Raw genomic sequence first — 72,089 nt, 5'->3', positions numbered from 1 at the left:
CTCATGCCTAATTAATTATCGTTTGGGCTTGACCCAAAGACACACACACTTGTATCCTCATAGTACTCGTCACCATGATTGCGTGGACGCAAGCCAAACGGAATCTAGAGCTACGACGAAGATTCTACGGAACTATGAAGTTGAAAGGCATTTTAGTAATCTCACTATTTCAGATATTTTCCTCTCTATTATTTTAATATTAGTTTTGTTGAGTGTGTGTGCCATGGGACCTACCCACGCGACCCACTTGTCTGCCCCAACCTTCCCTATACAAACTCTTCATCACTATCCGTCTCTTTCACATAACATCCCTATCTACCTCCCTCAGACTCTTCTATCTTTACTTCCCTTATCTCTCTCTCTTTATCAACCTAAATGCATAAAACACAGAAGGCGCTTTGCCTCCGTTTCTGTCTAAACCCTTTAAACCTTGCTACCAACCTCACGATGAAGTCTCTACCACCCTCCCCCAATCAGTTCAGGACACCTAGATGATATATCCGAGGCCTTGAACTAAAGTTTTCTGACAAAATTTCATCGTTACAAGCAAAATTTCTGACAAAATTTCATCGTTACAACCTTGTGAAAAACAAGTTCATTTGAGCAACATCAACAACATGCAATTAACAATTAAAAGGCGGAATCATGTTTATATGCACTCAAAAACAAAACTTAACCCATGAACTTCAAAGCCTAGTAGATAGGTGAACCAAGACTCAACTCAAAACAAAGTGAGTTGAGAAATCAATACCTTTGTAGATTCCTCTTTGCATAAGCAAAGGCTAATCACCCAAAGAGAGGGCCTTCATTCCTTGCATCTTAGATCCATGGATTTGGATGGATGAAAAGGTTTCTCCAAGTTCCCAAAATTGAAAACCTCTAAGTCTCCACACCAAGGCATATTGTAGAAGAAATGAGTGACCTTGGAGGAGTTTGATTGCTAGATGATCCCTCCAAGGTGGCTGAAATTTTAGAGAGAAAGGAGAGCTTGTGTTCTCATCCTTTCCCCAAAAATTACCCTTAATGAATTTTGGCTATAAAGTCATACTTATTCCTTAATTCATTTGAGTGGCAAACTTGTAAATAAGTCCAAAACCACTCCTTCTTTAACATGGGATTTATTGGGCTATTTGGGCCTTTGTGAATCATTATTCATTAAGTTGTCACACAACTTAAGTCAATGGACTTGACGTTTGAAGCCCATTGGGCCTTAAGGTCCAAAACTATCCCGTGGTCTTTTAACGAACTTATTCGTTTGATTAATAATCATATTAATTAATCCTTGCCATAAATAATTAAACCATTTAATTATTCTTACTCATCTCCGTTGAATCTTCAATCTCTACCTTACACGGTGTACGATCCATTAGGTTCCTTTTAGCGAGGCAGTGGGCGATTCAAACTCTTTCAAATCGATTGTGAATTGAAACTTACTTTCAATTCTCCCGTTAGTGATAATACACTTTTAGGGCTTCCACAAACCATGGTTGACGCCTAGCAGCATGTCATGGTTACCCAAGCTAATCAGAAGAGGTGGAGAACCTATTCAGTTTTAGGATTACAAATGCAATACGGTCTTTCTCTAATACAATACTCTTGACCACATTGTTTGGTTTGATAGTTTATTCATGTCTACTATCCAATGTGAGTCTTGTGCTTATATGATTACCTTGAATGTGATTTGGAACACATTCCTAAATCTCATTCATACTCTGGCCAAAGATTCTAAATCATATCATAGAGTATTCTCCCTCAAACAGTTTGAAGGTTAGAGATCCCTTGTTGCGCATTCACTTGTCTCCATGGCTAAGTGGCTTAACCCCAACGATGCCGTGGACACCCTCCTGATGGAGTGACTTTGACATAATCAAAGATTAAGGACCTAACCACAAGACAACTGTGATGCCTCAGGTCAAAAGACTAATTTGCATTATCCCAACCATGAGTTCTCATGTGACATGAATATGAGAACTCTTCGTTGATCGTGTTCAGTGAACTCATTCTCTATTGAGCACCTACGTACTTGTCTTGATGTCACACACATCAATGACTCGAGACTAGTCACTCTCCCTGAGAGAAGACATAGCACGTACTGATCTTAACGGACTGTCAATGCTCAATTGACAATCCTATGATCAGGAACGTTTTGGATGTGTCAACGAAAGAATGGTCTCATGAATCTAACTTCTTTAGATCGCATTCTTCCAATCACATATTCCTTGGACTTATCGTTTAAGCATATAACATTTATATGAGACGGCTCAAACAATAATCTTTGCCCTTTACATTAAACTAGATTAGTTTAACATGTGAAATGTCCATAAAGTATCATCATATGATTGGTTTTAGGGCACATTTCCAACAATCTCCCACTTGCACTAGAGCCAATCAGCTTAGTCATCAGTGATGATACCTCTTCTGTAGTCATTTCATAAATGGCTGAGTAGTAGGCCTAGACAATGGATATCTATATGTTATCCATAGAAGCAACCTTGAGAATAACGACGTCACCATTATACATGATTCTCAATCATGTGGTTCAGTCTCTCATTTGAGTTCGGACCTTGATGAGACCTTGATTCCCTGGCTTGAGCTATCGCCCCATTAGTGTCATACACTTTCTGGTTGGAACCGAATGGAGAGTTCATAAATGAACTTTCCCATCCAAACAACAATGTTGTAAGCTTCTATATGGCAATATATTTTGCATACATGATGGAACACATTAAAGTCATTACTTTTAACGTTTCCACCCAAATATCTCTTTAGTCATAATAAAGAGATATCTCATTATCACTTCATTCATAATGAAGAGATATTCTATGATGGATTAGATTCATAATCTAATACATTTACGCTTCCATTACGTTACTCTAATTCTTCCTCATTCTTGAGGAATCCATCCTTAGTATTTCTTAAATACCTAATGATTCACTTGACAGTTGCCATGGTTCTGATCCTGGGCTTGCACTGATATCATCTTGTACTGTTCTAGGTACAACTTATATCAATGTTTTCATACAATATGAAATACATAAATCACCTTTCTGCGTATGCATAAAGGATTCTATTTACGCATTATTTCTTTGAGAGTCAAAGGGTACATTCCCTTTGAGAAGAACAACTTCCTAGTCTCACTAGAATTGTCATTCTAATTGAAGTTTATCATCATATGAGAAACTTCCTAGCATCTCTTGTCTATTTTAGGGATTGATATAATCCAATTATATCTTGAAATATATCATTATAGATTTCCATCCCATAGACTATATCTCCCATATACATTCTATCATTATAGAATGTTTAAAGTCATAACTTTAACGATGAAGAATTCCTTTCATTTTCAAAATTAATATATATCATGTATATATATTCAAATTTAGGAATATGATTAACTCCCACTAATCTTTTGTAAACCTAGTAAACAAAAGATTCATTTACATCTTTATGAGAAATCAAACGATTTGATCCTTTTTCTCATAAGATGCTTATAGCTCCCACTAAGTGTAGTCATAAGGATTTTCATTCTTATTTCTTTCGAATTAAGAGGTGTAACTCTATGACATAGTCATAAAGTTCAAACCATTCAACTGAGACGATTTATAAATCCTTCTCGACTACCTTGGAGCTTGTGGTGCAGGAACTGGTTGTTATATTTGTTGATCATATCAAACAAATATTGCTTATTAGCACACAACCCCAAATCTTAACATGTTTAAGATTTGTCTTTCTTTCCAACTACATCTTATGGAGTTATGAAAATTTTGGAAGATCTTCTAATTGACAATCATATTGTTTTAGAAGTATATATATATCCTATATATGGGTAATAGATAACATCCAATGAACTAAATTTTATTCAAGTTCGTTCTTCTCCTAATGGAGAAATTCATTATCTTATGATGCTATTTTCCTTGATATCTTTCAAGGAAAGTCATCTAAAGTGTTATCTTTCCTTGGATCAAATCTAAGGAGGTAAATACTTTAGACGTCTTACTCATCTACTTACATTTCTTGAATTCTTTGAAACCTTTTGCAAAGTATTCGGACTTGTGTTTATTCAAAATAAACTATAGTCCAACCGAGAGTGATCTTCGGTGAATGTCATACAGCATGAGTAGTATTATGTTGTGGACAAGTGCCACTAACATCTAAGTGAATTAACCTCAACAACTTTGTGATTCTTTCTTCTTTCCAAAAGAATAAAGATTCGAACATTTCGCCTCTATACAATTTTAACAAGAAGGTATTGGATCCGGATCTAACGATCCAAAGCATCCATCTATGACCAACTCGTAACTTATGCTTTAGAGGTATCACAACTCAGTTGGGATTAGTCACTACCTTGCAACCTTTTGGGTTTTAAGCATCATCGTATTCTAAACAGTTAAACTACCACATCATCTCTACTATAGAGACAACCAATTAAATTACAATAATCTAATTATTGATTTAATAAAGAACAATGTTTTGTCAAACAAAACATTTATCCATCTCTACTATAGTGACGGATTTAAGTTCCTTAAAATTGGAATGTAAAGACAATCTTTAGTATTTTCCAATTTCTTTGGTAGTTCATATGAGGAAGTAAGTACAATCCGCTTTCGCAGAGATCTATATTTTATTCACTTTCCGAATGTGAAGTACTTTCTTTTCTCTCATTAATCTTCTACCTTTTATTAGCACACTTTTACAACAATTGTAAAACATAGTTGCTAATATAGAATCATGTATTCAAGTAGAAGAACCAACTGTTTTGAATTATTCAAGAACATTTTACAACACCTTCGAAAGGTGTGTTCTTGACACTTGCAAGACATTTCTTGCAAATACCCCTTCCAATGTCCATCCTTTCATAAAGAAAGTTTGTTCCCTTGGAGTTATTTTGCCTTCTTCATTTGACTTCCCTTTTGACTACAATAGTCATGGTCCCTAAACTCCCACTATCTCTCTTGAAACTTATTTCAAATGTGTTATACACATCAAACGATTTGGAGAGCGTGCGGTTATTGTTCACTATATAGTTTACAATAAACTTAGTGAACCATTAGGATAGGGACACAAAGGTGAAGTCCTTGCCTAGTTTCCGTCTCGTTAAGTGTTTTGACACTTCAACATTCAATGATTCAAAATCATCATAAGTCCATGTTGATGGACTATTTTTGTCAACCAACCATTTATGTTCTCAACATAATTACAAACTTTCAAGAGTTGTTCAAGGCAACTCTCATTTCTTCATACAACAATTTGTAAGTGAAGAATCATGGCACATAAAGTGTCCATGCCCTTGTGCTTACTTCTCAAGTTCCTTGTTCGTGTAACAAAGAGACAAGCACTAGAGTTTGCATTGTCCTCTTCATGGTAGACTTATCTAACATGTTCTTCCATTGATACATTATCAATAGGAAGATTGTGAGGATGAGACTACTTAGGCACTTTTACAATCCATTCAAGACAATCTATGGGATTGTGGTACCAAGTTCGGAAACTAAAGCGTTCGGTTTTTCTTTGTCAAGTTTTGGATAGCGTTTGCAAATATATTGGTAAACAAATACATAACGAATATAAATTGATTGATTTTAAGCTATTTGATCCGGGTCTTTAAATCAAAATAGCACCACCCACTATTTTTGGCAAATTCCATATCCCTCATCGGAATTCGAGAGTTTTGGAGGAAACTCTTAGTAGGGTATGGGAGGCTCACTATTACCAAGCCCACCTCACGATGATACGATGTTGGCTAGCATTAATAATAATGAGAGAGTACGCTTACTCATTTGCATCTCTTGCAAGTACCCATCTTATTTGGCCTCTAGAGAATGTTGCCTCACAATGATATGATATCGGCGCCATTGCACTTAGTTAAGTTATTCCCACCATGCTTAGTTCATGAAGGGGTTCAAGAATAGCCTCACAATGATATGATGTTGGCCATCCTCGTTGCCTACACTCACCTCATCATATGCGTATAGACTCCTCCTGAGTGTAAGCATGCACTTTGTACTCCCCCATGATAGGGTGAAGCCGGTGTACAAGTCACAAACGATTGGAGCCTACCACGGTGGAAGGCCACGAAGAGATATTCAAAGCATCTCTCGCTTATCAACTTAATAATGGTTTGGTTGAGGGTTTTAGGTCTCATCACATAAATATTCATTTTAATCTAATTAAAACAATTTTGATCCTATTACAACTATTGGTCCATTTGATTGATTTAGTTGTATATAATACTCCCACTAAGCTTTTAAAACGGTTTTTAAAGCAAGAGTATATGATACTACTAACATAAGGTTTGTATTCATTGATGGACTATATAGTTGCCTTAGGGCCTTAGGATGACTATGAACCTTTGATTCGATTCAACACGAGCCTAGTGTTGAATCTCGGTCTAGGGATGGTGATTGATTTTAGTTACGCGTTTAATCACATTAAGGCGTGTTGTCTTATTGGGCGTTGGACCCAACTACTCCAATTTCATGCATATCGAATAAAACAAGAAAGGAGTACTTCAAAGTAAATAAGAGCTTATGCTCTTTTACAACAATTGATCAAATCAAATTACTTTAAAGTAAAGAAGAGCTTATGCTCTTTTACAACAATTGATCAAATCAAATTACAACCAAAATTTAATCTACTCATTCCCATGGTTCAAACAAATTTGAAACGGCCATTCACATAGCTCAATTATCGTAGGCTTAGGTTCATAATCACCCTTTCTTTAATTAATTAACGCTTTAACTAATTAAACTTGAATGCAACATTTTCATTTGGTTTTTGTATCCATAGAATTGATTTAAATGGAGCTAAATGAAATGAAAATCCAATTCTCATTTAAAGAGACAAAACAATTTTGTTCTCTACCTAATTTGGGCCAAAATGCTATGACCTCAACTTTTGGGCCATTTTGCAAAACTTAAACTTTTGGGGTCACTTTGTAAAAACACAAAAGTTCACTACTTCATGTAATTACAACTATAACCCAAAAATTTCCACAAAAGCTAAAACTTCATTAAAGGAGCAAAACAATTTGTCCTTTTAGTGATTTTGGACCTTTACGTAAAAACGTAAACTTTTGGGTCAAACTACAAATACACAAAAGTATCAAAACTTTATGTAATTGCATAAAAGCCCCACAAGGACCCTAATTGAGTAGGGTGGCCGGCCATTGAAGCAAAGTAATAAAAAAAATTTCAAAGTTTTTGTAAGTGGGGTGGGTGAAATGGAATAAATCATTACACACCTACCCACTAAAATTTCTTTAATCTTTCAAAATAAATATCTAATATATTTAAACATAAGAAATATTTCAAAACAAAAACTTTATGAAATAAATCAAAACTTTGAATCAAAACACCAAACCTTTTGTTCTTGGCAAGAACATATCAAGAACAATGAAGAACATCCATGAAAACCCATAAGAGCTCCATGAACATTCTTCCCCCAAAAACATACCAAAACCACTCAAACTTAAGGGAAATAACATACAACCATACTAGGGTACATAGGGGTTCCAAAAGTCACTTTAAAACACTTTTAACAAGTCAAACAAGAACCCAAAAATCCACCCTTTGGATTTGGCCGAATTTCCCCAAAAACATGGCACCAAATTTTAGCTCCAAAATTCATGCTCATATGAACTACATCTACAACATTTGAGATGGCAAATTTTCTAACAAAATTTACATTCAAAGAAGTAAGAATAAAGCTTGTAACAATTACAACATTCAAATCACAAACTATGAACTACAAAACCCAAAAGGATTCACCAACTACTAGACTTAGGCTCTGATACCACTTGAAGGAAAATTTGTGAAAAACAAGTTCATTTGAGCAACATCAACAACATGCAATTAACAATTAAAAGGCGGAATCATGTTTATATGCACTCAAAAACAAAACTTAACCCATGAACTTCAAAGCCTAGTAGATAGGTGAACCAAGACTCAACTCAAAACAAAGTGAGTTGAGAAATCAATACCTTTGTAGATTCCTCTTTGCATAAGCAAAGGCTAATCACCCAAAGAGAGGGCCTTCATTCCTTGCATCTTGGATCCATGGATTTGGATGGATGAAAAGGTTTCTCCAAGTTCCCAAAATTGAAAACCTCTAAGTCTCCACACCAAGGCATATTGTAGAAGAAATGAGTGACCTTGGAGGAGTTTGATTGCTAGATGATCCCTCCAAGGTGGCTGAAATTTTAGAGAGAAAGGAGAGCTTGTGTTCTCATCCTTTCCCCAAAAATTACCCTTAATGAATTTTGGCTATAAAGTCATACTTATTCCTTAATTCATTTGAGTGGCAAACTTGTAAATAAGTCCAAAACCACTCCTTCTTTAACATGGGATTTATTGGGCTATTTGGGCCTTTGTGAATCATTATTCATTAAGTTGTCACACAACTTAAGTCAATGGACTTGACGTTTGAAGCCCATTGGGCCTTAAGGTCCAAAACTATCCCGTGGTCTTTTAACGAACTTATTCGTTTGATTAATAATCATATTAATTAATCCTTGCCATAAATAATTAAACCATTTAATTATTCTTACTCATCTCCGTTGAATCTTCAATCTCTACCTTACACGGTGTACGATCCATTAGGTTCCTTTTAGCGAGGCAGTGGGCGATTCAAACTCTTTCAAATCGATTGTGAATTGAAACTTACTTTCAATTCTCCCGTTAGTGATAATACACTTTTAGGGCTTCCACAAACCATGGTTGACGCCTAGCAGCATGTCATGGTTACCCAAGCTAATCAGAAGAGGTGGAGAACCTATTCAGTTTTAGGATTACAAATGCAATACGGTCTTTCTCTAATACAATACTCTTGACCACATTGTTTGGTTTGATAGTTTATTCATGTCTACTATCCAATGTGAGTCTTGTGCTTATATGATTACCTTGAATGTGATTTGGAACACATTCCTAAATCTCATTCATACTCTGGCCAGAGATTCTAAATCATATCATAGAGTATTCTCCCTCAAACAGTTTGAAGGTTAGAGATCCCTTGTTGCGCATTCACTTGTCTCCATGGCTAAGTGGCTTAACCCCAACGATGCCGTGGACACCCTCCTGATGGAGTGACTTTGACATAATCAAAGATTAAGGACCTAACCACGAGACAACTGTGATGCCTCAGGTCAAAAGACTAATTTGTATTATCCCAACCATGAGTTCTCATGTGACATGAATATGAGAACTCTTCGTTGATCGTGTTCAGTGAACTCATTCTCTATTGAGCACCTACGTACTTGTCTTGATGTCACACACATCAATGACTCGAGACTAGTCACTCTCCCTGAGAGAAGACATAGCACGTACTGATCTTAACGGACTGTCAATGCCCAATTGACAATCCTATGATCAGGAACGTTTTGGATGTGTGAACGAAAGAATGGTCTCATGAATCTAACTTCTTTAGATCGCATTCTTCCAATCACATATTCCTTGGACTTATCGTTTAAGCATATAACATTTATATGAGACGGCTCAAACAATAATCTTTGCCCTTTGCATTAAACTAGATTAGTTTAACATGTGAAATGTCCATAAAGTATCATCATATGATTGGTTTTAGGGCACATTTCCAACAGACACATGAATTTTTGGACAAGACAGGCGAGATTACCCTCGTTAGATGGACGAGGCACATCCGAATTCCCACGTGCATGCAACGACGAATAACGGCTCAAGATTCCCTCCATCCAAGGAAGAGCCAAATGTGATTATTATGGAATTTATTCAAATTCCACTTATCATTCCCTCATTGATTTCATTCAATAAGATAAGTCCTAAAATCACTTATTTAACTTAGAATAATTACCATAGTAATTTCAAGATATTATTTCACATAATATCAATTTCACTATATATGGCCGGCCACACTCCTATAAATACCTCACTTATTCCACTAAAATACTAAGTAACTCGCCAAACCCCAAGTAGGGTGCAGCTAAAGGGGATAACAAGGAGTATATACAATGAAAAAATTGTTAAGTTTTGTCCCTCAGAGGAAAAAAAAGAAGGGAAAACTTAAAGCCAAAACACATTGTGTGCCACCCATCCTACAATGATCTAAGTGAGGGATATTGCTAGCACATCAAATTGTTCACTCCATCATATGTTGCTAGTTTTATTAGTATGAATACTCTTAGAGGCTCAACACTTCGGGAGCTTCGCATGATCAATCATGAAAAGGAAGATTGCAAGCATAGGGATTATTCAATCAAGTGGCATGCACGTGACTAGAGATTCAAGTTAGTTAATCTCTACGACTTCTTAATTTGTTGCTTTATCAATTACAACCAACCAGATATATAAATGGGATAAAATATTGTATCTTATTTATTATTTTTTGCCACGTATTTAATTATTCGAATTAAATTTATCTCGAAAATATGCTTAGAATTCCAACATAGGCTTCAAGTGAGGCACTCATGCAATGTTCAAGGGATTGGAATCGCATCGAGTTCGGATCCCATTTGTAGAGGTGCGATTAACAGTTTGGCCATCATGCGAGGCGTCTGTGCTCGGATCAGCAACTTCTGCTGGGGTTGAAGTAGTTGGCATGATCGGTTGCCCATATGGGGTTATGGTATTTCAATTCGCATAATTGAAAATAGGAATATGTATTTTGGATTGTAGGTCTTCTACAATTTGTCACAGATATGTTGATCTTTAGCAACGTTCCCCAAATCTGATCTATGGTGGGAATGGTTCCAGTATTGTGAGCATCATCATTCTCTAGGATGGTTGGAGAATCAAGGGCCCGATTTCTCGCATTAGGAGTAGTAAAGACGTTAGGAAGTGAATTATTCCCACTGGAAGGGTAGAGGAGTCAAGAAGTGGGTTGTTTCTTGTCGAGGTGTTAACATCAGCATTAACTGAGCTTTCTATTATAGATATGGTTGAGGTAGAGTTATTCGGTCAAGGGAATATGAGATCACTTTTAATGAAAACACCAATTGTTATAACCAAATTCGCACAATGCCGTGAAGGGTGGATATGCACAATCTCAATTACCTGTACAACAACAAACAACCGTAAGTAACCTAAGGACCGGTGAGGTGTCGGCTAAAGGGTCTCTGACAATCAGGTTAGTAAGAAATATTTGAGACTCAAACAATAGGCAAGAAAATAAGTACGTGATAATTGCATTATCCAAGATGAACCTTAGAATGGTGTATTTATACCAGTTGAGATAGAGTCCTTTTAGGATATAGAGTTCATATTAAACCAGGAGATTTCCAGAGGATATATAGGAGTATGATTACTTGTGACGGACGTCAAAACCTTAGATTGTAGGTGATAGGAGCATATTTATGTGACTTTGCTAGCCTATTCCCTTGCATTTACACAGTTAGTTAATATTTATTAGAGTGTTTTAAGCCATTTTCGTGTGTTTGCAGGTCCAAATGGCAAAGTTGGCATGAAAAGGCAATTTGGACCATTTTAGAGCAATTTTGGGCTTGGATTGGTTAGCATGCATGTGGAGCATAATGGATGGACATTTTTGGTGTTTTACATGTGCTAAATATGTGCTAAAATATGGAGGACTCAAATTTGGAAGCTTGGAAGACAAGGAATCAGCTGAAAAGAAGGAACCTTATCCAAACTTATCTTATCTTGTCTTATCCTATCCTAATCCTACCTTCCCTTATCTCCAGCTGCAAGGGGGATTTCTTATCATATTAAATCACCTCTTATCTGATTTAAGGAGTCCTAAAAGTATGCAAACAACTAATCATTTTCCTCCACAAACAATGACGTGCCCTGCCTATATATATTCAATCCTTGCCGCAAGTTTGGGGAGAGAGCCTTAGAGAGAAAATCAGAAAAATACACTTTGTGCCGCAGCTTCAAAAGGAAGGAAGGAGAGAAGAAGTTTTGAGCCGTATTGCATCCAAGGATTATGCAATCTGCCATTGGAGTGCTGGAGCGTTTCTAGATGTATTCTATTCTTAGTTTTAGTCCAATGTTTGTTTTAATTTGTTTTTCAATTATGATGGACATGTGGAACTAATTTCTTTTTAGCTAAAGTTGAATTCGAAGCCATGGACATTTGTTTTATATGAATTGATTTCCTCCAGTTATTGTTTCGTAAAACATGAATGCGATTTACTTATTTGTTTGATTGATAACTTATTCTTGTATGTTGATTAAGGGTGCACACTTAGTTTGCATGCATGAATTTGATGCTAAAATATAAGGGAATTTCACCTAATAGTTATGAACTTATATTTATAAGTAGTGGAAGTCACTAGTCATGATTGTGTTAAGTAAATCCATGGTAGGAGTATCATGCAATTTATAGTTACGAATGCCTTGTCAATGCTTATGATTTTCATAGAACTTAATGATCTTTGATATGTATCTCTATCATGCAGTTCATACAGGAAACTTGATAAGAATAATTTGATCGCATTGCTGAGTCCAATTCAATGAAATTAGGAAAATCTGAGAGTTAATTAGTGATGTTCACAATTAATTTGGGGCATTGTCATTCATGGTTTATAGGAATAATAATTCGAAATTGATTTGTATGCATATGTGTCATGTGTGGGGAAGGACTGTGATAGCCCGTCCCAGAAATATTAAAACGTACGTGTGAAAAGACAAAATTGCCCCTAGTTCGATTTCTTTACGTTTATTGGTGTTTTGGGTTCCTTGTTGGCATGTTTTTGGGCCACACACACACTCCCACACTCCACACCCTTTTGACCATTTCCCTATGATTGTCCCAATTCCCCATTTCCTTTGAAACGTACGGACACACCCACACACCCATCAAACCTTCATAGATCGAAGAATCCAAGCACATATTCAAACTCGTGAGGCTTGTAGGAGTCCAACCATACCCATTTCAGGTAAGAACACCTTCGTTTTCACGTCAAACTCACGATGCTCGATTTTGGTACTGTTCATGCACACGTGATTTCTCACGTTTTAGGGAATTTCAAGCTTGTAGGTAGCTTGGTGAGGTCCCTAGGAGGCTCGCGGTGGTTCGTTTGAAGGTTTTGGACGTCGGGATCACTAGTTTCGAAGTTGGCCGGAGTTGGGTTGATTTTTCAGGTGAGATTTTGTGGATTTTAGCCCTTGAAAGTAGTATGATTGTGTTCCTCTTGTTCTAAGCTTCATTTTGGTACCAATTTTGTGAAATTTGGATGAAAAACGAAGAAGATATAAAAGTTTGAAAATTTTCCAGTTTTCCGGCGCCGACGACGGCGCTAGAGGCTCGCCGGAGAAGACGATGGAATATTCCGTCAAGTCTGACGGAATATTCCTGACGCCGTTGACAGAAACCGTTAGGGATAACGGAATATTCCCTTACGGCGTCAGTTGATGTCGTCAGCGTGCCAGGCACGTGCCTGCGCGTGGCCGGCGCGTGGGGGCGCGTGCGGCGGTGAAAATTTATTTTAAAAATTTGGGGATGTTCCTGAGGTTGAGTAGATCACGTTGGTATATTCATTCACCCCATTTGAGCATTGTATGAGAAGTTATTTCAAAAGGTTGGTTATGTGCTTTAAAATTAACGTTTTTGTAGTTGTTTCTCATATAGGTGATACCTATCCCGAGGACGAGCATGGTCACTCGAGGCAGGGGGGCTACGACCCTTCCACATATCAGTGAGTGGGCTTTTGGTTTTCCGTATATACCTATATACTTATATTTTTCTAGAAATTGATTTGAATTGTTATTTGTCATATGCCATGCATTACATTATCATTGTTTATGCATTGTTAGTTGCATTATTAATCGTTTATATATATATATATATATATATGCATATTTGGTGCTGCGGACGCACAGGTAAGTGTTATTCATGGTTACTTTCAGTAGTGAATTGAGATGCTTAGAGAGCTCATAACCTGCACCCCCGGTGTTAGTGCTCCCGCCCAGAGTAGGGCACAGTCCTTCACGTGACGTTCACCTCCTGCACCACACGCTCAGCTTGGATCCAAGTTAGGTGCACAGTTTTGTCGTACAGACCACTTTAGGTGGTTCCGACTCGTAGGTGACCCGCGATTACTCGCCCAACCTTCACGTGATCATAGCACTAGAGCGTTTATATGTATTACACCCAGGCCTGTCGTACAGACCACTTTAGGTAGTTCCGACTCGTGTGCAGGTCTAGTCAGTGAGATTGAGATTTGAGCTCTAGATGCAGCCGTACAGGTCACGTTAGGTGACTCCGGCTGCCAGATTATATGTTATTGATATGATTTATACTTGAGCACTTGCATTTCATTCTGAGGTTCTGGCATGGCATATTCTTGAGCATGATTGGTATATACAGGTTTTACGGCGAGGGGTTATAACTTATTTGTTAAATGGTTTTTGAAAAGCTTTGTTTTTGCCCACTCACGCTTTTGTTTTGCGCCCCTCCAGGTTCTAGTTGGCTAGCACGTTTGGTGGTTTCCCAGAGGGCTTTCCCGGCATATCTGACAGACGATCACCAGTGTAGGGCCACCTTCGGGTGTACTGTTGTCGCGTCGTTTTCTTTTGGACTGCTTTAGGCTTTATGCTCTGAACTTGTGTCTCACTTACGCTAGCACTTGTTTCTATTACCTTATGTATGCTAGTTTTTATTTTATTCGTACTATTTACATTACTATTTTATTAGCTTCCGCACTGTGCACATGGTTACGTCACTTCCACGTGACGGCCAGCATGCCCTGATCTCGATCGGGGTGTGTCAAGGACCCTCTAGCTAGTCTTTCACCCCTTAACTTACCTTCATTTTGTGCAACCTTTGCTTAGTTCTGCAAGTTATTAGTTTTAAGTTAATTTTTGTCCAAACAAAGTTATTAGTTTTAAGTTAATTTTCATCCAAACCAACCCCCTTTTCATGTTTTGAGTCAATTTAGTTAGATTTTCGTCCAAATCACCCTTTAGTGCTTGTTTTGAGTTATTTGAGTTAGGTTAGTTTGTTTTGAGTCAGTTTAAGTTTAGTTTTCTGTTTTAGAGTCTAGTTTAGTGGTTTAGAGTTTAATTAGTGTAGATTAGCATCCCTCCTAATCCCCAGCCTAGAACGATCCCTACTTTCACATACTATAACTATCAAAAAGAGGGTTTAATTTGTGTGTTAGTTTATATCACATCAGTAGGAATCTCCAAGAACATAAGAAACCTGGCGATTCCATATCGGATTCGGTTTCTGTATCTTGCAGAACGAATTTTGAGTTTTAGGAGTAAGGTGGTGACTTTTGAGTTATAGGGGGCAAAGTAAGATCAAACTGGAGTTACATGGGACATAGCTAAAAATAAGCCTTTTAAAAATGGGAATCTAGGTATAGAAGGGGGTTTGACCACTTATACTACCTACACAGTTTGGTAATTACAAGTTAATAGTGATAGGTGGATGAAGATCCTCTTCGGGTCCTCACATCCAATCTGTTCATCATACATCGTGCGACTAGCTTTAGTTAGCTACTATTTGTGTTTAATTTTAAATAAAAAATTAAAAATGATTTATAGTCGCACGATGTACGATGAACGGTATGATGTGAGGGTCTGGATGAGATTCAAATCTGGTGGATAGAGAGGGCACCACACATCGTACCATGCTCGCTCACCCACCAACCACCATCTATCTTCAATATATGAGTGAATAAAACAAACTCTGGTTTTATGACCTTAACTTGCAATTAGATGCAGCTGAATCAGATGCAGCTTATTACTAACACACACATCATATATAATAATTTTAACGAAAGATCTCCATTTTTCTGTTTAAAATGGAGATTAGTTATGGGGTGTTGTGTTCCTTTCAAGTGAAAATATAAGGATGATATAATGGCACAAGTAAGGGTGTCGAACCACAGAGACTGATTAGAACTCTACAAATTACTAGCTATGTGAACCCTAACAAAACAATGAAAATGCAAACTGGATTTAGATTTTTCAATTGAAAACTTAAATAACTTAAAAATGCAAGAAAGATAAAGATAAATGATAGGTTGATTTAGAAATAATGGGAATGGAACTAGGGATACCGATTTCACCATTACAAGTCAATTCCATGAAAATTAAGTCAAAACGCATTCAACTCTCTAATCTGCAACTAAGGTTCGTTTTACTTATTTATGATCATCCATTTGATGTGTGGGTATGATCAAGTACTCTTAATTTGCAACCTAGTTGTGAAGTTCAACTTAGATTACCAAATAAGAATCCATTAAGAGCAAGAAAACTTCAAAGAACCAAAGAAATCACATGGCAGGATGTATGCATAACAGTTTCTTCATTCATTCACATGTCTACCAAGATTAAGCATCATGTGTACTATAACCTTGATCAAATAATTCATAAACAGCCTTAATGGTGATCAAACATTAAGATAAACAGACAAATTGAACTATAAAATCAGTGAATGAAACAAGAAAACAGATTGATGAATCGAATACTTTAACTTAATAACATAGAATAGTTTTGCAAGGCTACATCGAAATCCCCAGTTATAAACTTAATTACACAACATGATTACAAAATATATAAATATCAAGAACAACATGAGGGAAACTAAAGTTCATAGAAGAAACCGCCTTGAAGCAATTCTGATGTTGAAATCCTTCAAGAATAGCGCGACTGCGTGGTTTATTCGGTGGCAGCGAATGGTGAAGGGAAATAGGGTTTTGTTGGTAGAAAGGCTAAAGAAAGAGAAGAGAGTGAGCTCTGGGCGACCCTAAGGGGGGCTTGTGAAAAAGTGATTTGAAACCCTAGTATTTATAGGCTAAATGGGGCTGTAGCTGATTGCAAGGTGATCCCAACCATTAAGTCAAAGTTTTGAACATTTTTCCTTATTTGGCTCATCCAAATCAGGCTAGATATTCTAATTCCTTTCCCATTCTGCTCCTAGTCTTTTAACAAGCCAGATTTGTCTTGGATTCTTTATTTGGGCTTCAAAATAGGCCACTAAACTTCTTTCCACGTTTGAACAAGGGTCAACCCAAAAAATGGCATGTTTTCACTTCTTTTGCCTTCAAATTGATCCTAAAGTACATGTAACTGCACACTAACACAAAATAAGGTAAAATGCAACTAGTTTAATTCAAAAACATCAAAAGAGATTAGAAAATGATGGTATAAATGCATGAAATATATGAGTTATCATGGGGCCAAAACCACATCAAACTCCAACGATCAGAACAATTTATTTTTTAGGTTGCATTTCATAGATCATCCTTACAAAATATTAGTCAAATTGGAAACATTTGAGGTATGTTATTTTGTTAAAAAGAAATTGACGAACACTATTATCTAAGAAACATTAAGTTTCGTCGAAACAAGTAAATAAGCAAATGATTTTGGACTGAATTGAATTTCCTATGAATCAAAACTTACAAAATAGACGTTTCGGATTGCTGAAGTTCGATATGGAGTGGGTCTCACAACTAATCTCAATTTTTTGAAAAAAAAAAAAAAAAAAAAAAAAATCTCTTCCCTTAAAAGGGTGCACACATATATCTCTACATCGGATGATACATGGCACATACATGACAGTTATATTAAAACAACACTAGGCCAAACTTTGCTTATCGATCCATCCGACTACGTGTTTTGAGATTTTCATACTTACTTTGAACGAATGGCAATGGCATGGGTTCTTGTGAATGGCTTCCCTCCACGTATATATTACAACACAGTAGAGTATACCTTCGGGTCTCTTTCAATCTTACTCCGTCCACTCTAGAATCTCATGACATTTTTGGCAAAATCTGTCCGACTCATGTTATATTGATTCATTTTCTTAAATACAAGGGATATTAGAAGAGTTATAGATCGAGCACAAAATCTCATTAAAACGAATATTTTTATTGTACATAGAGTAATATTTTCACCTCATGCGTGGATATATATTCCCTCCTAATAACATATTTTTATCGTGCATATTTAATATTGAAAATTTTTCAATTTTTTAATTATCACATAAAGATTATCCATGCAAAAACTTATATGAATTGAAGATTATTTAGTCATTTAAAGTATGATATGATTATTTATTTGATACATTTGGATCACTAAACAGTCTCCGATTCAAATGAATTTTTGTAAAGATAATCTTTATATAATTATTAAGAAATTGAACTGCTCTAATTATGAAATTTGTAAGATAAAAAATGTCATTTAAAAAGGGTATCCACCCCATGAATTGGTACAAAGTCTTTTTATTCAATTTATACTTTTTGCACGGAACTGATTTATGATTATTAATTTTCTTTTCTTTTTTTTCACACATTTTTTCTGTTTCAAGGATAATAGATGATCAAAATTATGATAAGTGTATAAAAGTGAAAGAGAATAGGTAGAAATCGCCTCATCTCTTTATCCATAACAAAAGTAATCCAGTATTTATGTACTTTTTGCATTTTTAGTTATAATAAACAGATTCGAACACTAGATCTAGCCTGTTTTACGCAATTTCACTATTGGAATAAACCTAGTGGCTTGTAGAACAAAGTTACATGATTTAAACACATATCCATTGTGGGACTATGGTTTCTCAGGACCAGAGTAAGCGGATCGAAATATGCATACCTTGGAAGTTTGGTCATGGACTCAACAGTCTCTGTTGCAGAGTTGAATAAACAGAGTAGCGATACTACCATCATCTTGCTTTCAAATTAGTGGGCGAAATCCGACGACTTTGTTGAGAGTGACCATGCTTGTTTCATATGATATGGAAACCTAATCAAGCAAACAATCAACAAGTTTCCTATAATCTTGGAGTTCTTACAATTAGGGGTGGGCACTTGGAACCGAAAACAGAAACCGAAACATGAACCAAATCAAACTGCACCGAACGGTTTGGTTTTGTGGTTTTGAAACGGTTTTGGTTTGAAACCGAACTGCAGTGTAAGAAAATAGTTTGGTTTTTATTTTGACTTTTGAAAACCGCACCACAAATATTTAAAAGACATTTTATTAAATATCCAAACGAGATGAATATTGTTTCTGGTTAAACCAAACTTTAGCATTCGATCTGCAAAATATAATTGCAAGAGGAAGGCTACAAAACTGTCCAATGAAGTGATCAAGTAAAAGTTTAAAACTTACATTTGGCTGCACAATCCTTATCAACTTAATTTGCCGCATAAGAATGGGGAGCAATGTAATTCTCATAGCCAAAGCTGAAGCAGCAATTACTATCCACCTTGTTAGCGTAGTACTCAACAACCTTATCTTAGGTTGTTACATATTTCATTTACTCACTCACGTTGTAATTATCAGATTATGATGGGTGTTTTATAATCCTGTTACGACTCTTTGTATAGTTGATAGACATGTATCTATATATACAACAGATGAAGGAATGAAAGATCGTCACTTCCACAAATATCTCTGCATTAGTTTTCTACGTTTCTTGCTGTAAACCTACATCAGTGTTTCTACATTTGCTGCACTTCTACACACCTAGAAATAGCTTTGCTTGTTGAACTCGTGATTTAATTTCCTCTTCTAATTCTTCCTTTCATTCTTTGAAACTGCTCAATTGTGAATGTGAACACTTGATAGTTTACATCCAGGAAATGTGACAATATTTGAAATAAGGTTTTAAACCGTATATTTTTTCTTAAAAATACTTTTGGTGTTGAGAGAGGGGGGAGAGAAAGGGGAAGATAAAGAGATTTTTTTTTGCATTTTGTATGTAAATGGTTTGAAACCAAACCAAAACCATTTGAAACAACATTAAACCGAACCAAACGATTTGGTTTCATTTCGGTTTTATCTCCAAAACCGCATTGAACCAAACCGCAAAAAATTTTGGTTTCGGTTTTGGTTTCACTCAAACTCACACCAAACCGAACCGTGCCCACCCCTACTTACAATCTAAGGATTGACATGAGTTACAAATAATCACACTCCTAAGTGTTCTCATCCTTAATTGGTATGAATACACCTTTCTAGAGTTCTTCTCTGGTAGCACAATTATCGTATACTTATTCTCTTACCCATTGCTTGAGTCTTATATTGCCTAGCTTCTTTACCATCATAGAGCCTTTGACCAGCACACTCCCGGTTTTTGCCTTGCTCACGATTGTTTGTTCTTTTATAGGTTATTCAGATTTGTGATCTCACCTCCTACTACAATGTACGAATATGGTTCCAACACTAATTAACTATTTGTCCAGGCTTACTTCACTTTTTAATACTAAAAAAAGTCGTAAGTTCGAATGTTCTTAATCAAAATAGTAATGCTAGGTAAACCAATTTTGTAGATCAAATTTGCAAATCATATGATATGTCATCACTAAAAAATAAGCATGTTAATCAACACTTAAGTAATAATCCAATCATCAATAACCACGTCATAATTTACAAAATTCAATCTAAAAAAATGGTTTCCCTATCATTATCGTAATCAAAATATTAAACACATGTTTATCTGGGAGGAGGATTTTCTACCCTCCTATCCCCATCCCCATCAATATAAGATGTTGACGTGGCTTAACCGTGACCGTTCAAATAGGAAGACATTGAAGGGTAGAGAGATTAGGAGGGTAGAGAATCCTTCTCCTCCGTTTATCTGTATTGATTCTTAGTGGTCGACACTATTCCAAAGAGTCAAACTTTTTCCTTCTGTTTTTGGTGATCTCGATGATCAACTTTGAGATGCTAATTTTGTACGATTGAAGTTATACCATCCGCAAAGGAAGAGAAAAAGACTAAAGAATCCATCAAACGCACAAAACACACGAGGGCACATTACGATTATGTATTATTTCCTCCACCCATAGAAATTTAGAAAATGACAGGAAGGAGCAAGTTGCAGTCGTACAAAACAAAACCACCACAAAACCACACCATACCATAATTATTGTTGTTCACAATCTCTCCACTCGTTTCCATTTATTATTATCATATTATATTAATATGTTGAGTCTACGAATTCATTAACATAAATGAGAAAAATTCATTCGTAAGAAGTCCTCACTCAATGCTTTTATGTTGCGTATTACAACAGAGGTTGAAGACATTATAACATCACATGACGGTATTTAAGTATCTTAAAAAGTTACTAGATTGAAAGATGAAAAATGAGAGCAAATATGAATTTAGTCAGGTCGTCACTCAATATCGGTGTTTCGAATAATATAAATAGTTACCCGGTCGGAAAAAAAATAAAGGAAAGCAAATTAGAGTCAAGTCGTCACTTGATTTTATTATGTTACGTGCTATAATAAATATGAATGATATAATAATATCATATGACTGTGTTTTAAGTATTATAAAAAATTACTCGATCGAAAAAAGAAAAATAAAATCATGTATAAGTTTAGCCAAATCATCACTCCATGTAGGTGTTTTGAGTATTATAATAAATTACTCGATTAAAAGAAGTTGGAAAGAAAACATATTTGAGCCAATTTAATCAAAGTAGTTATCTTTGCACTCAAATTTGAATCGTTTACATGTATTTGGCACCAAATTCACATCCGGTTCTCAAAGCTCATACATATATATATATATATATATTTCTTACTATCATCATATTATCAGCAGAGGATAAGGATCCTCGATCTCGCATCCTATTCGTTTATTATAAATTGTGTAGTCTGTTTTTGTTAAGTATTGTTTGTATTTATTTAAATAAAAAATGTAAAATGGTTTTTGTTTATATGATGTATAATAAACAAATAAGATATAAGGATTTCTAATCCACAAAGAAGATCCGGATACGATCCAAATTGAAAGAAGAAAAAGAAAAATGAAAGAGAAGTTATTTACTTAACCATTGTTAGTGTTAGGTGGGTTTGACCAGCCTGGTTTGGCAGGCGTTTGGTTCAGTCATACCCTCGCACCCAATACACACCCGCACGCGCACCACTCTGGTTTATAAACCCCACCTTTCCCTCCTTCCCCTCATTCAGTACTCCTTCCCCGCTCTCTCCCCAACTACCCCAACCACCAAAACTTCCTACTAAACTTACTCTGCTGTCACCGGAATCGGGCAACCCCGTTTCTCACACCTCCATTTCCGCCACCGGATTCCGGGCACGAAAACCTCCTTAGCAGCTACAATCAGTTTCTTTGCAGATGGAGTCCTCTTCTAACTCGATGAAAATCTCGCCGTTGGATCTGATGGCGGCGATTATCAAGGGCAAGATGGACCCCGCCGACTTCCCCGGTGCCCAAGTCACCTCAGTCATTCTCGAGAACCGCGAGTTCGTCATGATCTTGACCACCTCCATTGCTGTCCTCATCGGCTGCGTCGTCGTTTTGGTCTTGCGGCGATCCAGTGCCCAGAAGCAGCCCGGCGTCATCCAGCCGCCTAGGCCCCTGATCGTGGAGGAGCCGGAGCCGGAGGAGGCTGACAACGGCAGCAAGAAGGTCACCATCTTCTTCGGCACTCAGACTGGCACCGCCGAAGGCTTCGCCAAGGTCAACTTTTACAACAAAACTATTTCAATTACAAATTTCAATCAAATATATTTGCTGTTTAGCTCGCTTCGTTGCTTCGATTTTACGTTTTCGATTCGTTGCCTCAGTGTTTCTTTTGGTTCAAAAAATGCAGGCTTTGGCCGAGGAAGCAAAAGCTCGATACGAGAAGGTCACTTTCAAAGTTGTTGATTTGGTATGCTTCGCAAATATTTCGAATTTTTGGTGTATTTTTTGTTCAGTTGTGTTGGAGATCATGAGATTGAATGGAGTTGTGTGTACATGTTAGGACGATTACGCGGCCGACGACGAAGCATATGAGGAGAAGTTGAAGAATGAGAGCTTGTCATTTTTCTTCCTGGCCACGTAAGTTCCGAATTGAACTAGATTTTTTATAATTAAAACGAAAGATGATTTAGTTTGATTTTAGGGTATAGTAAATGACATGTTTTACTGGTGGTGGATGCAGATATGGTGATGGTGAGCCAACCGACAATGCTGCGAGGTTTTACAAGTGGTTTACAGAGGTAATTTTGATTCTGAAATGTAATTAATGACAATTTTCAGGTATATTGTTGTGAAATTCGATTTCAGATCGAAATTTGAATGTTTTGTTATAATTTGCAAATTGCGGCAATTGTTATAGGGTGAAGAAAGAGGGGAGTGGCTTAAGAATCTTCACTACGGAGTGTTTGGCCTTGGAAACAGACAGTATGAGCATTTCAATAAGGTTTGCAATGAAATTTTGGCTATAAGTGAAGTCAATATTTTTGTCACTCCTATCCAAAGCTTGAATTCTAATTGTACGTTATTCTGTTTTCTGTTGCATTGTTGATCTTATTTTTATTGGTGATAATCAGGTTGCCATGGTTGTGGATGAGATCCTCGCTGCACAGGGTATGCCTTCATTGCGTATTTTTTTCTTTCATGTTATTTTGGGTACTTAGTTTGTTCCTTTCTGATGAAATCGCATCGGTGTGGGACCATTTGCATTCTGAGACGATTCACATTGCTATGATGTTACTTTATTCTTGATCAGATTTGGTTTTTGCACTCTAACTTATAGTTGTTTACTTATTCATTCTCCAGTTTCTTGTTAACTAACAGGAATGTTACTATTTTCAGGTGGGAAGCGACTTGTTAAAGTGGGTCTTGGAGATGATGATCAGTGCATTGAGGACGACTTCTCTGCATGGTATTGAGAAGTTTGATAGCCATTTGAGTTATCAGCTTTAGATTGTAAGGTTTCATTTGTTATTTATTAAAATCTCATACATTTCTACATTGACTGATGCTCTTCTAGGCGAGAGTTGCTGTGGCCTGAGTTGGATCAGTTGCTTCGAGATGAGGATGATGTAATGTCACCTGTTTCTACACCTTACACTGCTGCTGTGTTGGAGTATCGAGTTGTAATTAAAGATGCTGCAGATACATCAGTAGATAGTAAGAGCTGGAATAATGCAAATGGTCATGTTGTCATCGATGCCCAACATCCATGCAGGTAACAAAGAAGACACGCCTATAAAGGTTCTAAGATCGTAACTTGTTCTACTACTTTCTGGTATCTGTTAATTGACTCTTTTTACTGCTTGTAGAGCTAATGTGGCTGTGAGAAGGGAACTTCATACTCCTGCATCTGATCGTTCTTGCACCCATCTTGAGTTTGATATTTCTGGCACTGGACTTACGTAAGTTGCTTTTCCGAGGCTTATTATCCTTTTGTTTCTGCAAATGGAAGCTATCTTACGCTTCAAATAATGTGGAAAGTGAAATGCCCGTTGCTTACCCCTGATGACTAATGCATACCTGTGTGTTTTGTCCTTCTCAGATATGAAACTGGGGATCATGTCGGTGTTTACTGTGAGAATCTTCCTGAAATTGTGGAAGAGGCACTAAGTTTGTTGGGCTTGTCCCCAGAAATATACTTCTCGATACACACTGATAAAGAGGATGGCACACCACTAAGTGGAAGCTCCTTGACTCCTCCCTTCCCACCATGCACATTAAGAACAGCACTAACTCGATACACTGATGTTTTAACTTCTCCAAAAAAGTCTGCCTTGCTCGCTTTAGCAGCACATGCATCTGACCCAACCGAAGCTGATCGATTAAGACATCTTGCATCACCAGCTGGGAAGGTAGTATAATTTGTACTTTGCTACTAACCACCTCCTAAGTATCTTTTCTTAATATTACTTCACCAATATCTAATTGTTAGATGTTTGTATGTAACTTTTTGTTGTAAACATGTGCAGGATGAATATGCACAATGGGTGGTTGCAAGTCAGAGAAGCCTCCTTGAGGTCATGGCTGAATTTCCATCGGCCAAGCCTCCACTTGGTGTCTTTTTTGCAGCAGTTGCGCCAAGATTGCTGCCGAGATACTATTCAATCTCGTCATCCTCAAGGTAAATGTTTCTTTATTTTTGCTTCTCTCCTCTCACATTCTCATTTCCGCATTTGTAATTCAATTTGAGATACCAAGGTTGTTTCCTTACAACAAAAGGTAAATATCTATTGAAATGGAGGAAATGCTAACCTTTCTATATCACTTTCTGTGAGTTCAATTTTTGTTTTTATCTTATTTAACATATTTGTGATCAAGTACTTATTACAAATATATTCAACAGGATGGCATCTTCTAGAATTCACGTTACTTGTGCATTAGTGTATGAGAAAACACCAGCAGGGAGGATTCACAAAGGAGTGTGTTCAACCTGGATGAAGGTAATTTACATGTTTTGCATTCTCGTTTCTTAAGAAGAGCTTGAAAATTGTGGTGGGCTTGTTTTTGTATTTGAGTGGTCTTTAATTTAGAACCATGCGCCTTCTTTCTGGGAGTTTATGTATGCTTATTTTTTAGCCGATGTTCCTGTTTGTCATCGTTCGATGTTAACTTAGTTGTGTGACTTTTGTTCCCTTTGTATGTATCATTTTATTCCAAATGATGCCTATTTTTGCCTTTAACCCTTTGTAGAATTCCGTTCCTTTGGAGAAGAGTGATGACTGTAGCTGGGCTCCAATTTTTGTTCGGCAATCCAACTTCAAACTTCCTGCCGATGCTAAAGTACCTATTATCATGATTGGTCCTGGAACCGGATTAGCTCCATTCAGGGGTTTCCTGCATGTATTGATTCGCTAACTTGATTTCCACTCACCATGCTTATCCCTCATTATAAGTTACAGTATCTGAGCAAACTATAAGTTATTATGGATTCACCATTTCAGGAAAGATTGGCTCTTAAAGAAGATGGAGAAGAACTAGGACCCTCCACATTATTCTTTGGATGTAGAAATAGTAAAATGGTAAGTATGCTCTAGAAAGATCTATTTATGGTTCCGGGTGGGTGAGCGTCTGTGTGTGCTGGGTTGCTTGCCTAATTTGATTGTACTATATGATAATTGATATGCTCCTAATATTGCAGGATTACATTTATGAAGATGAGCTTAACAACTTTCTAGAAACTGGTGCACTGTCTGAGCTGGTGGTTGCATTCTCACGTCAGGGACCTACCAAGGAATATGTGCAGCATAAAATGATTCAGAAGGTTTGGCACCTTCTCTTGCCTACATACTTTCACAGTTCAACGTTTTTCTTTTGGTTAGTTTGAGATCTTAACGACACCCTTTGGTTTGTGTATAGGCCTCAGACGTCTGGAACATGATATCTCAGGGTGGTTATATTTACGTTTGTGGTGATGCTAAGGGCATGGCCAGGGATGTCCACCGGACCCTTCACACAATCGTGCAGGAGCAGGTATGCAGTTGTCACTTACCAAATATGAATGTGAAACAAACTAAGACCGCCAACCAGGCGGATACAGGACTCTAATTTTACGCAGTACCTGGACACCTATTCCTGCCGGTAAAATCTATTCTGATCTTGAATGCTAAGACGGTGATTGTTTATTTGATTTCAGGGATGTATGGACAGCTCCAAAGCAGAGAGCCTGGTGAAAAATCTGCAAATGAACGGAAGGTATCTGCGCGACGTTTGGTAATAGTTCTTCCTCTATCTACCCTTACCTTCCGATACAGTGTACACAGAGAAGGGAAGCTACAGTAATACCCCTAGAAATTATTTATCTGCCGAGGCTCAGTTGGGGATAAACACATTACGTGAGGGATTTTTCGGACGCCTTCCCTTGAGAGCCTTGGAAGAACATTGGTTCGTGTTGTGATTCTTTTTACCCTACGGTATTACCCAACATGTAGATTTTTTTGTTTGTTTGTGTAATTTATATATAATATAACTGATATATATTAAAAATAATTTGGAATTAGTTTTTATTTGACTCTATTTTTCCTTTTCTAAACCAACAAGCAGTGCTTAAAATATGGACGGAAATGTCAATATTTTTGTCTAAATATCCAAACAATCAAGGATTGATATAGAGAAGGTTGTGAAATTCAATTTCACACAATATGGACAATGACACACCCCGATCGAAATCAAGGCGTGCTGGTTGTCACGTGAGAGTGACGTAGTCATGTGCACAGTGCGGAAGTATAAGTAATAATAGAAAAGCGAATAAATAAAAACCAAACTACTAGATAAACTAATTAAAGTAATACGCTAGTGTAAGACTAAGTGTGATAAACATAATCAGAGCACAAAAAGCCTAAGTGCAGTCTAGTAGGACGAATACTAATTATACAACACCCAAAGGTGATCTTACATTTGTGTTGTTCTGTTAGAACCACCGTCAAAGTCATCGTGAGCCACCAAAGCGCTTCCACCTAAAATCTGGAGGGGCGCAAAACAGAAAGTGTGAATGGGTAAAAACAAAGCTTTTCAAAATCATTTCAATCTCAATAGTTCTAACCCTTCTCCGTAAAACTTGTATAATTTCCTAGAAAATAGAATATATGAATATATCGAAATCATGCTCAGAATAACAACATTCATAAATATGCCATGACGAATTCTCAGCATAAAGTATAAGTAAACCAGGTGATATCAATCAATGCAAATGATATGTCAGCTGGAGTCACCTAACGTGACTTGTACGGCTGAATCTAGAGCTTGAATCCACATCTCAACAACTATACCTGCACACGAGTCGGAACCACCTAAAGTGGTCTGTACGATAGGACTGGGTGTAAATAAATACGCTCAAGTGCTATGATCACGTGAAGACTCTGCGAATAATCGCGGGTCACCTGCGAGTTGGAACCACATATAGTGGTTTGTACGACAGGACTGTGCACCTAACTTGGATCCAAGATGAGCGTGTGGTGCGGGAGGTGAATATCACGTGAATGATTGTGCCTTAACTCTGGGCGGGAGCACTAACACTGGGGTGCAGGTTTATGAGCTCTCAATGCATCTCATGAAGGAAAATTTATGTCCTAGCTAAGAACATGTAAAGAACATTTGAATACATAGGCAAACTATTAACAAATTAAAGTAGGCATGCATCCAAAAACAATTCATAAAACCCATGACTTTCAAAGCCTAGTATATGGTGAACCATAACTCTTTAACAACATTAAAGAGAAGAAAGGATTTAGAGAATCATTACCCTTGTAGCTCATCCTTGATTACACAAGGGATTCACCCAAGTGGAGGGCCTTCAAGTCACCTCCTTTGCTTCCTTGAGGATTTGAGGATATGTTCTCCAAAACACCAAAAACTTGATGTCTCCAAGTCTCTACACCAAAGATTAATTGTGAAGATAAAAATGGATGACTTAGGGGAGAGGAAATTGCTAGATATCCCTCCCTAAGTGGCCGGCCTCCCTTGTTGAAATAGAGAGAATAATTTCACCCAATTTCATCAAGAAAAACCCTAAATGAAATAAAGTTATAATTTTGAATTTATACTTCATTTCTTGTGAGTGGCAAACTTGTAATTAACACAAGTTTGGTATCCCTCACTATTCATGGCCGGCCTCTCTAAGTGTTTGGGCTAATTGCCCATTTTGTTTTAGTTGTCATACAACTTAAACATAATGGGCCTTGTGGACCAAAACACTTTTGGGCCCCTAAACCCAAAACCAACTTAGAAGTCCAATACGAACGTTTCGTATAATTAATTAACTAATTAATTAACTTTGACCATACTTCAATTAACCATTTAATTGCTTATCCATTTCATTTAATTACTTCACTTTCATCCTTACTCGGTGTACGATCCATTAGGTTCCAATTAGCGAGGCAGTGGGCGATGTTACTCTTAACTATCGATTGTGAATTGAAACCATATTTCAATTCTCCTTTTAAGATTAGTGTTTGCTAATCTTTAGGGCTTCCACAAACCATGAGTGACACCTAGCAGCATGTCATGGTTACCCAAGCTAAGTCGAAGTGGTTGGAGAACCTATCCAGTTGCAACTACAATGCAATACGGTCCTTCTCTAATACAATACTCTTAATCACATTGTTGAAGTGATAGTTTGTTTCATGTCTACTATCCAATGTGATACTTCCCTATATGATTCGCTTGAATAAGATTTGGAACAAACTTCCTAAGTCATATTCATATGCTTTGGCCAAAGACTCTCGAATCATATCTTAGAGTATTCTCCTTCCACCATGGAAGGTTAGAGATCCCTTGTTGTGCATTCATATGCCTACATGACTAGATAGCTTGACCCCAACCATGCCGTGGACACTCCAAAGGAATGCCATTTGACACGATCAAAGATCAAGGACCTAACCATTAGACATCTATGATGCCTCAGGTCAAAGGACTACTTTGCATATTGTAACCATCGAGTTCTTACATGACATGTATGTTTGAACTCTCTTTTGATCATAGTTCAGTGTACTCGATTACTCTTTCGAGCACCTATGTGTTTGTCTTAGTGTCCAACACTAAATGACTTGAGACTTGTCATATCCATACTTGAGTCGACATAACGCATACTAACCTTAGCGGATTGTCAATGCCCAATTGGCAACCCTATGGCTAGGAACGTTTTAGGAATGAACATAAGAGAAAGGTCTCGAAAATCTAACTTACTTAGATCACTTATCTCTTAGATCAAATACATTCCTTGGATTCCCTTATTGCTTAAACACAAGATACAATAAATAGTGATTAACAATAAGCTTTGCCCTCCATTAAACATATAAAAGTTTAATACATTAAGTATTCCAAAAAGCTATTACATCAAATGAGTGGCTTTGTGGGCATACTTCCAACAATCTCCCACTTGCACTCAAAGCCATCCTCCCATGTATCTAATACCCATCCTTTCCATATGGCGGTCAAGTTGGATTTGAGACATTGGCTTCGTTAGTGGATCTGCTACGTTATCGGCTGAAGCAACTTTGAGGATGTTGACTTTCCCCTCGGCAACATATCTTCTAATGATATTAAAGCGCCTATCAAAATGCTTGTTCTTTTGATGTGCCCTGGATTCCTTGGCTTGAGCTATCGCCCCACTATTATCACAGTACAAAGTTACTGGTGATGTAATGGTTGGAACCACTCCAAGTTCAGTGATGAACTTCTTCATCCAGAACGCTTCTTTGCCGGCTTCAGCTGCAGCGACATATTCAGCCTCTGTCGTGGAATCAGCAATTACACTTTGTTTCTTGCTTTTCCAGCTGACAGCCCCACCATTCAGAGTGAATACATATCCGGAGTTGGAACTTCTATCATCGACGTCAGATTGGAAATCTGCGTCTGTATAGCCTTCCACTCGCAACTCTGTCGCTCCTCCATAAACGAGGAACATGTCCTTAGTTCTTCTTAAGTACTTAAGGACCGTCTTGACAGCTGCCCAGTGTTCTGATCCTGGGTTAGATTGATATCGACTAGTAATGCTCACAACATATGCGATATCAGGCCTTGTGCATATCATGGCATACATGAGACTTCCTATGGCGGAAGCATAAGGAATAGTATTCATTTGCCGTATCTCTTCAGGAGTCTTAGGTCCCATGGACTTAGAAAGGTGAATTCCATGTCTCACAGGAAGAAAACCTTTCTTAGATTGTTCCATCTAGAACCTACTTAGCACCTTATCAATGTACATAGATTGGGATAATGCAATTAGTCTTCTGGTTCTATCACGATAGAGCTTTATCCCAAGTACATAAGATGCATCTCCTAGATCTTTCATGTGGAAGGTTTTGGACAACCACACTTTTATAGAAGAAAGTACTGCAGTGTCATTCTCGAATAGTAATATGTCATCTACATATAACACTAGAAATACCACTGCATCCCCTACGACCTTTTGATAAACACAATTGTCGTCTTCGTTTTAAGTAAAATCAAACGATTTGATTTCAGTATCAAAACGAATGTTCCAGCTCCTTGAGGCTTGCTTAAGTCCATAAATGGACCTCAGAAGCTTGCATACCTTAGTCTTTGCAGACTTGGACACGAAACCTTCGGGTTGAGCCATATAAAGCTCTTCCTCTAGGTAGCCGTTCAGAAAGGCCGTCTTCATGTCCATTTGCCAGATTTCATAATCATGGTACGCAGCTATAGCAAGCAAAATCCGAATGGACTTAATCATGGCTACAGGAGAGAAAGTTTCTTCATAGTCAATCCCTTCTCGTTGCCTGTAACCCTTGGCTACACGTCTAGCCTTATAAGTCTCCACGTTCCCATCAACGCCTATCTTCCTCTTGAAGAACCATTTGTTTCCAACAGGTACTATACCTTTTGGAGGGTCTACAAGAGTCCAGACCTGATTTTGATACATGGAATCCATCTCGGATTTCATGGCCTCTTGCCATCTCTTTGAATCAATGTCGGACATTGCTTCTTTGTAGTCCCTAGGGTCCTCCTTTGTGTCATTGTCACCCAGAAGGTACAATTCCGCAAAGTCATTGTCTAAGCCATACCTCTTAGGTGGCTTACTAACCCTTTCAGATCTACGTGGAGCTTGGGGTCCAGGAACAGGGTTGTCAATATGTCTTGTGCTTGTTTGTGGTTCATCTTTAATCTCATTAATTTCCATCGTTTTACTTATAGTTCCTTTGAGAACAAATTCGTCCTCTAGAAACTTAGCAGTTCTGGCGACAAAGACTTTCTGGTCGTCAGGATGGTAGAACTCATATCCCATAGTTTCTCTAGGATATCCCACAAAATAGCACCTTACTGATCTCGCTTCAAGCTTAGTAGCTTCAAGCTTCTTGACATATACTTCACAACCCCAAATCTTAATGTGATTAAGACTTGGCTTTCTTCCATGCCATATCTCATAGGGCGTTTGTGAAACTGATTTGGAAGGTACTCTATTAAGCAAGTAAGCTGCTGTATATAGAGCGTATCCCCAGAATGTTACTGGCAGATCAGCGGAACTCATCATAGAACGAACCATGTTCATCAAGGTTCGATTTCTCCTTTCAGAAACTCCATTAAGTTGTGGAGTTCCCGGTGGAGTCCACTGTGATATTATTCCACACTCTTTGAGATAATCTAGGAATTCATTACTCATATATTCACCCCCTCGATCTGATCTTAGGATTTTTATCTGTTTCCCAGTTTGCTTCTCAACTTCATTCTTGAATTCTTTGAACCTTTCAAAGGATTCTGACTTGTACTTCATAAGATACACATAGCCAAACCGAGAGTGATCGTCGGTGAATGTGGAGAAACCTCCTCTCCACGTAGTAGACATAGGTCCACATACGTCAGTGTGGATTAACCCTAGAATTTCAGTGGCACACTCTCCTTTCCCAGTGAATGGAGATTTGGTCATCTTCCCTTTCAAACAGCATTCACAAGTACCCATCTGGTCATTACCTAATGGGCGGACATATCTGTCTTTCGACATCTTGCGAATCTTTTCAAGGTTCATATGTCCAAGTTTAAGATGCCACATCCTTTCTTGGTTAACTTCTTCTCTAGCCCTTTTAGGTTTTGAGGTATTCCCGCTTTCAATACAGTGCATCCCACTATTCGTCTCTAGGTGAAAAAGTCCCTCTATCATATTACCATGAGAGATAATACGACCGTTCAAGTATAAAGTGCAACTCATTTTGTCAAACAATACTGAGTGCCCATCTCGTAAAAGCTTAGAGATAGAAATCAAATTCTTTATACATGAAGGAAAATATAAACAATTTTTAAGTTCCAGGACTTCCCCAGAGGGTAGGTTAAGCATGTAGGTGCCTATTGCTTTTGCAGAGATTTTAGCGCCGTTCCCAACTCGCACAACCATCTCCCCATTGCGCAGTGTCTTGCTCCCTGCTAGTCCCTGTATCGTATTACAGATATGTTGACTAGCACCTGAATCAAATATCCAGGAATTAGAGCTCACTGTAAAAGCACTCTCTATGACAGAAATAGTCTCTTCAAAAGTTCGTGTCATAAGGCTCGCAATGCGCTGTATTTCTTCTTCCAACGTACATCCTTTCCACAATGAAAGCATGTTCCTTTGGATTTTCTTGCCTTCTTCTTATTTAACCTTTTCCTTGTGTTTTCATTCTCACTCCCACTGTCCCTTTTGAAACCTTTTTCAAATTTACAGCACATGTCAATCATCTCGTTAAAAGTATGATCGAATCTATTCACTTTATAGTTTACAATAAACTTAGTGAAATCATCCGAGAGAGATGCAAGGAAAAAATCTTGGGCCATTTTCCCATCGATGGAAGTTCCTAAACTTTCAAGATCTTGAAAGATCCTTTCCATCTTTTGTCCATGTTTATGGAACGATGCCCCTTTTGCCATTTTGGCATTTAATAGACTACAAACATTTGAGAATCGTACTTTACTAGTCTCAATGTCATGCATCTTATGCAAACTTTCAACCATGGCACATGAAGTGTCCATGTGCTTATGTAGCTTCATAAGCTCCTCACTAAGTGAAGTGAGGATTAAGCATTTGGCTTGTAAGTCATCCTCATAGCGTCTTGCATAATCATGACACTCTACCTTCGAAGCTAGTTTCTTAGGAGGTACATGAGGAGGGGATTGCTTAAGCGCATACAATATGTCTTTCACCTTTGAGACATTCTCAATGTGGCGATACCAAGCAAGGAAACGTTGGCCCCTAAGGCCCCTTTTGTCAAGTATAATGGTGGGTATAATTTTAGGCATGTCGTTCACTACATAACATAACAGAAATCGTATTAGATTGTTGATAAACTACTTGATTGGGTCTTGAATCAAATAGTACCACCCACTATTTTTGGCAAATTCCATATCCCTCAATAGAATCCGAGAGTTATATTGAACTCTTAGCGGGGTATGGGAGACTCACCATTACCAAGCCCACCTCACGATGATACGATGTTGGTTAGCAAAAATAATGATGAGAGAATAACGCTTTACTCATTTACAACGTTTGTAATTACCCATCTTGTTTGTCCTCTAGAGAATGTTGCCTCACGATGATACGATGTTGGCACCATTGCACTTAGTTAAGTTATTCCCACCATGCTTAGTTCGTGTAGGGGTTCAAGAATAACCTCACGATGATACGATGTTGGCTATCCTCGTTGCCTACCTCACCAAATCATGTATGTACATATGGACTCCTCCTGAATGTAAGCACATAGTTTGAACTTCCCCATGATAGGGTGAAGCCGGTGTAGGAGTCACAAACGATTGGAGTCCACCACGGTGGAAGGCCTACGAAGAGATGTTCAAAGCATCTCTCGCTTATCAACTTAATATCCATTTTATTTGAGGGAGTAGTGTTGGGCTACATCAAAAACATTTTAATCATATTAAAAGAACATGGGCCTATCACAACTATTGGTCCAAGTTAATATGAATTAGTAGCATATAATACTCCCACTGTTTCGTTGAAACAAGCGAGACTATATGGAACTACTAACGAACGCATTGCATCCTCATATGGACTATATAGTCGTTTTAGGTTTTAGGATGATTATGAACCGATTGATTTGATCCAACTGATGCGTGATTTACTTGACACTCAAATTAAACCCTCGTTTGACAATTGTAGTAGAATGGATAAGTGAGGGATCGTTCTAGACCGGGGATTAGGAGGGCTTGCTAAAACCTTCTAAAATGACTTAAAAACATAAAAACTAAATTAAAATACTCTTAACAAGACTACTATGACTCAGAATGACTTTGAAAAAACTCAAATTGTCTAAAACAATCAAATTGACTCAAATAGAAGCTAGAACTTGATTTAGACGAATTTGCAAGTGTTTATGACTCCAAAAGCTTAAAGATACAAAAATAAAACAAATACGAATGATTAAGACTTAACAAAATAGGGGGGGGGAAATTGTGGTTGGACGCTATTAAATTAAATGGACAGAATATAATTAAAGGCAAAATGTAAATATGAATGTGATGAAAAATATGGATGATGGAATAGCTAAGGGGTTCTTCTCCACACATGTTACACTTGCATAATAAAATGATTTCCAATCGCACTTCAACAAACCATGAATTCTCAACACCCCGGGTTAATTAGGTCCGCTTAAATTAACCGTCAAGTTTTCCTTAAGTTAATGAATTGGATGATTGCATACGACAACCCAAAGCATTCCTCACAAGTTCCCTACATGAATTGCATAATAGAGAAACAAGCAAGAATCATTAAGCATCATGAAAACTATAAGTGTTGACGAGGCATTCGTTACTATGATTGCATGAAACTTATGCCAAGAATTCGTTTAACGCGATTGTTTATAAGCAACCTCCACTACTTGTGAATATAAGTTCATAACGATTAGGTGAAACTCACTTATATTCTAGCGTCATATTCATGCATGAAAATTAAGCGCGCATTCTTAATAAACATACATAAATAAGTTATCAATCAAACGGTTAAACAAATTGAATCCACAACTTATGAAACGCAATTAGAAGTAATCAAATCAAAATGCAAGCATAAACATATATTTCGAATCACCCCCTAGCTAAAGGGGGATTAGTTCTTCATAACATTGAAATCAAAGAAACACCTAAACATTCCAACAACTCAAACTTGAATTGTATGAACGTTTAGGCACTCTTCTCTTCCATTCCTTATACGTACAAAACAAAGAGAATTAAAATGAAACATTGAAATCAAAGAATCACCTAAACATTCCAACAACTCAAACTTGAATTGTATGAACGTTTAGGTCCTCTTCTCTTCCTCGTTGTTGTAGCATAAGGTCTAAGGATAGTTGGTTTGGGGGAATGGAAGTGTGGAATTGAGTGAGGAGTGATGGAAATGGAAAAATGGTTGGTGTTTGGATTAGTAGGGAGGGGGGACTCACGGCTAAGGAAAGAATGGGAGTGTTTGAGGGGTGTTGTGTTGTGAATGAGATGTTTTGAATGATGGGAATGCAAGGGTATTTATAGGAGGAGTGGAGATGTATATGGCTATTTGTTTAAGGTGTTTGTGTGGAGGAATGATGGAGAATTGCATGTGGAATGGCTGCAATGATGAAGAATGAAAGCTGGAAAATAAAAGGGAAAGCTGGAAATCTGAAAATGCAAATGGGAATCCTGAAATGCAAAGGTGGCCACGGTTTTGAGTGTGTTTTGTGTTGGAAATGCATGTGAATGCATGTGAATGTTGTTTGTGTGAAGTGTGTGTGGGTTAAAGAGTGAATGGTGGTGTAATGATGAAGTGTGATGGCTGAAAATGTCAAGGGAAATGCATGTGATTGCATGGCAAAGAATTTCAGGATGCATGTGTGTTGAATGATTTCTTGGTGAGGGATGTGGAGTGGTTGAATGTGGTGCAATGATAATGTTTTGTGGCTGAATTGGTGGTGGAATTATGATGGGAGTGCATATGATTAAAGAGTGGGAGTGCATGTGGGTGAATGTGAAGGGAATGCATGTGTTGATAACTAGGTTAGTGGGTGGAAATCTGAAAATGGCATAAGGGAATGGGAGCTCACGGTTTTGAGTTGTTTGTTTGTGTGAAGTGTGTGTGAATGCATGTGAAGATGCTAATAAATAATGCATGTAGGGTTAGGAAATAAAATCATAACTTAAAGGGAGATGATTAAAAGGTGTTGAAAGGTTTGAAATGCATGTGTTGAATTGGTGGTTGAATGATGAAAGAATAAGTGAATGATTATGATAAGTGTATGATATGTTAAGTGATAAATGAATGATATGTTAAGTGATAAATGAATGATATGTGGTGAGTGATAAGTGAATGGAAGTGATAAGTGATAAGTGAATGGAAGTGATAAGTGATAAGTGTATGATATGTTGAGTGATAAGATAAGTGGTTATTGATATGTGGATGAATGAATGATATGATAAGTAATAAATATATGATATGTGGTGATGATAAGATAAGTGTATGATATGATAAGTGGTGAATGAAGGAGTGGAATGTTGGAATGATATGCACGACTAAGGATATAGGAAAGGTTTAAATATCCTAAAACTAAAAGGAACAAGGTTCCAACACTTTGGTCTTCAATTAGGTTTTTAATTTCGTCCAACACTTTGGCTCCAAGCATAAGCTATCCATCCTTAGCCCAAAAGTGCTCCAAACGTCTCCAAAATGCATCTTTTTGCTCCTTTAGCCCTTTTGGCCTACAAACACACGAAAATAGCTTAAAGTACTAAAATAACTAAAGAAACATAACGTAAATGCACGAGAACAAGCCATTTAAGTCGCATGAATATGCTCCTATCACCAACACGAGCCTTGTGTTGGACCTTGGGTTTTAGGTAGATAGTTTGTTGATTTTAGTTACGCGTTTAATCTAATTAAACCGTTATTTCCTATTGGGCGTTGGACCCAACTATTCCAATTTGCATACAATTAAACAAATAGGAATACATGAAATAAAGAGAAGGGCTTATGCCCTTTTACAACACATTGGAGGACTTATGCCCTTTACAACAAACTTGAATTAATCAAATTACATTCAAATCTATACTACTAAACCCAAACATTCATAACGTTAAGCGGCCAATCACATAGCTCAATTATCGAGGCATTTGGTTCATAATCACCCTTTTCTTAATCAATCAAATTAACTAAGAAAGCAACTTTAAACAATTGGTTTTTGGATCCATAGAATTGATTTAAATGGAACTAAATATAATGAAAATCCAATTCTCATTAAAGAGACAAAACAATTTTTGTTCTCATTTTATTTGGGCCATTTTGCAAAAACACAAACTTTTGGGCCAAAATACAAATACACAAAAATATCAAAACTTTATATAATTGCACAAAAGTACCCCACTAGAGGGGTGGCCGGCCAAGGATAGAATCATTGAGATTTTTGATAAAAAAAAAAATTTTGTAAGTGGATTTTGGTGGGTGAGATTAAAGATGGTGGGGATGGTTTGAAAAGAAAATATATCTTTGACATAATTAAAGCCATTTAATCATTTCTCACCAATAATCATCACCCATCAACTAATAATCAAAACTTTATGAAAAACAAAAAAACTTTTGAATCAAAACTTCAAAAATTTTTGTTCTTGGCAAGAACTTCAAGAACATTGAAGAACACTCATGAAAACTCATAATAGCTCCATGAATGTTTTCACTTACCAAAACTCAATTTTTCACAACTCAAAAGAGGGTTAATATCCTAGGGTACTTAGGGGTTCCAAAAAGCACTTTAAAACCATTTTAACAAGCCTAACATGAACCCAAAAAAATCACCCTTTGGATTTGGCCGAAAATCCCAAAATACTTGGCACCAAATTTTAGTTCCAATATTCATGCTTATATGAACTACATCTACAACATTTGAGATGCTAAATTTTCAAACAAAATTTATATTCAAAGCAAGAACAAAGCTTGTAACATTTACAACATTTAAATCACATATTATGAAAAATCACAAAACCCAAAAGGATCCACCATAAACTAGGCCTAAGCTCTGATACCACTTGAAGGAAAATTTATGTCCTAGCTAAGAACATGTAAAGAACATTTGAATACATAGGCAAACTATTAACAAATTAAAGTAGGCATGCATCCAAAAACAATTCATAAAACCCATGACTTTCAAAGCCTAGTATATGGTGAACCATAACTCTTTAACAACATTAAAGAGAAGAAAGGATTTAGAGAATCATTACCCTTGTAGCTCATCCTTGATTACACAAGGGATTCACCCAAGTGGAGGGCCTTCAAGTCACCTCCTTTGCTTCCTTGAGGATTTGAGGATATGTTCTCCAAAACACCAAAACCTTGATGTCTCCAAGTCTCTACACCAAAGATTAATTGTGAAGATAAAAATGGATGACTTAGGGGAGAGGAAATTGCTAGATATCCCTCCCTAAGTGGCCGGCCTCCCTTGTTGAAATAGAGAGAATAATTTCACCCAATTTCATCAAGAAAAACCCTAAATGAAATAAAGTTATAATTTTGAATTTATACTTCATTTCTTGTGAGTGGCAAACTTGTAATTAACACAAGTTTGATATCCCTCACTATTCATGGTTGGCCTCTCTAAGTGTTTGGGCTAATTACCCATTTTGTTTTAGTTGTCATACAACTTAAACATAATGGGCCTTGTGGACCAAAACACTTTTGGGCCCCTAAACCCAAAACCAACTTAGAAGTCCAATACGAACGTTTCGTATAATTAATTAACTAATTAATTAACTTTGACCATACTTCAATTAACCATTTAATTGCTTATCCATTTCATTTAATTACTTCACTTTCATCCTTACTCGGTGTACGATCCATTAGGTTCCAATTAGCGAGGCAGTGGGCGATGTTACTCTTAACTATCGATTGTGAATTGAAACCATATTTCAATTCTCCCTTAAGATTAGTGTTTGCTAATCTTTAGGGCTTCCACAAACCATGAGTGACACCTAGCAGCATGTCATGGTTACCCAAGCTAAGTAGAAGTGGTTGGAGAACCTATCCAGTTACAACTACAATGCAATACGGTCCTTCTCTAATACAATACTCTTAATCACATTGTTGAAGTGATAGTTTGTTTCATGTCTACTATCCAATGTGATACTTCCCTATATGATTCGCTTGAATAAGATTTGGAACAAACTTCCTAAGTCATATTCATATGCTTTGGCCAAAGACTCTCGAATCATATCTTAGAGTATTCTCCTTCCACCATGGAAGGTTAGAGATCCCTTGTTGTGCATTCATATGCCTACATGACTAGATAGCTTGACCCCAACCATGCCGTGGACACTCCAAAGGAATGCCATTTGACACGATCAAAGATCAAGGACCTAACCATTAGACATCTATGATGCCTCAGGTCAAAGGACTACTTTGCATATTGTAACCATCGAGTTCTTACATGACATGTATGTTTGAACTCTCTTTTGATCATAGTTCAGTGTACTCGATTACTCTTTCGAGCACCTATGTGTTTGTCTTAGTGTCCAACACTAAATGACTTGAGACTTGTCATATCCATACTTGAGTCGACATAACGCATACTAACCTTAGCGGATTGTCAATGCCCAATTGGCAACCCTATGGCTAGGAACGTTTTAGGAATGAACATAAGAGAAAGGTCTCGAAAATCTAACTTACTTAGATCACTTATCTCTTAGATCAAATACATTCCTTGGATTCCCTTATTGCTTAAACACAAGATACAATAAATAGTGATTAACAATAAGCTTTGCCCTCCATTAAACATATAAAAGTTTAATACATTAAGTATTCCAAAAAGCTATTACATCAAATGAGTGGCTTTGTGGGCATACTTCCAACATCTCACATAACCACTAATTCACAACCATAAACTATAAACTTACCTAACACTTACCTGTGCGTCTGCATCACCAAACATACATATATGCAACTACTAATGCATAAATAAATAGGCAGACACTTTGCATGCCATTTTAAAACATATAAACATTCAATTTCATTTTCTGGGAAACTCTCAAGTATATAGGTATATACGGAAAACCAAAAGCCCACTCACTGTTATGTGGATGGGTCATAGCCCCTGAGCCTTGAGTGACTGTGCTTGTCCTCAGGATAGGTCTCACCTATATGCGAAACAACTATAAAAACGTCAATTTAAAGCACATAACCAAAACTAGGTAATAACTTCTCATACAATGTTCAAATAGGGTCTTTGAATATACCAACGTGATCTACTCAACCTCACAAACATCCCCATATTTTTAAAATAATTTTCTGACCACCCACGCGCCGGCAAAGGCATGGCCAGATGCGCCGGCCACACGTGGCCAAATTCTAACTGGCCCTAACGGTCGTTAGGAATATTCTGTGGAATATTCCATTAAAACCTTAACAGAAGTTAACGACTGTTACCTAACGCCGTTAGAATATTCCGTCAACTCTAACGGAATATTTGTCTCCTTCTTCGGCAAGCCTCGTCGGTCGCCGCCGTCCGCCGCATTCCGCGCTGTCGACTACAACTTGAATTTTCGTCGAAAACTGGAAAATATTCAAATCTTCATATCTTCTTCATTTCTCAACCAAATTCCATGAAATTTGTACCAAAATGCAGCTTACAATGAGTAAAACAAAACCTTACCACTTTCAACCCTTGAAATCCATGGGATCTCACTGAACAATCCTTCGATATACTGGCCAAACCTGCAACTCACTGAACTTGAGCTTCCCGACGTCCAAAATACCTCAAAATTCTTCCCCGAGCTTGGTGAATACGTTCTAAAGCTTCCTATGACGTTTGAATCTTACCTTCTAGACGTCGATCCGTGCGTGTATGGTTGGTTTTGAAGTTCGTCTGTACAATTGTAAAGGAATGGAAGAAATCCGAGAGGGAGGAGAGAGAGAGAGTCACGGAAGAGTGGTATGGGTGTGTGTGTGTGTGTCCTGTTGAGTCAACAACCAAAAACAACTAAACGACACCCCACAACGCCAACTAACGTCCAAGGGCAATTTAGTCTTTTGACACCTACGGTACACATAATTCGGGACAGGCTGTCACAAGCTACCCCCTTAAGAAAATTTTGTCCCCGAAATTACACAACAACCACAACTCAAACACTAGTAATCATAAAACAAGCATGGATACAACTCTCCCTTCCGGTCCTCCATCTCCCAAGTAGCCTCCTCCACTGAGTGATTCCTCCACAAAACTTTCACTAATCTCATAGTCTTGTTCCTTAGAACCTTTTCTTTCCAATCCAAAATCGTTACTGGTTCCTCATCAAATGTCAAATTCGGATTTATTTCCAATGGTTGAGGAGGTATCACATGCGACGGATCCGCAACGTAATGACGAAGCATGGACACATGAAAAACATTATGCACTTTAGCCAGCTTAGAAGGCAACTTAAGCTTGTAAGCAACTTCACTAACTCGCTCGGTGATCTGATATGGTCTGATGTACCTAGGACTTAGCTTGTCTTTCTTTCCGAACTGTACTACACATCTCCACGGTGATAGCTTCAGAAACACCCAATCACCAACTTTATACACCCTGTCAGTGGCATGCCTGTCCGTTAAGCTCTTTTGTCGATCATAGGCCGCTTTCAGGTTAGACTTAATTACCTGAACATTTTGAGTAGTTTCATCTATAATCTCGGGGCCCACCAAAACTCTTTCTCTGACCTTTGACCAACATAGGGGTGTATGACAAGATTTACCATACAGTGCCTCAAAAGGTGACATGCCTAAACTTGAATGAAAGTTATTGTTGTAGACAAATTCCATTAAATCTAACCGCTTATGCCAAGCGTCACCAAACTGCAACACCGAAGATCTCAACATATCCTCCAACGTCTGAATGGTCCTTTCTGATTGTCCATCTGTCTAAGGATGATATGCCATACTATAGAGTAATCTCGAACCCAAAGCTTCCTAAAAAGCCACCCAAAATTTAGAAGTAAATCCGAGACAATATTCACTGAAACTCCATGGTACTTCACAATCTTCGATATGAATAATTCAGCTAATCGGCTTAAAGAATATTTCTCCCTCACTGGAATAAAATGCGCTGACTTAGTAAGCCGATCAACTATCACCCAAATGCCGTCATAACCATTATGTGTACGAGGACGCTTGTACACAAAATCCATAGTAATGTTTTCCCATTTCCATTATGGAATGGGAAGCGGCTGCAACAACCCAAATGGCTTCTTCCTTTCAGCTTTAACTTGTTGACAAATGACACACCTACTCATATACTCAGCTATCTCTCTTTTCATACTCGGCCAATACTAAAATGGTCGAATGGTATGATACGTTTTAGTACCACCCGAATGCATTGCATAAGCTGAGATATGCGCTTCATCAAGAAATGCTTTTTTTAATTCCAAATTATTCAGCACATACATTCTACTCTCCTGCATAAGCATGCCATTAGACTCTCGAATTCTAAAGTTTTTCTTTTTCCCCTGATTCCTTGCTTGAATTATTTCTTGGGTCTCTTCATCATCCATCTAGGCTTCAAGTACACGATCAATTAAAAGTGGCCTAACTTGAAAATTAGCAAGTAAGGTTTCCTCTCGATCTTCTACCCCTAACCTCACTCCAGTTGACCTTAAGTCTGCCAGAAGAGGAACACGACTAGCGTATAAAACGTTAATACAACCCTGAGATTTTCTGCTAAGTGCATCAACAACCATATTTGCACGACCAGGGTGATAATCAATCGTGCAATCATAATCACTAAGCAGTTCCAACCATCTCCGCTGTCGAAGATTAAGATCCCTTTGAGTAAAGAGATATTGAAGACTCTTATGATCCGTGAAAATCTTACATTTTTCTCCATAAAGATAATGTCTCCACATCTTCAAGGCAAAGATAATGGCTGCTAACTCCAAATCATACGTAGGGTAATTCATCTCATGAGGCTTTAATTGTCATGAAGCATAAGCAATCACCTTACCATGTTGCATCAGCACACAACCCAGACCATTCAAGGAAGCATCACTGTAGATTTCGAAATTACCACTATCATCTGGGAGTGCCAAAACAAGTACATGAGTAAGACAATACTTCAACTGCTGGAAACTCTGCTCACAATTATCATCCTAGTCAAATTTAACATCCTTCCTAGTTAGCCTCGTCAGTGGTAAAGCAATCACAGAAAAATCCTTTACAAATCATCGGTAATATCCTACTAAGCTAAGAAAACTCCGTACCTCTATGATGGTTCATGGCTGCTCCCAATTCTCAACGACTGCTACCTTTTGAGGATCCACCAAAATACCTTGAGCAGATATGACGTGTCCCAAAAATGCCACTTGATCTAACCAAAATTGGTACTCGCTAAACTTAGCAAACAATTGGTGTTCCCTCAATCTTTTCAACACCAAAGTAAGACGTCGAACGTGCTCAGATTTAGACTTAGAGTATACCAAGATATCGTCAATAAAAACAATGACAAACCTGTCTAAATATGGCTAGAATACTCGATTCATCAAATCCATAAAAGCTATGGGTGCATTCGTTAATCCAAATGGCATTACCAGAAACTTGTAATGACCATAACGAGTCCTGAAAGCTGTCTTAGAGACATCCTCACTGCTGATCTTCAACTGGTAATAACCAGACCTCAAATCAATCTTAGAAAATACGCAGTCACCTTGAAGTTGATCAAACAAATCATCTATACGCGGCAATGGATAACGGTTTTTAATTGTTACTCGATTCAATTACCGGTAATCAATGCATAGCCTCAAAGTCCCGTCTTTCTTCCTCACAAACAACACTGGAGCTCCCCAGGGTGAAGTACTAGGCTGAATAAAACCTTTATACACTAGTTCCTGCAACTGAATTTTCAATTCCCTCAACTCAGCAGGAGCCATTCAACAAGGAGTAAAGGATATAAGATTTGTACCTGGAAGCAAATCAATAGTGAACTCCACATCTTGGTCTGGTGGCAATCCAGGTAAATCATCAGGGAATACATCAAGAAAATGCCTGACTACCCTTACGTCCTCCACGCTACTAGGAGCAACATCATTCAACATCACATGGGCTAAATATCCTTGCCAACCTTTTGATAATAACCTTTTTGCTCTCACAGCAGAAATAACGCCATGTCTCACCCCTCTCTGCTCACCCATAAAAGTAACCACAGGTAATCCAGGATGATGGACAGTAACTGTTTTCCTGTAGCAATCTATATTGGCACGATTATAATGCAACCAATATGTGCTCAAAATCACATCAAAATCAACAATATCTAACGGGATAAGGTTAGCTGGCATAACTACATCCTCCACCACCAATGGACATCCTGGATACACACAATTGACATAACATCTCTCCCTTCTAGGCATATTAAACTCTAAGTCATATCCTAGAGGTGTAGGGTGAGGTTGCGTCACTTGAGCAAATGTATGAGAAATAACAGATTGTGTAGCACCACAATCAATCAATACTCTAGCAAAATAACCAAGGATATTTAATGTACCCATGATTAAGTCAGGATTATTCTGAGCATCTTGCAGAGAAATATTGTGGATACGCCCTTAGGTCTGCTGTTGTCCAACACGACCTTTGCTAGTCTGACCACTTCAACTCTGCACATTACGCTCCTAACTAGGCTGACCAGACTGCCTTGAAGATCTTGCATTACTAGAAACAATCTCTCCTTGCTGGGGCTGTCCTCCCTGGTACCATTGAGATCCACCAGCTGGAATGGGAGGATACGACATATAACCTCTAGAATACTGAGGATACCTACTCTGATAATAGGGATCCTGGGGATATTGATATTGGCCTGAAGCATAAGGAATGGCGTCAGCCTGATAATGGTAAGCACCACCACGACCCATCTGACCAAAACCACTAAACCCTGGAACTTGCTGGATCGGCACTGGTGGTGGTAAGAAAAGCTGCTGGGGCCTCTGCTGATTCTGAGGACAACTTACAGCTCTATGTCCCATCTTCCCACAAGTGAAACATCCATTGTTGCCTCTCCTACACTCTCCAAAATGCCTATTGTTACATCTGCGGCACAGTGGAGCTCTTCCTCTACTAGCATCCCCCTGTCTCTGGCCTCTAGGACCCCCAGAAAATCTACCACCTCTACCCTGACCAGTGGCACTAAAACCTCTGCTGGAAGAACTGGAACTAGCTCCACTTCGCTTAAAGCTCTGGGTCTTGCGAGGTATTTGAGATGCTTGACCTTTATCTTTATCATCTTTCTTTTGATTGCCTTCCTTTTCTTCTTCTTCACTTTCGCTAGGCATATTCTCAGAATCCTCAATCCTCAACAAAATCTCATATAACTCCTAATAAGTATCGCAAGGAGTAGTGGTTACCATAGAACGCCACTTCTTCTTAGTACCCAATCTGAAACAACGAAGCATCTCAACTAGATTAGCAGCAACTTCCGAATGATAACGAGACAAATCAGTGAATCTCCTGTAATACTCATTCGCCGTCAACTTCCCCTACTTCAATTTAGTAAATTCTTGCTTCTTACGATCAATATACTCAAGGGGAACAAACCTTTTCCAAAACAACCGTTTAAACACTTCCCAGTCAGCAACTTCCTCTGGGGTCAAATGACGAATCTCCTATCCCTACCAGGAAGCCGATTCTTTACCTAAGAACCATGAAGTCGTCTTTACCCACCTTTCAGAAGAAAGATTCCTTTGACTTTGCAACATTCGAAAAGTCTTTTCAATATGTTCAAGCCACCGCTCAGCTCCCTCATATCCTTCATGACCCTTAAACTTATCCAGCTTTAAATTATACATGGTTTCCAAGGGTGTCCTTTGAGGAGGGTGGAGCGCAGGTTGAATAGTAGTAGCAATAGCTTCCCCCAACTGAGCTATATCAGGGAAACTAGGCTCAGTTATGCGACGTGGTTCTCTACGAAGCGGCATAGTTCTGACAGAAGACACCAAAACAATCTCACAAATAATGCAGGACTACCAAACCTAAGCTCTGATACCAAAATGACACACCCCGACCGAAATCAAGGTGTGTTGGTCGTCACGAGAGAGTGACGTAGCCATGTGCACAGTGTGGAAGTATAAGTAATAATAGAAAAGTGAATAAATAAAAACCAAACTACTAGATAAACTAGTTAAAGTAATACGCTAGAGTAAGACTAATTGTGATAAACATAATCAGAGCACAAAAAGCCTAACTGCAGTCCAGTAGGATGAATACTAATTACACAACACCCAAAGGTGATCCTACATTTATGTTCTTCTGTTAGAACCACCGTCAAAGTCCTCGTGAGCCACCAAAGCACTTCTACCTAAAACCTGGAGGGGCGCTAAACAGAAAGTCTGAGTGGGCAAAAACAAAGCTTTTCAAAATCATTTCATTCTCAAAAGTTCTAACCCCTTTCCGTAAAACCTGTATAATTTCCCAGAAAATAGAATATATGAATATATCGAAATCATGCTCAGAATAACAACATTCATAAATATGCCATGACGAATTCTCAGCATAAAGTATAAGTAAACCAGGTGATATGAATCAGTGTAAATGATATGTCAGCCGGAGTCACCTAATGTGACCTGCACGGCTAAATTTAGAGCTCGAATCCACATCTCAACAACTATACTGCACACGAGTCGGAACCACCTAAAGTGGTCTGTACGACAGGACTGGGTGTGAATAAATACGCTCAAGTGCTACGATCACGTGAAGACTATGCGAATAATCGTGGGTTACCTATGAGTCGGAACCACCTATAGTGGTTTGTATGACAGGACTGTGCACCTAACTTGGATCCAAGATGAGCGTGTGGTGCGGGAGGTGAGCATGACGTGAAGGACTGTGCCCTAACTCTGGGTGGGAGCACTAACACCGGGGTACATGTTTATGAGCTCTCAATGCATCTCACATAACCACTAATTCACAACCATAAACTATAAACTTACCTGACACTTACCTGTGCGTCCGCAGCACCAAACATACATATACGTAACTACTAATGCATAAATAAATAGGGAGACACTTTGCATGGCATTTTAAAACATATTGATAGGAGCATATTTAGGCGACTTACTTAGCTTGTTTTCGTGCATTTATATTGTTAATTCATAGTTGTTTTTGGCGTTGAAGCCATTTTCGTGTTTTTTAGGTTCATGTGGCTAAGGAAGCAAAAAGATGCATTTTGGAGCAAAATTGGACTTGGAAGGGATAACTTATACTTGGAGCAAAAGGAATGGACGAAATTGAAGAGTTGATGTCACAAGGATTCCTACTTGAAGTAGCCATACACCTTCCACATTTCAGCCACATGCACTTGTTCCTCCATCATTGCACCAACAACAACATTGCACATGCACTCCCTTTAATTAATTAACCCACATGCACCCTTTATTCTTTCATCATTCCAGCCACTTCACATCCCTCACCAAGAAATCATTCAACACATGCATCCATAATCATTTCTCCACACCAAAACCGTGCACATGCATTCCCCTTGTGCAATTCCATCATTCCACACCTCCATGGCAGCCACCAACCAACCTAGCTGTCATGTTTCCCCTTTAATCATTCAAACATTCACCCACATGCATTTCTAACCCACATGCACCCTAGATTCTAATCAGCCATTCACATTTAATCATTCATTCCCATCAGATTTCTAGCATATTCACATGCATTCCATCCTTTAAAACATTGCACATGCACTCCACATGCATTCATCCTAGCTGTCATGTTTCCCCTTTCATCATTCCCTCACATTCTTTAAATCAGCCAACACATGCATCCACCTTTCTCCCATCAGATTTCCAACATTGCACATGCATTTCCCTTACAATTTCAGCCATCCTAGCTGTTTTGCACATGCATTCACTTAACCTAGCTGTCATGTTCCCTCTCCCATCCATTCATCTCCCTATAAAAACCATACACACTTCACACAACATTCATTCACACTCATTCATTCTCATTCATACATATTTCTATCTCACATTCCTCCATATTCAGAATGTAGACCATCAAACTACCCTTGCCGTGCCCTCCCTTACAATCCAAACACCATCCTTCCATTTTCACCACTCCCCAAACCATTCACACCATCAAACTATCCTTAGACCTTGTGCTACAACGAAGAGGAAGAGAAGAGTGCCTAAACGTTCATACAATTCAAGTTTGAGTTGTTGGAATGTTTAGGTGTTTCTTTGATTTCAATGTTTAATTTCAATACTCTTTGTTTTGTACGTATGAGGAATGGAAGAGAAGAGTGCCTAAACGTTCATACAATTCAAGTTTGAGTTGTTGGAATGTTTAGGTGTTTCTTTGATTTCAAAGTTATGAGGAAATTCGAAATATATGTTTATGCTTGCATTTTGATTTGATTACTTCTAATTGCGTTTCATAAGTTGTGATTCAATTTGTTTAACCGTTTGATTGATAACTTATTTATGTATGTTTATTGAGAGTGCACGCTTAATTTTCATGCATGAATATGACGCTAGAATATAAGTGAGTTTCACCTAATAGTTACGAACTTATATTCACAAGTAGTGGAGGTTGCTTATAAACAATCGCGTTAAACGAATTCTTGGCATAAGTTTCATGCGTATTCCATAGTAACGAATGCCTCGTCAACACTTATAATTTTCATAGAGCGTAATGATTCTTGCTTGTATCTCTATTATGCAATCATGTAGGGGACTTGTGGGGAATGTTTTGAATTGTTGTATGCGCTAACCCATCCAATTCAATAACGTTAGGAAGATTTGAAGGTTAATTAGTGCATCACGGTTAACTTGGGGTGTTGAGAATTCATGGTTTATTGAAATGCAATTGGAAATCATTTTATTATGCAAGTGTAACATGTGTGGAGAAGAACCTTCTAGCTAGCATTCATCCATTCATTTTCATCGCATTCATACTTACATTTTGTCTAGTTTATTAAACTTGTTTCGTTATTTCAATTTTCGTCAAATTAAAATCCCCCTTTACTTTATTGTCTAATTTAGTTAGAAAGTGTCTTAGTTTGTGTTTATAAGAGTTTTGAGTCATTTTGTTACACAAATTCGTCCAAATTTGTGTTTGTGCTCAAATCTGCCCAGAAAGTGGTTTTTAGGCAGATTTGAGTGTGTTTGTGTTGTTTTGAGTCTTTTGGTTTGTTTTAGTGTTTTAAAGTTTAGTTTTGCATTCTTTGAGTCTAGTATAGTGTTTTATATTGTTATTTTACGTTTGAATCAAGCCATAATCTTAAATTCGTCCAACATTGGGTTTAAGGTCAGAAACTGCCTAGTTAGTGTTTTTAGGCAGTTTTGAGTCCTTTGAGTCTTTGTGAACGTTTTTAACTTTGTTTTTATGTTTTTGAGTCAAATCCAAGTGATTAACAATCCCTCCTAATCCCCGGTCCAGAACGATCCCTACTTATACTTATACTACAATTGTCAAAAAGAGGGTTTAATTTGTGTGCGTATAAATCTCGCATCACATATAAACATTCAATTTCATTTTATGGGAAACTCTCAAGTATATAGGTATATACGGAAAACCAAAAGCCCACTCACTGGTATATGGAAGGGTCGTAGCCCCCGAGGCTTGAGTGACTGCGCTCGTCCTCAGGATAGGTCTCACCTATATGCGAAACAACTATAAAACCGTCAATTTAAAGCACATAACCAAAACTAGGTAATAACTTCTCATACAATGTTCAAATGGGGTGTTTGAATATACGAACGTGATCTACTTAACCTCACGAACATCCCCATATTTTTAAAATAATTTTCTAACTACCCATGCGCCGGCCAAGGCACGGCCAGGCGCGTCGGCCACGCTCAGCCAAACCCTAACTGGCCCTAACGGCCGTTAGGAATATTCTGTTAAAACCTTAACAGAAGTTAACGGCCGTTACCTAACGCCGTTAGAATATTTCGTCAACTCTAATGGAATATTCATCTCCTTCTCCGACAAGCCTCGCCGGTCGCCGCCGTCCGCCGCCGACTGCAACTTGAATTTTCATCGGAAACTGGAAAATATTCAAATCTTCATATCTTCTTCATTTCTCAACCAAATTCCATGAAATTCGTACCAAAATGAAGCTTACAACGAGTAGAACAAAACCTTACCACTTTCAAGCCTTGAAATTCACGGGATCTCATCGGAAAATCCTTCGATATATCGGCCAAACCTGCAAATCACTGAACTCGAGCTTCCCGATGTCCAAAACACCTCAAAATTCTTCCTTGAGCTTCGTAAAATGTTCTAAAGCTTCCTATGACCTTAAAAACTCCTAAAAACCTCACAATAATTAGTGCATGAATAGTGCATGAAAACTAGGGTTAAGGTTCTTGAGGTTTCTGAAGGTTTAAAGTCTCACAAATGGTATATATGAACTCAGAAACTTGCAAGGAGTTCGAATCTTACCTTCTAGACGTCGATCCGTGCGTGGATAGACGTCGATCTGTGCGTGGATGGGTGGTTTTGAAGTTCGTCCATACAATTGTAAAGGAATGGAAGAAATCCGAGAGGGAGGAGAGAGAGAGTCACGGAAGAGTGGTATGGATGTGTGTGTGTGTGTGTGTGTGTGTCCTGTTGAGTCAACAACCAAAAACAACTAAACGACACCCCACAACGCCAACTAACGTCCAAGGGAAATTTAGTCTTTTCACACCTACGGTACACATAATTCGGGACAGGCTGTCACAGACAAGATATCCGAAAATTTATGAGCATCGACAATATTTATAAATTCATTACGGAAATTTTGCTAAACTTATTTGGCCATTGCAGATTTTGCACTTTTGAAATTGTTTTAAGAAATGTTTCTTTAATTTTGACTAAATTTAAATGAGTTGAGGTACACATCCGAAATTAGATCTTTCTGGCTTCAAGTAGCACTTGATCTCTCTATTTTCAAGTTGATCTTGTCCATCTATTTTTATACGTATCAATGACTAAACAATTAGTGGGATAAAATTAGATACACATCCCAAAAAGATTAGGGGGATAAAGACCCTTTGAGTGTCTTATTTGCGCACAAGTGATAGGAGCATATTCCTGCGACTTAAATGGCTTGTTCTCGTGCATTTACGTTATGTTTCTCTAGTTATTTTAGTCCTTTATGCTTCTTTTGTGTGTTTTCAGGTTCTAAGGGCAAGGTATGCAAAAGGATGCCTTTTGGAGCAAATTAGAGATTGGAATGGATATCATATGCTTGGAGCCAAGAGGATGGACGAAATTAAAGACTTGAAGTAGGAAAGTTAAATCCTAAAAGACCTCATGTTTAAGCATCATTGAAGACTCCTACGCATTTTAGAACACAAAAACAACATTCCTTGCAACCTTAGGACATTGTCGTGTGTTTCCTTGTGTCTCCCTTCCTTGCCATGCAAGGAAGGGCTTTGTTCCCTATTTTAAACACTTAAAGCATTCACTTATCATATCATTCACTTATCATATCATTCACTTATTATAAGCATTCACTTATCATATCATTCACTTATCAAACCATTCACTTATCACTTCCATTCACTTATCACTTATCACTTATCACTTCCATTCACTTATCACTCACCACATATCATTCATTTATCACTTAACATATCATTCATTTATCACTTAATACATCATTCACTTATCACTTATCATACTCATAATCATCTACACATTTCAACCATTTAAACATATGCATTTCAACTCACATGCATCATCATCATGCAACCAACCTTGCCACATGCTTTCCAAGCTTTCCCCCTTCATCATTAAGCCACATTCACTCCCATTTCTCTCCCCTTAACAGCCCTAAACCGTGCATAATTAAAGGACACCATTCAACACACACATGCACCAAAAGACAACATTGGCATGCATCACATGCATTTCCAACACTTCCCCCTTTGTGCCGTGCCTTCCCTTCCACTTTCCAACCTCATTCTTTCAATTCCCACTTCATCATTACACCACCTAAGCCACATGCACTCCCATTCTTTAATTCAGCCACTTAATCATTCAACCACAAAACAATCACACAACACACCAACACACATGCATCCTGAAATTCTTTGCCGTGCAATCACATGCATTTCCCTTGACATTTTCAGCCATCACACTTCATCATTACACCACCATTCACTCTTTAACCCACACACACTTCACACAAACAACATTCACATGCATTCACATGCATTTCCAACACAAAACACACTCAAAACCGTGGCCACCTTTGCATTTCAGCATTCCCATTTGCATTTTCAGATTTCCAGCTTTCCAACCTAGCCACATTCACATGCATTCACTCATAATCATTCACCAAACTTGCAGCCACATTTCCACCCACCTCCTAGCTGTCATGTTCCCTCCATTACTCCTATAAATACCCTTGCATTCATTCATTCAATATCATCTCATTTCATACACAACACACCACAAACACACCACCAAACTTCCTTTGCCGTGGCTTCCCATCTCTCCCTTATAATCCAAACACCATTCCTCTTCCATTTCAATCATTCCCCAATCCATTCAACACACCAACAACATCCCTTAGACCTTATGCTACAATAAAGAGGAAGAGAAGAGGGCCTAAACGTTCATACAATTCAAGTTTGAGTTGTTGGAATGTTTAGGTGTTTCTTTAATTTCAATGTTTAATTTTAATTCTCTTTGTTTTGTATGAGGAACTAAACCCCCCTTGGCTAGGGGGGGATTCGAAATATATGTTTATGCTTGCATTTTGATTTGATTAATTCTAATTGCGTTTCATAAGTTGTGGATTCAATTTGTTTAACTATTTGATTGATAACTTATTTATGTATGTTTATTAAGAGTGCACACTTAATTTTCATGCATGAATATGACGCTAGAATATAAGTGAGTTTCACCTAATCGTTATGAACTTATATTCACAAGTAGTGGAGGTTGCTTATAAACAATCGCGTTAAACGAATTCTTGGCATAAGTTTCATGCAATCATAGTAACGAATGCCTCGTCAACACTTATAATCTTCATAGAGCGTAATGATTCTTGCTTGTATCTCTATTATGCAATCATGTAGGGGACTTGTGGGGAATGTTTTGGGTTGTCGTATGCAATCATCCAATTCAATAACGTTAGGAAGATTTGAAGGTTAATTAATGCATCACGGTTAACTTGGGGAGTTGAGAATTAATGATTTATTGAAACGCAATTGGAAATCATTTTATTATGCAAGTATAACATATGTGGAGATGAACCCCGTAGCTAACTTTCCATCCATTTGTTCTTTCTTTTCTTGTTTCTGTTTTCATGTTTAATTTAACTTGTTGTTCAATTATGTTAAACATGTGAAACTAATTTCTTTTTAGTTAGAGGCGAATCTGAAGCCATGGACATATGTTGGTTATGATTTGATTTACTCCAGTTATGAACTCATGAACTTTAGATGTGGTTTACTTTTATGTTTTGATTAAGAACTTGTTTATGTATGTGGGTTGAGGGTTGACACTTAATTTGCATGCCTAAACTTGATGCTAGGATATAAGGGAATTTCACCTAATCGTTATGAACTTATATTCATGAGTAGTAAAAATCGCTAGTCACGATTGTGTTTAGTAAACCCTAGGCTGGATTAACATGCGTTTTCCATAGTTATGAATGCCTAGTCGATGTTTATGATTTCCGTTGAACTTAATGATCTTTGTTAAATGTCTCTATCATGCGTATTCCATGGTTAGGGACTTTGATTAGGAATGCTTTGGATTGTCGTATGCAATCATCCAATCCAATGAATCTAGGGAAATCTGAAAGTTAATTTAAGCGGACCTAATTAACTTGGAGCATTGTCATTCATCGTTTGTTGAAGTCATAACTAGGAGTCAAATTATATGCTTATGTTCATGTGTGGATAAGGAACCCTCTAACTAGTTTTTCATCATTCTATTTTATCAATTTCGTTTTTATAATCTGTTTCCAAGTTTCTGTTTTAGTTTAAATTCATCCAAAACCAATCCCCCATTTATTTTAAAGTGTTAGATTAGTTAGAAATACATTTATTTTGTGTTTTTACGTTTTTGAGTCAGTTTCCAAGTGATTTGCAATCCCTCCTAATCCCCGGTCCAGAACGATCCCTACTTATACATATACTACAATTTGACGAAAAGAGGGTTTAATTTGTGTGCGTATAAATCTCGCATCAACAAGATGGACATATTATATAGTATTTAATCATTAATTCTTGATTAATAAATATATTATGATTTGATATTACATTCTTTAACGTTTCTTTTTAAATTTTCACGCTTTTGAGTCTCTTATTTGTGCACAAGATGGACATATTATATAGTATTTAATCATTAATTCTTGATTAATAAATATATTATGATTTGATATGGCATTCTCTAACATTTCTTTTTAAATTTTCACGCTTTTGAGCAAATTTTTATCATTTTCATCGAAACATCAATACCTATATATCTATTGACATTTTCATAAATTTGCATATCTTTATTTTCACCGGTATCAATATTTCAAACAGGAGTAGAAGTAGGTTCAAATAAAAGTCAAATGTTGTTTCATTCTTATTTGTAATACCTATGTTGAGTACAAGTTGTAATCTCTTCTTTTTTATGTAAGATCTAACGGTTGCAAAAATTCATTAGATCCTTATACGCATAATTCAACTATTGACGGACCACATAGTTGTCACATCCCGGCTCGGGGTCCACCACATCCCAGGCCCGCTGCACCATCGTAGCACGATATTGTTCGCTTTGGGCCTCGACCACGCCCTCATAGTTTTGTTTCTGGGAACTCACACGAGAACTTCCCAGTGGGTCACCCATCATGGGAATGCTCTCGCGCGATACTCGCTTAACTTCGGAGTTTCGATGAACTCTGAAGCCAGTAAGTCCCCAAAAGGCCTTGTGCTAGGCAGAGATGGGAATATACATATAAGGATCACACCCCTGGGTGATGTGGGATGTCACAATCCACCCCTCTTAGGGGCCCGACGTCCTCGTCGGCACACCACTGCCAGGGTTAGGCTCTAATACCAAATTGTCACATCCCGGCCCAGGGAGACCACTTCCCAGGCCCGCTCCACCACCGTAGCATGATATTGTCCGTTTTAGGCCCCGACCACGCCTTCATGGTTTTGTTTCTGGGAACTCACACAAGAACTTCCCGATGGGTCACCCATCCTGGGAATGCTCTCGTGCGCTACTCGCTTAACTTCGGAGTTCCCATGGAACCCAAAGCCAGTGAGCTCCCAAAAGGCCTCATGCTAGGTAGGGATGAGAATATACATATAAGGATCACTCCCTTGGGTGATGTGGGATGTCACAATCCACCCCCTTTAGGGGCTCGACATCCTCATCGGCACACCACGGCCAGGGTTACGCTCTGATACCAAATTGTCACATGCCGGCCCAGGCAGGACCACTTCCCGGGCCCGACGTCACCGTGGTACGATATTGTCCGCTTTGGACCCCCAGCACACCCTCACGGTTTTGTTTCTGGGAACTCACACGAGAACTTCCCGATGGGTCACCCATCTTGGGAATGCTCTTGCGCGCTACTCGCTTAACTTCGGAGTTCCTATGGAACCCGAAGCCAATGAGCTCCCAAAAGGCCTCGTGCTAGGTAGGGATGGGAATATACATATAAGGATCACTCCCCTAGGCGATGTGGGATATCACAATCCACTCCCTTTAAGGGCTCGATATCCTCGTAGGCACACCACGACCAGGGTTAGGCTCTGATATCAAATTGTCACATCCCGACCCGGGCGGGACCATTTCCCAGGCCCGACTCTACCGTAACACGATATTGTCCACTTTGGGCCCCCAGCACACCCTCACGGTTTTGTTTCTGAAAACTCACACGAGAACTTCTTGATGGGTCACCCATCCTGGGAATGCTCTCGCGCGCTACTCGCTTAACTTCGGAGTTCTTATGGAACTCGAAGCCAAAGAGCTCCCAAAAGGCCTCGTGCTAGGTAGGGATGAGAATATACATATAAGGATCACTCCTCTGGGAGAAGTGGGAAGTCATAATCCACCCCCCTTAGGGGCCCGACGTCCTCGTCAGCACACCACGACCAGGGTTAGGCTCTGATACCAAATTGTCATATCCCGGCCCGGGCGGGACCACTTCTCGGGCTCGACTCCACCGTATCACGATATTGTTCACTTTGGACTCCCAGTACACCCTCACGGTTTTGTTTCTGGGAACTCACACAAGAACTTCCCGATGGGTCACCCATCTTAGGAATGCTCTCACGCGCTACTTGCTTAACTTTGGAGTTCCTATGGAACCCGAAGCTAGTGAGCTCCCAAAAGGACTTGTGTTAGGTAGGGATGGGAATATACATATAAGGATCACACCTCTGGGCGATGTGGGATGTCACAATCCACCCCCCCTTAGGGGCCCGACGTCCTCGTCAGCACACACGCGACCAGGGTTAAGCTTTGATACCAAATTGTCACATGCCGGCCCGGGGTCCACCACATCCCAGGCCCACTGCACCACCGTAGCACGATATTGTCCACTTTGGTCCCCGACCACGCCCTCACGGTTTTGTTTCTGGGAACTCACACGAGAACTTCTTAGTGGGTTACCCATCATGGGAATGTTCTCACGCGCTACTTGCTTAACTTCGGAGTTCCAATAAACTTTGAAGCCAGTGAGTTCCCAAAAGGCCTCGTGCTAGGCAGGAAGGGGAATATACGTATAAGAATCACACTCCTAGGCGATGTGGGATGTCACAATCCACCCCCCTTAGGGGCCTGACGTCCTCATCGGCACACACGCGACCAGGGTTAGGCTTTGATACCAAATTGTCACATCCCGGCCCGGGGTCCACCACATCCCAAGTCCACTACACCACCGTAGCACGATATTGTTCGCTTTGGGCCCCGACCACGCCCTCATGGTTTTGTTTCTGGGAACTCACACGAGAACTTCTCAATGGGTCACCCATAATGGGAATGCTCTTGCACGTTACTCACTTAACTTCGGAGTTCCGATGAACTCTGAAGCTAATGAGATCCCAAAAGGCCTCGTGCTAGGTAGGGATAGGAATATACATATAAGGATGACATCCCTGGGCAATGTTAGATGTCACAATGGTATCAGAGCTTAACCCTAGTCGCGTGTGCGCCGACGAGGACATCGGGCCCCTAAGGGGGGTGGATTGTGACATCCCACATCACCCAGGGGTGTGATCCTTATATGTATATTCCAATCCCTACCTAGCACGAGGCCTTTTGGGAGCTCACCGGCTTCGGGTTCCATGGGAACTCCGAAGTTAAACGAGTAGCGCGCGAGAGCATTCCCAGGATGGTTGACCCTTTATTCCTTGTGGAAGAATTGTGTAGAGTTGAGGATAGCTGATGGCCTAAGTTAATGTATTGATAACCGTGAATCACCAGAGATTTTACCAACTAATTCCTTTATCATTCTTCCGTTGTTAGAATTGATCCTTTTGAAATTGGAAATTTTGCAACTAGTTTTGATTCCTTGGTACTATTGCTAGAATATCACCTAATGGAATTCTTGTGAAGTCTACTTTTATGAGGACTCTATAAATGTTTCATGTGACAATGTGATGCTAATGTGGTAACATTTGAAGGAAGATTATCTGAGGGACAAATACTTTTGGTCCCTGTTATCACTAAAATCTTTAAACGTACTAGTGTTTATATTGGATCTTCAGGGGGAAGATCGACTATCGATAAAGTGTTTTTCAAAGTAGATCTTTAGTAAGTTTATTTTTTTTTTTCCAGCCTTGGAATTTTTTAACCAACGCTAATTCCCAAATTTTGTCTTCGTTGTTATACTTATTAAATGAGTGAGAATAGGCTTGCGAGAGTGAGTTGTCATATCCTGGGAGTAGTAGAAATTCGAAAAATAGTAATCAAATCCTCCTAGGATCAATGAACTACTTCGCTTGAGCCTAATAAAGTAGGATCGTGGAAGCTTAGGAACAAGCTTTGTATTAGAATAGTTAACTCATGGTTGTTTTCACCTTATCACCTACCTAGGTAAACGAAACATCTTCGACTAGCCACCTCTTGATCACTTCCATAGGTAGACAGTGGAATCGAGGTATGAGTTAATATCTCGCTGTTAGAGTGATTTGAATTTCGAGAAAACTGTGAAGACCTTTTGTTCGTGTCGCAGAGTTGGTTAGTAGTATTGTTCGTTTCAAGGACATGTACATTTGGCGTCATATCCCAACATCTTACCTGGGATATCACTAAATTGTGAAATGAAGTACATCATCAACCCACTTCCTAGTATTACACCCATTTTTCCTTGCTTCACATTGAACGTTTTTGACATCGTTGAGAAACTTAGTTACAAAGTTTACCAATTAGGAATTTATCCAACCAAGGACTAAACACTTTATCTTGGAAGCTTCAAACATTAGTTTTGTTTAAATTGGTACTCTTCTTGGGAGACGTGATCTCCACAGATGATATCCTTTTCTTTTCCAAAAAGGTTGTAATGGAAGAAAATGGAAAATCACTCCAAGTATTGTGAAATTGAGATATCCTTGGTTTAGTTGAGTTTATTGACAATTTGTTAAGCTATCTTTTGGCTATAATGTTTTTCCTCAATTGTCGATCGAGGAAAATTATTTTGGTTTGGGATGTTGTTTATGAATAAAATTTTTGACAACTGAAGTGTTGTCTCATCTTATCCCTATTTTACACTTTTTGTTGACTCAGATCATATCAAAATTCAGTGTGACGTGCTCTTTGGATGTTTCAACACGGCTAAGGCAACATGACGAAATATTGTTTTATTTTCCAACGATTAGAATTGTTCGAAATGAACCATCTTATTCATGACCTAAAGTCAGCAGTCATCATCTGATTTTGAAAGCTAGATGACACTTTTATGTGGAGATTTTGGTGATGTATGATGATTGTCGATTGATGTGATAAGTTAATTTGCTTTCCTTTGGTTCAGAAGGTCAACATTATCTTTTTGGTATTGGAAGGTCTCTTAGTTAACCTTGGGTACTTGTCCACCCTATTGCACTTTGTATTGCCTTAAAGCGGTAACACTGTCTAGAAGAACCATTGACGTTGAAAGTGCAATCATGACCATTAATTACTCCATCACCCAGGAAATGCTCAGTGGAACGAATCTTACCATGGTGATCAAATATCTTGGAAGCTATTGATGTAGTTTGATGTTATGCATCCAATCTAGTTATCTCGTACTTCAGATGTAATGGACTTGCTTTGACCCTTAAATTTTTTAATATTCTTTTAGCCTTCTCAACATAAGCCGTTTCAAACTATGTTAGAGAGAACGTCAATAGGAATTTGTTTGCTAAAGCGTTACAGACTGTGTTAGCTCGACTACATGACAAATATGTCACTATTGTATCTTATCGAGATGCACGTTTTATTTCTAAGTGTTGGGAAGCCTTCTTGAAGGCCACGTGTAGTAAGTTGTTGTTGACTATGTATCTCCCTCAGACTAACAACCAGTCAGAACGGAAAATCTAAACTTTCTCGGTGTATTACGTTTATTTGTTTTATAATTGTGCATGATCGTAATTGATACTTATCTTCACTAGAAATGCTTGTAACTACGGTTACAAAAATTGTTGGTCTTTGTTGTGATACTATGGAGATTGGGAATGGAGATTCTCTGCTTAACGCTTACTTAACTGAAGAGTGTTACGAACAAGTGTTCAATTGTGAGAGTTCACACTATAGAAATGTTATCCTTTTGTTGTTGTTACCCAAGGATATTATGTGCTTACCTTCGGAGTTCGCAACTTTCGATTGTGTAATTGAAAATAGTATTTTTAGTTTTAAGTATCAATACAACTACTCTAAACATTATGTTGTTACATATATTTCCTCAACGGAACATTAGTACAAATATTTATTGCTTCCTTAACCTTGAGTTGTGTCACAAATCATTTTAAATTTCGGGGACGAAATTTCTTAAGGGGGGTAGATTGTGACAACCCGTCCCTAATTTTACAATTTTATAAATTTTAAAAGCATGATTTTACAATAATGCCCTTAAAGGCGAGGGTGATGACCTTAGTTGACCATTGGTTATAAACATGTGGGACTTATTCTTTTAGGATGTTCTTGTAGTACTCGTTGGTATGAACGCATAGGCAAAACCTTTTGCGAGTCCGGATTATAAAGAGTTAGTTACAGACATTGAAATTGGTTACTTGTTAATTAAATAATTTTGAGCTCCCACCATGTGGGAATAGTGGACCAATTAAATTAAAGGGACAAGGAACCAATTAGAACAGAGGAGGAAAGCCTTCAGCCAATCAGAAAGAAGAAAAAGAAAAAAAAAAAAAAAAAGGGAAAAGCTAGGAGCTTTTCCCGTGGGTTTCCGTCCGTACACCTCCATAACCATCCATCTTCCAAGGCCGATTCCGGCCAATTCCGATGGAGTTTTTCGATGCCACCACCACCATCTTGAAGCTCTCATTCCCCTCTACAAAACCCACCTAAGAACCACCTTGATTAACCACGGTGTGTGGCGGTTTGAGGCCACGAAAGTTGATGGTTCTCACGGTGCTCCGGGCACCCTTTTTGATTTTTCGGCAAATCAGCTAAGCGATGGCCGATGCCACCACTTGGGCTTTGTAGCCCATTATCCTAGGAGAAAAACCCAACCAACCTTGACCCCGTTGGACCATCGTAGACGACGAATCGACGTCGGGAAGTTTTAAGCACCCGCTGGATTTGTGGGCAAAATTGACCATCTTCCGTCCACTTTTGGACTTTGTGGCAGGTATGAAAGTTGCTCCACTCACTGAGATCTTCATTTCTGTGAAGTTTGATAACTTTTGGTTAGTTGGATTTTCTGGCGAGTCGGGGCGGCCGACCGCCACCCACAGCGGCGTGTGGCCAGTGGGCCGCCAATGCTATTTTTAGGCTATGCCGAATGTCTTGAATTTAGTTTTGTTTTTGAATGACGTAGGTTGATCGTTGGAACCTAAATTCGTTACGATACGTTACTTGATAAAAATGTGAATCGACGATCCGACTGTAAACTTGGATACGTTATAATACGAAATATTTAAAGATCATAGGAATTATTGTGACATCCCACATCGCCCAGGGTTGTGATCCTTATATGTATATTCCCATCCCTGCCTAGCATGAGGCTTTTTGGGAACTCATTGGTTTCAGAGTTCATCGGAACTCCGAAGTTAAGCGAGTAGCGTGCGAGAGCATTCCCATGATGGGTGACCCACTGGGAAGTTCTCGTGTGAGTTCCCAGAAACAAAACCGTGAGGGAGTGGTCGGGGCCCAAAGCAGACAATATCGTGCTACGGTGGTGCAACGGGCCTGGGATGTGGTGGACCCCGGGCCGGGATGTGACAATTTGGTATCAGAGCCTAACCCTGGTCATGTGTGTGTCGACGAGGACGTCGGGCCCTTAAGGGGGGTGGATTGTGACATCCCACATCGCCCAGGGGTGTGATCCTTATATGTATATTCCCATCCCTACCTAGCACGAGGCCTTTTGGGAACTCACTGGCTTTGGGTTCCATGAGAACTCCGAAGTTAAGCGAGTAGCGTGCGAGAGCATTCCCAGGATGGGTGACCCATCGGGAAGTTCTCGTGTGAGTTCCTAGAAACAAAACCGTGAGGGTGTGCTGGGGTCCCAAAGCGGACAATATCGTGCTATGGTGGAGTTAGGCCCGGGAAGTGGTCTCGCCCAAGCTGGGATGTGACATAGTGGTGTGCATGTGAGTGTGTGAGTGTGTATATATATATATATATTTTTTTTTGTCAAACGATAAATTTTGTTAAATTAAATGTTAGATTAGCCACTGACAGTGTTTGAACCCATGTCGTCATATAAGAGCTCAACACCTTTCTATTATTGTATAAAGGGCTACTTTATTTTAAACAGTAGCAATTTTGGAAGAAAAAAACGAAGTTGTTATTGGGGATTTAAAAAATGCAATAACGCACTTTTTGTAATTTCATGTTTGTCCCAAATACTAGTCAAATTTAACTCAATCTATTTTTCTTTTCATATATTCAAGCCTTGCTGTTTCAAATTGGGTTATTTGTGTTTTTTTTTTAAATACAAACAATACAAAAAGAACTGGGAATTGAATTTAGGATATTGGCTTTAAAGGTGAATATTCTTAATCAATGGATTGAAATTGGGTTAGTCGTATTTAACAAGTTTTCTTAAGAAATACATAATGAGTGTAGAATTTAGTTAACTAAATAAATAGCTGTCCCAATCTAGGATCACAAACTTGCAAAAGTAATACATCTCGCGTAGCTGATGACGTACATCTCAATAATTGCAAGTAAAGAAATGGTGAAGTACCTTTTGGCCAAATTTAAAAAAAAAAAGAAAAGGGAATAGCAGCCTAATTTGGACTAAGCTGCAGAAAATTTTGACAAATCATTTATTTTTCTTTGATAATTTGGACTATAATTACTTAAGAATATAAGATTCCGGCTGCCACGATTGCCATTGAGCATAAATAAGTCAACAATCTGTTAGGCAAATAATATTACAATTTGAACTTCAGCAACTAAATAAATTAAAAAGGAAAAAATGCAATTCATGTCTCACCCCGCCCCGGGCTCCCACCATATTCCAGGCTTAACTCCACCGTAGCACGATATTGTCTGCTTTGGGCCCCGACCACGCTCTCACAGTTTTGTTTTTAGGAACTCAAACGAGAACTTCTCAGTGGGTCACCCATCCTGAGATTGCTCTTGCGCGAACTCGCTTAACTTCGGAGTTTCGATGAACTCCGAAGGCAGTGAGCTCCCAAAATGCCTCGTGCTAGGTAGAGATGGGAATATACATATAAGGTTTATATGATCCTCTCCCTTGGGTAATGTGGGATGTTACAATTCAAATGTGATGTTCACAGTTCTATACAAGCAAAAAACCTACAATGCCACGTTGCATTTAGTGCAACGTAAAATAAAACGAGTGAGATTTAAAGAACCAGATCCTTTCATTTACTCCATTAAGCTGCACTTAAAATCACAAGATATTGTAGCCACACTGAAAAACAAGTTAGAATCTTTGAGAAAATTGTAGTAATGGTCCTTAACTTTAACCCAATTAGAGTAATGATCCATCAACTAAAAATCCATGACCATGAGTTTCTTAATTCATCAAAACATGTAGCTATAGTCATTTTCATTAACTCCATCAGAATTTTATTGAAATGACTCATGTTGGAAGGATCATTGCAACAACAGGGTTAAACTTGAGGGACCATTGCTTCAATTGAGTTAAAGTTAAGGGATCATTTCTCTAATTGGGTTAAAGTTGAGGGACCATTGCTACAATTTGTTTTTTGATTTAGTTTTCCATATTTGCCCCTTAATTCAAACTTACATGCGTGGCACACGACTCATTTTGACGGAAGTTTTAATGGAGTTGACGAAAATGATCATATCTACAAGTTTTGATGAGTAAAAGGACTAATGGTTATGAATTTGTAATTGAGGAATCATTGCTCCAATTGAGTTAAATTTGAGAGACCATTGTTACAATTTTCTCTAGAATCTCTCTTACGTGCAATGACGGGCATCTTATCGGTGACATGTTTCTACCACTAAAAGAAGAGAAAGAAAAAAAGAAAAAAATCAGCAAATATAGGACCACGCAATTTGTCATGTTTAAGTAATTTTCAATTGTCAATTTTTACTTGGGCACGTGAGGATCATGTCTTGGCACTTTACTCGGACCGCAAGTTTCAGGCCGGCGCCAACTCAAATTATTGGATTGGCAGTGTTACGGCCGGCAATACGCATTAACGGTTAGGAATGACCACACCCGAGTAGACGATTGACATTAGCGTTAGCAATTGGGGTAGGGTGGACAGAGATTAGACGATTATTAATACTTTAATAGAATCCGTCCATCTGTTTTTATATAGTTCGATGATCAAATGGTTTCATAATATTTATTGATTTTTTTTCTAGAAATTATTATCTTTACAAAGTGTTTCATAAAATGAACGATCCCGATCATAAACATGAAGTTCCTTAAATTGGCCACATGGTGAATTGAGGAACCATTGAGGAGCCAAGTTGAAACCTTGTTTGGTATGCATGATTAGACTAGAATGGATAAAACACTGTTTCTAGGGTAAATTGAAAGAATATTGTGACCAACATAGATGTAGAAGAAGGACTACTGAAGAACAAAAGTTATCAAAACAATCCTCCCCAAAATGGGAGAATTAAAAGGAGAAATTTTCTTCATGTCTAACTGCTTCTAATTCTTCCAAAATGAAAATTCATTCTCATTTACATTCAATATATCATCCTATTCAATCCATTATATGAAACGAGCACTCTCTAGAGGAGGCGGAGGGGGTGAGTTTGAACACGGCCGGAACACAGTGAATTGAAGAGAAAGACCTAACCACCACACCAATCCACCACTTGCATCAAGCATTCAATCCTCTTTGGAACAAGGACGTAGATAATTTGAATTCACATATTGAGTATCATTCACTTTGAAACTTGCCCAAGGAGTCGGATACAGCAGAACATTAGATACGTCACAATCACATAGGAAGCTGCAAAAAAGAAATGAAACTACTTATGATCAAGGACAATGCAGTCTACATGCTACTACTCAGGCTGTCTCAGGTTTGTTACAGTCGCATTCAAGTTTGAGAACCATTTGTCAGCTACAGCCCTTTTAAATGGCACGGGCATGTTGATTTAACATACAATACAAATACAACCTAACAACTCCACGTTAAAACAAGAAATGCAACAGCGTAAGTGGAGATAAAATACTGCTTCCTCGAGTACTGTTTTTCATGCAAGATCACTGCTGCAAAGTCCACATCTCATTCCCGTTCAGCATCTTCAATTTCTTCATCCTCTGGCACCCCACGAAGATACAGAACATTATTGCATCTGCACAAGGAAACATGAAAAGATCCTCGTTGAAAACTAAGGTTTTGGAATGTACGTGCATTGTGCTTATCATGTGTAGCCATCCCCTATCTTAGCTAGGAAACAGGTTGTATAGACTATAAAATTGAGAGCTTGAATGATCTATCATCCTTAACTACTGGCAGTTTGTTACAAATCTCACTAACATCCTACGTTACAAAAAGGAAGAATTAGAGATATCCAATACGCAGAGGGAATATATACATGCCAAAGGAGAATGACCGAATGGAATTTCTGAATCAACAAATATTAGGCTTCTACTCCAGATGGATATCTCTATTCTCAACCTTCTATTCGAACGCACTCCCATCAAATTAACACTCAACTTTGTATTATCTCCTTTCATCCTATGTTCCCAACTTTCTTACTCAAGGGTGTTCAGAATTATCCCAATATACCCTTCCTGTTCGTTTGAAAGTAAAATTTTACGTACTCTAGACAGAACATTCTCTATTGAAATTTGAACACCATGATAAGAAAAGCAAAGGTACACAGAGTTAAAATGGGACTGGTAACTACGTACTATGTTCTCCAAAGAGAGGAGAAAAAAATAGGGGCGGGGAGGGGGAAGAGAGAGAGAAAGAGATTCGTATGGTTACTATTGCAGCCTTTTAATGTAGATACAAGTGAAAATAGACTAGACACTCCTCTACTACGTAGCTGACCAAATCCAGTTAGGGACTGATCATTGTCCCCCATCAAATTTCATTATGAGAGATTTGTATGACTCATAATAAACTAGACACTCCTTTGATACATTGTTGACCAAATCCATGGGAAGCTTCAAAGATACACCATACATTATTTGTAAAATTAGGAAACAAAAAGTTGGTCTCATGGCCGATCCCAAATGGTAAAAGCAGTGACACTGCTCCACAAGGCGATAGGACTTGACACCAACCTCAAACGAGGAGCCCCCAACAAGATCAGGGAGCACCATCAACGTTAACATGGCTTGTTATGTGACGTTAACTTTTGGAATGTACAAGCATTGATTGACTGCTGCGTTCAGTTAGGGACTGATCAATGTCCCCCGTCACATTTCATTCAGAAAGATTCGTATGACTCATAATAAACTAGACACTCCTCCGATACATTGTTGACCAAATCCAACGGAAGCTTTAAAGTTAGTCCATATGTTATTTGTAAAATTATAAAACAAAATGTCGGTCTCATGGCCAATCCAAATGGTAAAGGCAGTGGCACTGCTCCACAAGGCGATACGATATGACACCAACATCAAAGGAGGAGCCCTAACAAGATCTGGGAGCACCATTAACGTTAACAGTACTTGATATGCGGCGTTAACTTTTGGAATGTACAAGCATTGATTGCCTGCTCCGTTCAGTTATGGACTGATCAATGTCCCCCATCAAACTTCGTTCAGAGAGATTCGTAAATTGTTGACCGAATCCATGGGACGCTTCAAAGTTACTCTGTATGCTAGATGTTGGTCTCATGGCCAATCCCAAATGGTAAAAGCAGTGACACTACTCCACAAGGTGATAGGATATGACACCACCATCATCGGACGAGTTCCCAACAAAAGCTGGGAGGACCATCAACATTAACAGTAATCGATATGTGACGTTAACTTTTGGAATGTACAGGGTCAGGCATCAATTGCCTCCATTCAGTTAGGGACTGATCACTGTGCTCGTCACTCCCTATGTCATTTGTGGTTCCTATACATTACATGTCATATATGCTTTCTAGGAAAAAGAAGTCATACTATATGCTACAAATCTAGCAAAGACAAAATACAAAGCACATTCAAACCATAGATTCCAGGGAAGAGTACAGATACGAAGACTAAAGCATTCAAATGAACTCACCTGATCAAAATCTCTCCAAGGTTTCCAGTGGATTGTCCATCAACATATTCTTCAGTGTTTGCGAACTATACATATAAGATTTCAATATTAAACACATATCAGCTTCAAACTTCTATCTCACAAATAAAAAGGAAAGAAAGAAGCAAAAACAAGCTAAAGGTATGTACTCGGAATATGAAAACATAAAGAGTTGAAGTTTATAATAGTACCTGCAAGTTCATATAGGCATCTGTCGAGACAAGAAAACCTGAACAGAGCCTTAAAATCAGGATTAGGGATACACTAAGCTTGCGATAAATAAAGTTAACTGCACAAGGAAACAAAAGAAAACACGGCACAAGTATCCAATACTTTTTCATAACCGTAAGCAACATACCTTTGTACTCCATTCCCCATTTAAGTTTCACAATGACAGTCTTTCCAGTCAGATTATTCAGGAACGGCTTTGGGTTAACTGGTATTGTCTGCATTATGAACATAAACAAGCTAATCAAAATCCAGAACATGCTTTATGTTCAACAAGTGAATCTAATTAAACATGGGACAGATTGCAACCATATTCTCGTGTAATTTACTCTACTTCAACACTGTTTTATAATCTACCATAAATAAAACATCATGAATTGAAACATACATACATCCATATCTCACATGACACACCCCGACCTAGATCAGGGCATGCTGGCCGTCACGTGGAAGTGATGTAGCCATGTGCACAGTGCGGAAGCTAGTAAAATAGTAATGTAAATAGTACGAATCATAAAAACTAGCATACAAAGGTAATAGAAACAAGTGCTAGCGTAAGTGAGACACAAGTTCAGAGCAATAAGCCTAAAGCAGTCCAAAAGAAAAATGATGCGACAATAGTACACCCGAAGGTGACCCTACGCTGGTGATCGTCTGTCAAAAACGCTAGGAAAGCCCTCTGGGAAACCACCAAACCTGCTGGACAACTAGAACCTGGAGGGGCGCAAAACAAAAGCGTGAGTGGGTAAAAACAAAGCTTTTCGAAAACCGTTAATAAATACGTTCTAACCCCTCGCCGTAAAACCTGTATACTTCCCAGAAAATAGATATACGTATATATATACCAATCATGCTCAAAAAAATGCCATGCCAAAACCTCAAAATGAAATGCAAGTGCTCACGTACAAATCATATCATTAACATATAATCTGGCAGCCGAAGTTACCTAACGTGACCTGTACGGCTGAATCTAGAGCTCAAATCTCAATCTCACTAACTGGACCTGCACACGAGTCGAAACCACCTAGAGTGGTCTGTACGACAGGCTTGGGTGTAATACATATAAACGCTCTAGTGCTACAATCACGTGAAGGCTGTGCGAATAGTCGCGGGTCACCTACGAGTCGGAACCACCTAATGTGGTCTGTACGACAGGACTGTGCACCTAACTTGGATCTAAGCTGAGCGTGTGGTGCGGGAGGTGAACATCACATGAAGGACTGTGCCCTACCCTGGGCGGGAGCACTAACACCGGGGGTGCATGTTATGAGCTCTCTAAGCATCTTAAATCGCCTCTGAATGTAAACATGAATAACACTTACCTAGCACTTACCTGTGCGTCCGCAGCACCCAATATGTATATGTATATATATACGATTAATAATGCAACTAACGATGCATAAACAACGATAATATAATGCATGGCATATGGCAAATAACAATTCAAATCGATTTCTGGGAAAATATAAGTATATGGGTATATACGGAAAACCAAAAGCCCACTCACTGGTATGTGGAAGGGTCGTAGGCCCCCTGCCTCGAGTGACCACGCTCGTCCTCGGGATATGTATCACCTATATGCGAAACAACTACAAAAACGTTAATTTTAAAGCACATAACCAACCTTTAGAAATAACTTCTCATACAATGCTCAAATGGGGTGTATGAATACACCAACGTGATCTACTCAACCTCAGGAACATTGTGACAGCCCATCCCGAAAATATCAAAACGTACGTGTGAAAAGACATTTTTACCCCTAGTTTGTTCTTTTTACGTTATTGGTTGTTTTGTGTGGTGTGGCATGTGTTGGGCCACACACACACACACTGTCACTCTCCCAGATCCCCTATCCCTTTCCCTGTCTCTCTCCCGTGCTCCCATTCCTTCCTCTTCCTTCGAACGTACGGACACACCCCCAAACCCATCAAACCTTAGCAGATCGAGGGAACCAAGACCACTGTCGAGCTCGTGTGGTTGAGGGGAGTGCACCTGTACCATTTTCAGGTAAGATTATCATCATTTTCACGTTGATTTCACAAGGTCCGATTTGGGGTACTATTCATGCGAACATAATTTCTTACGTTTTATGAAATTTGAAGCTCGTAGCTAGCTTAGTGGGGTCCCAAGGAGTCTCGGAGTAGCTCGTTTGACGGAAGTGGACATCGGGATCGCCGTGTTCGAAGTTGGCCGGATTTGGAGTTTGGTGACAGGTGAGATCTCGCGATTTTTAAGTCTTAAAAGTGGTATATTTATGTTCTCCTAGTTCTAGGCGTCATTTTGGTACAAAAATCGTGAAAATTGGTTGAAAAATGAAGGAGTTAGGACGTTTTAAAGATTTTCCAGTTTTCCGGCGCCAGCGACGTCGTCGGAGGTTCGCCAGGGAAGGAGACGGAATATTCCGCCAAGTCTAACGGAATATTGCTGACGCCGTTAATGGATTCTGTTAGAACTAACGGAATATTCCTTACGGCGTCAGTTTACGCCGTCAGCGTGCCAGGCACGTGCCTGCGCTTGGCCGGCGCATGGGGGCGCGTGCGGCGGTGGAAAATTTTTCTAAAAATTTGGGTGTGATCCTGAGGTTGTGTAGAGCACGTTGGTATATTCATTTGTCCAATTTGAGCAATGTATGAGAAGTTATTACGAGAAGTTGGTTATGTGCTTTAAAATTGACGTTTTTATAGTTGTTTCGCATATAGGTGATACGTATCCCGAGGACGAGCGTGGTCACTCGAGGCAGGGGGGCTACGACCCGTCCACATACCAGTGAGTGGGCTTTTGGTTTTCCGTATATACCTATATACTATATTTTTCCCAGAAATTGATTAAATGGTTATGAGTTATATGCCATGCATTACATTATCGTTAGTCATGCATCGTTGGTTGCATTAGTAGTTGCATATATATATATATATATATATATATATATATATATATATATATATACATATGCATATTGGGTGCTATGGACGCACAGGTAAGTGTTAGGTAAGTGTTATTCATGTTTATATTTCAGTAGTGGTTTGAGATGCTTAGAGAGCTCATAACCTGCACCCCCGGTGTTAATGCTCCCGCCCAGAGTAGGGCACAGTCCTTCACGTGATGTTCACCTCCCGCACCACACGCTCAGCTTGGATCCAAGTTAGGTGCACAGTCCTGTCGTACAGACCACTTTAGGTGGTTCCGACTCGTAGGTGACCCGCGATTATTCGCACAGCCTTCACGTGATCGTAGCACTAGAGCGTATATATGTATTACACCCAGGCTTGTCGTACAGACCACTTTAGGTGGTTCCGACTCGTGGGCAGGTTCAGTTATCGAGTTTGAGATTTGAGCTCTATATGCAGCCGTACAGGTCACGTTAGGTGACTCCGGCTGCTAGATTATATGTTATTGATATGATTTATACCTGAGCACTTGCATTTCATTATGAGATTTTGACATGGCATATTCTTGGGCATGATTGGCATATCTATATACATACGTATATATGTTTATTTTCTGGGAAGTATACAGGTTTTACGGCGAGGGGTTAGAACGTATTTTACTAAATGGTTTTAGAAAAGCTTTGTTTTTGCCCACTCACGCTTTTGTTTTGCGCCCTTCCAGGTTCTAGTTGCTTAGTTGTTTCGGTGGTTTCCCAGAGGGCTTTTCCGGCATTTCTGACAGACGCTCACCAGCATAGGGTCACCCTCGGGTGTACTATTGTCATATCATTTTTCTTTGGACTGCTGTAGACTTAATGCTCTGAACTTAGCGTCTCACTTACGCTAGCACATGTTTTTAGTACTTTGTATGCTAGTTTTTAATTGTTCGTACTTTTTATATTACTATTTTATTAGCTTCCGCATGTGCACATGGTTACGTCACCTCCTTGTGACGGCCAGCATGCCCTGATCTCGGTCGGGGTGTGTCAGTTTGGTATCAGAGCCTAGGTTTGGTAGTCCTGTGTCTTTGTGAGTATTCTAATGGTTTTGGTGTCTTCTGTCAGAATTATGCCGCCTCGTCGGGAGCCACGTCGGTCTGATGAGTCTAGTTTCCCTGATATTGCTCAGTTGGGGGAAGCTATTGCTACCGCCATTCAGTCGGCGATCCGCCCTCCCCAGAGGACTCCTCTAGAGACTATGTACAATCTGAAATTGGATAAGTTCGAAGGTAATGAGGGTCACGAGGGCGCAGAGCGATGGTTAGAGCACATAGAGAAGACTTTCCGTGTGTTGCACAATCAGGGGAACCTTCCTGTTGAGAGGTGGGTCGAGACGACCTCATGGTTTCTGGGTACGGAGTCTGCAGCCTGGTGGGAGCAGGAGCTTCGACGTTTGACTCCAGTTGAGAGGACTGATTGGAACGTTTTCAAAGAGTTGTTCAAGAGGAGATTTGTGCCCCCTGAGTACATTGATCGTAAGAAGCAGGAGTTCACCGAGCTGAGATAGCGGAAGATGACGGCTAATGAGTACTATCGCAGGTTTACTGATTTGTCTCGTTACCATCCTGACGTCGCTGGTAATCCGGCGGAGATGCTTCGTCGTTTCCGCCTAGGTACTAAGAAGAAGTGGCGTTCGATGGCGACTACTACTCACTGTGAGACCTACCAGGATTTCTACGAGATATTGTTGAGGATTGAGGATTCTGAGAACATGTCGAGCGAGAGTGAGGAAGAAGAAAAAGATGGCAATCAGAAGAAAGATGACAAGGGTAAAGGTCAAGCGTCGCTCGGGCCTCGTAGGACTCAGAACTTCAAGAGGGGTGGTGCTAGTTCGAGTTCTTCTAGTGGTGGCTTCAGTGCCACTGGACAGGGACGAGGAGGAAGATTTTCTGGTGGTGCTCGAGGCCAGAGGCAGGGTGATGGTGGTCGAGGCAGAGCTCCAGTTTGCCGCAGGTGTAACAACCGGCATTTCGGCGAGTGCAGGCGTGGCAGCAGTGGTTGCTTCACGTGTGGGCAGATGGGACATAGGGCTGCAAATTGTCCCCAGAGTT

General features: G+C 38.8%; 2 protein-coding genes and 2 pseudogenes across 3 annotated transcripts in view; 2 read left to right on the top strand and 2 right to left on the bottom strand.

Annotated features, from left to right (window-relative positions):
• The first annotated feature begins 21,872 nt into the window (after positions 1-21,872).
• Positions 21,873-26,678, top strand: LOC137730883 (NADPH--cytochrome P450 reductase). The gene is made up of 17 exons (XM_068469882.2): positions 21,873-22,382; positions 22,516-22,575; positions 22,669-22,745; positions 22,849-22,906; positions 23,026-23,109; positions 23,240-23,276; positions 23,505-23,574; positions 23,683-23,880; positions 23,975-24,067; positions 24,208-24,517; positions 24,635-24,786; positions 25,009-25,105; positions 25,356-25,505; positions 25,607-25,684; positions 25,804-25,926; positions 26,022-26,135; positions 26,299-26,678. Exons 1-17 carry the CDS (start codon positions 22,038-22,040, stop codon positions 26,377-26,379), a joined length of 2,127 nt encoding a protein of 708 aa, XP_068325983.2. The 5' UTR covers positions 21,873-22,037; the 3' UTR covers positions 26,380-26,678.
• A 2,866-nt stretch (positions 26,679-29,544) lies between these two features.
• LOC148690164 (secreted RxLR effector protein 161 pseudogene) lies at positions 29,545-30,348 on the bottom strand (annotated as a pseudogene).
• A 33,965-nt stretch (positions 30,349-64,313) lies between these two features.
• LOC137730500 (putative small nuclear ribonucleoprotein F) overlaps positions 64,314-72,089 on the bottom strand; it is a 16,750-nt gene continuing 8,974 nt past the window's right edge. The window contains exons 2-6 of one of the 2 annotated variants that reach the window (XR_015957942.1): positions 67,243-67,330; positions 67,076-67,113; positions 66,867-66,931; positions 64,870-64,992; positions 64,314-64,643 (exon numbers count right to left, since the gene is read on the bottom strand). Coding sequence is in view for 1 of the 2 variants with exons in the window: in XM_068469488.2 (XP_068325589.2) it covers positions 64,923-64,992; positions 66,867-66,931; positions 67,076-67,113; positions 67,243-67,330 (261 nt within the window). In the remaining variant the exon portion in view is untranslated. The other variant, XM_068469488.2, reaches the window with a different exon arrangement.
• The window catches only part of LOC148690163 (uncharacterized), an 855-nt pseudogene continuing 2 nt past the window's right edge, over positions 71,237-72,089 (top strand).

Source organism: Pyrus communis, chromosome 16 (genome assembly GCF_041283825.1).
Source record: "Pyrus communis isolate YQ-2024b chromosome 16, ASM4128382v1, whole genome shotgun sequence".
Classification (NCBI taxonomy): domain Eukaryota; kingdom Viridiplantae; phylum Streptophyta; class Magnoliopsida; order Rosales; family Rosaceae; genus Pyrus; species Pyrus communis.
This window is presented reverse-complemented; position numbering and strand designations above follow the sequence as displayed.

What these genes read in the sequence shown, in the direction of transcription:
- LOC137730883 (XM_068469882.2), top strand. Translation starts at nt 22,038, where the DNA reads ATGGAGTCCTCTTCTAACTCGATGAAAATCTCGCCGTTGGATCTGATG. An exon ending in ATTTCTGGCACTGGACTTAC is followed by an intron (nt 24,068 to 24,207) that starts GTAAGTTGCTTT and finishes TGTCCTTCTCAG; the next exon opens with ATATGAAACTGGGGATCATG. An exon ending in TGTGTTCAACCTGGATGAAG is followed by an intron (nt 25,106 to 25,355) that starts GTAATTTACATG and finishes AACCCTTTGTAG; the next exon opens with AATTCCGTTCCTTTGGAGAA.